Source organism: Erinaceus europaeus, unplaced genomic scaffold, assembly GCF_950295315.1.
Source record: "Erinaceus europaeus unplaced genomic scaffold, mEriEur2.1 scaffold_855, whole genome shotgun sequence".
Taxonomy (NCBI): Eukaryota; Metazoa; Chordata; class Mammalia; order Eulipotyphla; family Erinaceidae; genus Erinaceus; species Erinaceus europaeus.
The window spans coordinates 1-54,918 of NW_026647574.1; the positions used below are offsets into that span (position 1 = coordinate 1).

Genomic DNA, 54,918 nt, shown 5'->3' on the forward strand with positions numbered 1-54,918 from the left:
TCTCCCAGTCTCTGCCAGTCTTTATCTGAAGAAAGAGATAAAATAATTAAAAGTTGGTCTGTGGTGGTCCGGGAAGTGGTGCAGTGGATAAAGCACTGGATTCACGAGCATGAGATCCTGAGTTCAGTCCACGTGGCACACGTACCAGAGTGACGTCTGGTTCTGTATGTTTCTCATTAATAAATGAATAAATTTAAAAAAGGGGGGGTCGGGCAGTGGTGCAGTGGGTTAAGCGCATGTGGCACAAAGCGCAAGGACTGGCGTAAGGATCCCGGTTCAAGCCCCCAGCTCCCCACCTGCAGGGGAGTCGCTTCACAGGCGGTGAAGCAGGCCTGCAGGTGTCTATCTTTCTCTCCCCGTCTTCCCCTCCTCTCTCCATTTCTCTCTGTCCTATCCAACAATGAACATCAACAATGGTAATAATAATAGCCACAATAAGGCTACAACAACAAGGGCAACAAAAGGGAAAAAAAAAATGGCCTCAGGAGCAGTGGATTCATGGTGCAGGCACCGAGCCCAGCAATAACCCTGGAGGAAAAAAAAAAAAGAGGTGGCCTGGGAGTAATGAATCACACATGTCCAAAGCCTAGACTCTGGAAGAAAAAGCGAGAACTCGGAGGTCCACAGAGGGCCACTGACAGGCCTAGCGTCACACAGCAGGGCAGCTGGTGGCCTGCGTTCACGCCTCAGGGAGGCCACGGAGCAGAAGATGCCTTTGGGTGACTGCCACCTGGCCTGTGGGGTCTGTCTGCTGTCACCCAACACAAAGGCTGCTGCCAACCTTCAAGCCCTGGGACCCTGGAGACTGTTGGGTCCTGGCTGGCCACTGCCCACCTCTCCAGCACCCTTGGGCCCAGGCTGTGAGGAGCTGGGTGAGGCCCTGGGCCCCAGTGCTCACATCCAGGCAGCTCCCCAGGGTTGGCAGCCCCCTGCCACTGGTCTGAGGAACACTGGGTGCTGCCCAGGGGGAACAGCCTGGAGTCCTTCCTGGGGGAGCAGCCTAGAAAGACATCAAGGTCCAGGCACCTGCAGGTGCCGGAGAAGCTTCCCATGCCCTGCTCCTCCTGTATTCCTGATGTATTATTATTTGTTGACTATTGGCATAATTTTTGTTGATTTGCTGATGATTATTTGTTGATTTGGGACTTGCACAGCCGCAAACATTCATGGATCTCAAACCATACTCCCTGCTGCTTCCTGGCTAATTTGAGTGAAACTCAGAAGGTTCTGTGAGTGGGTCCAGAGTCTGGTGGATCAGTGCCACCCCCACCTGTTCTGGGAACAGAGAGATTAGCCACAAAGGGGTGGGGGGCTTGGCACACAGTACCCAGCGGGCATCGCGGCCCCCTGCTCCCGGGATTAGCATCTGCAGGGAGGCCCTGCAGGATAAGCCGTCTGGGATCAGATGCAGATAGGATGACATCAAGGGCTGCTGGTGGCAGCAGTAGGAGGGGTGGCTGCAGAGAGCAGGGTGGTGGGCAGTATACTCAGGAAGTGTGCTGGATGCCTGCAGGCAGAGGTGCTGGGGGCTGGGAGGTGGCACTTCTGGGGAGCTGGGACCTGGCCCTGAGCCTCCACTGGGGCACTGACTGGGGGCTGGAGGGAGGGCAAAGAACTGGCAGTGGACCCCCACCTCAGTAACATCCCTCCAGCCAGGGGATCCTCAAATCCTGTGGGGAGCATGCAGGAGGAACCCCATCTTGATCCCATTCTGCTACAGGCTACGCCAAGGTGAGCCCTCAACTCTGGGTGCCTCTTCATTCAAACACACTCTGCTACAGAATCGCAGAGAGCCCACAGCGCACCTTGCTCCTGGTACAGGGCATCAGCAGGGGTGGGGGCAGGGTGCAAGGGGACAGAGGCAGGCCCCCACCCTGGGTCTCTGTGCCTTGGGCAGAATGGGCCACTGCCTGGAGGCTTTTCAATCCCAGGCTCCTTGGTAGCAGCGTGTTCTGTAGGCTGAATGCTCAAAAGGTCCAGTGGCCAAAACCAGCATCTTGACTTCTGTTGAGGGCAGTCAGCAGATGGCTCTGGAACCAGGGACAGCAGCAAGGGGAATGCTCCCCAGGGTAACTTGGGGATGTGGTCAGGAAACCCCCATGACCCCCGACTTGTGGCCTGAGGATGTCACACAGCAGACCAGAGTCCCCCAATCGGCTCATCACCTGCCCCGGCACGTAGACAGCATCCCATTTGCGCCTCTGAGCTGGCTACTCCCTGCAGCCGTGTGGACTCTGGCTGGCCTTGGGCTCAGGTCAGATCTAGATCTGCTGTTTGTCACGTGTTGTCTCACTTCATTTGGTTCTCTTCTTCCTCCTCTCTGGCCTTCTTGAATTAAGACCCTTTTCCCTTTAAAAAAAAAAATTTCTGGGGAGTCGGGCTAAGCATACAGCGTTAAGTTAAGCGCACATGGCACAAAGCGAAAGGACCGGCCAAAGGATCCTGGTTCAAGCCCCCGGCTCCCCACCTGCAGGGGAGTCACTTCACAGGCGGTGAAGCAGGTCTGCAGGTGTCTATCTTTCTCTCCCCCTCTCTGTCTTTCCCTCCTCTCTCCATTTCTCTCTGTCCTACCCAACAGCGACGACAACCACAATAATAACTACAACAACAATAAAAGCAAGGGCAACAAAAAGGAAATAAAGCTTGAGAGTCCAACGCTTCAGCTACCGCGCCACTCGCCAGGCCTCTGTGGCAATGCTTTCAAGAGTGCCAGGCTTCCTACTGGACTGCCATTTCTGCCTCTCTGTACATACTGTTTCCTCAGCAGTTACTCTGGGGAGTAAAATGTGGGGGTTTGTTTTTGTTTTTTGCCTCCGGGGTTATTGCTGGGGCTCAGTACCTGCACTACAAATCCACTGCTCCTGGAGGCCACTGCTCCCATTTTGTTGCCCTTATTGTTTATCACTGTTGTTATTGTTGTCGTCGTTGGATAGGACAGAGAGAAATCGAGAGAGGAGGGGATGACAGGGAGAGAAAGACACCTGAAGACCTGCTTCACCACTTGTGAAGTGCCCCCCGCCAATGCAGGTGGAGAGCCAGGGGCTCGAACCAGGATTCTTACACTGGTCCTTGTGCTTCACACCATGTGTGCTTAACCTGCTGCACTATTGCCCGGCCCCCAAAATCTGTATTTTAACATTTCAACCTGCTCAGAATTGGCACAGGACCAAGCCCAGGGCATAACACATGCAAAGCGTGTGCTGTGCAACTGAGCCCCAGCCCTGGCCGAGAATGGTCCTCACTTACTGAGGGAGGGAAGGGGAGGGGAAGCAGAGCATCACTCCAGTACAGGGGTGCAAAGGCCTGAACTCAGGGCCCATGCTCGCAAGTTCTGTGCTCTTCCACCATCCACCTCCCAGGCCCATAGTCTTTTAATAACAATTTGTACTAACAGTTTAATAATAGTAAGCTGGTTTAAAAAAATAAAATTTCAGGGGTAGAGTTTCCTACGCACATCAGGCTGTCTTAAAAAAAAAAATTTACTGATGAGAGGATCACTAGCCTGTGTGGGTGGTGCCAGGGATCAAGTTTGTGAATGCCAGGCCTGCTATTCACTGCTGTGCCCCCCACCCTGCCAGCACCAGCAACAATTCCTTTTAAAGAAATTAAGAGAGGGGCCAGGTGGCGGCACACCTGGTTAAGTGTTCATGTTACAGTGCACAAGGGCGAAGGTTCAAGCCCCTGGTCTCCACCTGCAGGGGGAAAGCTTCACGAGTAGTGAAGTAATGCTGCAGGTGTCTTCCTATCTCTCTCCCTATCTTCCCCCCTCCCCTCTCAATTTCTGTCTCTAGCTAGTAAATAAATAAAATATTTTTTAAAAAAATTAAGAGAAGATGGGCTAAGCGCACAGCATGAGGCCACCTTTCCTGGCCTGCTTCTCTGCCTGGAGCACTGTCGGGTTTCACCAGGAGAGGGCGCTGGAAGGCAGGGCTGCTCTTGGGCTTCCTGGGTGCTGCTGTCGTGGGAAGTATGCCTGCCCAGGTTTCCCAGCCAACATCAAGGAGACAGCCTGCAGCATGGGCTCGGTGGGGAGCAGGGAACTAAAGTCACCCCATGTGGCTGTCCGGAAGGGTGGAGGGAGATCTGCTGACATGGTCAGCATGGAGCCAAGCCCTCTGGCCACCACCAGAGGCCACCTGGTTCACAGCAGTCACCAAGCACGTCCAGTTCCCGCTGCTGAAGGGGACCGCAAGCACAAGAGCGGGTCTCATGCAACTGGGGACCTTGAGGTCAGAGCCATGTCCCCTCTCAGCTGACCCCTAGTCAGCTCTTCACTGGCCCTGTGGAGCTCTTGCTTGAGCGATACCAGTACTGGAGAAAATTCACCTCATGAGACTGCACCTGAGCCTTCTACAGCCAGCGCTGGGCAGGCAGAACTCTCCCGCTTGAGACGGAATGCAGATCTCACGGAGCCAAGAGCCACCAAGTCAAAGGCCCTGGGGTGCAGCTCTGGGGGCTCAGGCCTTCAGAAACCCCATGGTCCAAAGCCAAAGGGAAAGGAAACCCCCACTTTGTATTATGGTGCTGAGCTGAGGAAAGTTGGTTTCGGGTTTTAGTACATCAATGGCTTGAAAACTTTTATTTAACTTCAGCAAATATTGGAAATAGAAAAATGAATTCTGCAGAATTTCACAAATAAAATGTCCAATTCCCACTAGCAATTGTTATCACCCAATGGCTAAGCAGTTATAATGCTACCCACAGTCACCACAGCGCATGTGCTGAAGTAGAAAACAAGCACAAGAAGACATTCAAATAGCGCTTACACAGCAGTATTACAACATGTTTTCTTTGAAATTCCAACGCAGATGTTTTTATCACTTCAAAAGATAAACAGCATCTCCATTATATTTGCAAACTTAACCTTAAACATCTTTTAAAATCTGGGAAAAGTTTTAAGCAGTCTAAAAAAGCACTTAGCAAAGTTCTAAAGTCTACGTCATGGAATCCGAGCCCCTCCAGCAGGCCCTGTTGGCGTCGGGAGAAGGTAGCTGTAAACACGCACCATCATACCTCATGCATAGACCATACTGACCTTCCTTCTTCGGAGTTGGGACGTTACTACAATTGTGCTTTTCTGGAGTTGGGAGAAGCTGCAGAGGTCCGGGGAGAGGCAGGAAGAGGATCTGTCGTCAAGCATTGCACAAGGTCACTAGATTTCAATCAGCTCACTACCTTGAGTCAACTGGAGACCGAGTTTCACTCGAGACGAAAAGCTTGAACCTTGGGCCACTGGATTCAGAAACAAGCTAGACAAGAGAGAAAACGAGGCTCTCCAGTGAGCCAGCTCCTCTCTCCTCCGCTGACGCGCACGGGGATCCAGTTAGTGTAATGCACTGTTTGGCTTATTTTTGGTACACAATTATACCAATAGTACATAGGATATTTTAGAGAAACAAAAACAGGGCATAGTTGAAATTTAAAGTGACAATAAGCACACTTAAGAGTGGGGTGATATTGGAGAAAACCTTATAGACACATAAAACTGCTCACCTTGTAGGGCAAGCTCTTCAAACTCAACCTCTTTTCCCCATTTTTACTTTTGGATTAGAGGCTCGCCACTAAAGGGTTTTGGAGGTCCAAATCTATCAGAAACCATTGCTGAGGAAGGGAGGGAGGCAGGCAGGCACAGGGTCCGGCCGGCCAAGCAATGGGTGAGCTACACTCACCTGGCTCCCGCTGAACCAGCACCACCCAGCTCCCGCGAGTCTAGTCAGCACAGCGGAGGCCTGGTGACATCCCGGCTGGGGGCTATGTTACAGGATCGGTCACTGTTTCAGACCAGTCAACACAATCAATATTCAAGTAACAAGGTGTTTTAAATGGATAAGTAAAAAAAAAAAAATTTTTTTAACCTAACACTTTACACAGCTACATAAAATTAAATAAAACAAACTTTTAATGCATATGCAAATACAATTTTTTTCTTTTAGGATTTCTAAACTAAAAGTTAAACTATCGTTTGCTTCAATGGGTACTCTATTTTGCACAATAACTTATACTCAGGAGCAATTTCCCACAAAAAAAAAATATATATATAATTATGACATTCACATTGATAATTCTTAAGAAGACAAAGCTGAAGTGAACATTGCATCCAAAGCAGTTGCCATCGTGAATCCTCCCCCATTCAAATACAATCTGCTGATGCAGCCAAGTCTTGATATGTTAACACAGGCCTTCAGGTAAGACCAAGTCACTCCCCTTTTAAAGCAGAGTGACATCTTGCATTTATAACATTGTTGCAAAGACAGTGTAATGAAACGGGCTAATAAAACACAGTGCTTTCTTATGTGTGAAGCTGCATCCAAGGCAGCCAGGCCGAGACAGCCCCTTCCTTCCTCTGGCCAGATTGCAGCTGCAGGCCCCTCTCCCTCAAGGACTAAGCAGAAGCCTGGCATCTGAGACCACAAGTCCACTCGCACTCAGTGCCAGGAGCCAAGCCAGAGGACCACGCAGGACAGGTGGGTCTTGTGCTGTGGTGCGCCTGGCACACTACTGAAAAACCGGCATCAAACTTTCAGGTGTGCCCAGAGGGGAGCTATTCTGAGGGGGAAGTAGCCTGGTGGGCAGGAAGAAAGGCCTTCCTGGGGTGGCAGGCTGCTTGCTAAGAGGAAGTAGCTTTTGAGAGTGCAAGGACATCCCAGCTCATGCCCAGTGTCTCCTGGAAACCACAGGTGAAGCTCAAGCTGACTCCTCCCCATGTCTTCCCTGCATGTTCAATGGCACAGCAGGCCTAGGAGTGAAGCAAAAGGCAAGCCCTAAGTGGTTACTAGTGTTACTACGCAAGCTCTGCTCAGGGAGGAGCGGGAGCTGTGATCACCTTCTGACCTCTTCACATGCACTTATCTGAGCAGACACCTAGCTCAGGGGCAGGAAAGTCAAAGTAGGGAAGCTCACTTCACTACCCTTGTGAATGACCTTTCTCCAGAATACTTAAGGAAAAAAAGTCTAAGAATAGTCTGGTTACCAGCTGACCCTCTTCCTCTTCCTGAGAGAAAAACCAGCTGATTAGAGAGAGAAAGAGAGAGGGAAAAAAAATTAAAAAATAAAGCAGCAAGGTGCTTGGAGATCAAATCACATCAAAATTTTAATTGCATATTTTAAGTCCTTAAGAATTCTGCTTATGCCTTAAAGCATCTGTTTTATTATAACGTTTTTGGTATTGAAAACAGGAAAAATATTTCAATGGTGGAGGTGGGGTGGAACAGGGGGATACAGAAAAGGCTACTTTCTTTACTTTCTTGGATTTAGTGCAGGCTGAAGTGATCATGGGGTATGACAGATGATGTCAGCACGCACACCCTCCACTTGACAGTAGACCCATGGTCTGCCAGGAGAATTGATTCTGGAAGTTTCACAATATTTTTTTAGACATTTTCACTTGTTCCTAGTCCAACTGAAAAGTATTACACACCACTTCGTAGATTGCTTCCTCTCATCTTGGTCTCATTCTCTGTCCTGTACTGGAGAAAGGATGCTGGGATGGGGGTCACATGAGGGCCTCAAGGGGTGTGGAGTGACATGTCCAAGGCCAGGCATACCGAAAAGATGGGGACAGCATGTCGCTCTTACAAAACAAAACCACTGCCAGCTACTCCCAACACTCTTATAGAGCTAAAGAGCTAACCTGATGCTGAAAATCCACCGTCAGAATCCGCAGCCAGCTCCTGACCTCAGTGATGGCATCTTTGGCAAGCAATAAACTTTAAAGAAACAAGACACTGGAACAGAAACAGGATTGATAACATGGTTGCCAAAAGGAGAAGGCACCAATTCCAAATGTACAAGCACCAGGTACAGTGGTATGGACCGAATCTCTTGGAGGTGGGTGGCGGGGAGTCAGGAAAGGCCAGGGTGGCACCCTCCTGGGACCCAATGCTGAGAGCTAAAGGCAGAGAGTACTGGTGTCGAGGTCCACGCTCCCTTAAGCTGCAGAGTCTGAGGACAGTTGTTGCGAATGGACCTCCTACCACACACGAAGGGGGAAGGAGTGGCTTCAGCCAACGAAATTCTGAAATCATAATCAGGCCCTATGTGTAGGGAAACGGGCAGGAGTCACGCTAGGAGGTTTGGCACAATAAAGGTTATCGATGCAGTCTGCCAATGTCCTGGGGTTTCCAAAGAAGCATGATATCATTTAGGTGGATGCCTCAGAAAAAGAACAGAGAAACTTTCTAGAAGGCCAACAGGGTCACAGTTAATCTGAAAATTACATTATGTACAAAGTCAGAACTGCGGGCCGTGCGGGACCAGGGGCGGGCCGCCAGGGTCGACCACCTGCTCCAAAGCTGCTGGCTGAGCAGAGCTGCTGCTGGGGCTCCAGCAAGGCAGGGTCCCCAGAGTCCAAGGGGGCGTGCAGGCTGTGAGACCCCTCAGCACGCAGGCAGAGGGAGGGGTGCGATGGAGCTCTCTGGGAAGTGGCGCCAACACGGAGAAACGAGCAAAGGATTAAGGCAGATGTAGCAAGGAGGAAATGGATGCCTTTTTTGGTAATAGCTGCTTGTCCACAGAGATGTGATGCAGATGGCTAGGTGACGTCCTGGAATACCTGATATCCTGTTATAAAGTTGTCCACACCAAGTGCTCCAAGCTCCCAGTGTCTCAAGAGGCAGAGGCATATCTGACATCGAGAACAGAAGCTGTCTGAGAAAAAAAGAACAAGAATCTAACATTAGAGACGCAGACACACCAGCAGTTCTGGGCCTAAGTGTGCATATGCGGCACACGTGCAGGCCCAGCCTTGCCCCGATGTGTGGGCTGAAGCCAGACAGGCAGGAAGCACGGCGGTGGTGTGTGAACAGCAACACCAGGCCCAGGGTGTGGGCTGGCTGGCAAGCCCCTCCACGCAGGCTGGACAGCCAATGCTCTCTGAGTGGGGAGAGCACAGAACTAACCAGGCCCCTGTGTGGTCTAGGGAAGTCTCTCACGAGCAAGGGACTTTCTGCACAAAAGCTGGGCTGATCCTCAGGCAGGTCAGTGAGCGAGTCAGAGTGTCAAGGGGTTGACAAGTCACTGCTCCCTGTGGCCAGCCTTGTCTCTGGCCAGAGTGGTTGAGGAAAGGCAGTAATCCTATCACCCAAGGAGGAGGGAGCAGGTGGGTCGAGGGAGCAGGTGGGTCTCTGAAGCAGGTGGGTCTCCTGTCAAAAGCCAGGTGCCTGCACCGCCACCACCCTGTAAGCACCAGGCAGCTGTGGGGCCCATGACCAGCCCAGAAGGGGGGCTGATATCAGGCTTAGCTTCCTCCTAGGGAGAGGACAGCAATACCACCCCACAGCTCTGGTGACATTCCTCAAGGTCTCCTGGCTTGCCATCTCTGAAAACAGACCTGTGTGTTTAAGGACATGCTGCTTGTGGGATGGTCTGTAGACAGAACTCAGAAATTTCTGAGTCCAGGTGTTAAACAATGAGCAACACACACGGTGTGTAAAGAACCACAGGAGCCAGTGACACAGGGTGGCATGTGCACGTCAAGTCATGTCACTGACAGATGAAACGGAAACACTTCTGCAGCTGAATGAGGCCACCAGTGAGGAAGCTGTGGGGAGTGGGGTGGGAGGTGACCCTGCTGCAGGCTTACCTCATCTTCCTCCTCGGGCACCTTGATGGACGGTTCTGGGGACCTGACAGGCTTCTGGCCACTGGGGCCATTGGTTTCGGCTCTCCCGTGCTCCGCCTCCCACTCTTGTAAAACTTCATCTATGTTGAAGCGGCGGCGGTAATTCACAAAAAAGTTTTTCACTTGTACCACTGATTTGTTCCCAATCACATCCGAGATTGCCTGAAAATCTCGGCCATATTTCCTGATGGCTGAGGATGTAAGTGAGCAGATGTTTCAATACAAGAGAAAAATATACTTTCAAAGCACAATAGGGACTTGCTCCTCATGCAGATAAGCAGACTGCACAGGCCTTCGGTAGCAGGCACCGCCCCCACGTGCTACACTGGGGAAAGCCTACGTGGTCAATCTAGGTGCACTGGCCTGCAGATGACTGACCAAACCTCAGAATGACCCTGCCGTCCAGACAGTTCTGCTTCCCACACAGTGCACACTGGCAGGTAGCCTGGCAGTGACTCAATCCTGTGGACATGCTGGGTCTTTTCAGCCTCAGGACTAAAGCACTGCCCCGATGAAAGTCCTAATCCTCAACCTGCCTCTGTGGGGACTGGGCATTTCCCAGCTATGCAGAATCCTACAAGTAGCTGCTAAAATAAAATACACCTTTAGGAAACATGGCTTCCAGGTTTTGGTTTTCTTTTTAATTGATAAAAGGCAGACAGAAATCTATATGGAAGGGGGAGGGGGGAGGAAGGGAGGGACGCCTTTCTGCTTTATCTCTTGTTTAGCTTTCCCCATGGGTGGGGATCGGGGACCGGGGGCTTGAACTGGGGTTCTGAGCACTGTTAACATCTGCTCTACCAGGAGTGCCACCACCTGGCTCCTTCCAGGTCAATTTTTACATCCTGTGAGACATGAGGAAGGAGAAAAAGTAAATGTCAAAGAACACAGGACTCTGGCTAACCTGCTATCCAGCAGAAGAGTATGTCTTCCCAAGAACCTGCCTCCCCATGCTGGGGCAGTACAGAGCACACCCGCTCCCGAGAAGCTCCCACAGCCCCCAGTGCTATGTAAGGAGAATTCCCCAGTACCTTGCACAGCCAGGAGCTGCTCTTCCGTGGTCCAACGTGCATTGCACTTCTGGATGACCTAGACAGCCAAGACTGGTCAATTAATTACCGCACTACATTTACAGATGTGCTGGCCTTCAGAGAGCAAAGGCAGCTTTTCTCCAGATCAGAACTTCCACATCAATCAGGTCTACACAACTGTGCGGCAAGCCTTCTTTCAAACACATGCATTAACCTCTTAGACACATGATGTCTGGACATGACTTCTGAGCTGACAAGATGTGGACTCACCTCTGGAAGTCGATAGGGCTCTATTCCACCATCAAGTTTTTCTTTGAGAGCACTGTTTGTCTGCTTAATATTCTGAATCTAGGAGAAAAGTTTCATTAAAACAAAATTTAATGTTTTTTTTTTAATGACTGCGTTGATTCGACACACGTAATCTTTCACTGCCCTTGCCTAGTCAAAGGAAGGACAGCAAATCAGGAGCCACCCAATAAGCAAGGAGGCCAGGCTCACGCCATCCACCTGCAGGGACTCCTGACCAAGCCAGAGGGAAGGTCGCTCTCCTCCCACTCACCTCCTCACAGGGGCTATCTGTGCCAAGCACCAGGAAACTGTGAGCATTTTTCCCTTCTGAATAATCAATGTGAGCAAGTAAAAAAGAAAAGGATAAGCTCACTTTCCAAGTGAATGGCAAAGGTTCTCAAGAACAGAAAGGTGCTCCTGAAAGCAGAAACCTTCTAAGGCAACTGCAGCAGCCAGTGACCCTGAGGTGGGGGAGGTGATCCTCCCCAGGCCTATAGATTTTTTTTTCTCTCTCTCCCTATCTCTCCTGTCACCAGAGTAACTATTGGGGTTCAATGCCTGCACAATGATTCTACCATTTCTGGTAACTATTTTCCCCGTTCTTCCCTTTTCCTGATAAGAGACAGAAAAAAATAGAGAGGAAGAAAGAAGTGAAGGGAAGGACAGATACTTACAGCAGCCCTCCCCCACAGCGGGCCAGTGGCTTGAACCCAGGTCCTCGAGCATAATATGTGCACTCTATCAGGTGCTCTACCACTGGGCCCCCATGCTAACAGTTTTCAAAAGTTCATCTCTTACAGCCTGCAAGGTGGTGCAGTGAACGAAGTATCGGACTCTAGAGCATTCAGTCCTAAGTTCAACCCCTAACGCAGCATGTGCCACTGCTCTCTCTCCTCTCCTACTAATGCTACAAAAACAAAAAATCAAATTAAAAAGCTCATCTCAGGGACTTAACATTCATTTCACAGAATTCCAGATTCACAATTGTGCCCCCTTAGTGCATTCTTAGAAAGGTCTAAAATGGGGTGGGGGGCAGGGAAACTCCCCACACTGTGGGTCCAGCAGCCAAAAGAAAAAATCAGTCCTGAGCCTCGTTCTGCTGCATCTGTGAGGGTCCAGCATCCACCAGAAATACAGGCCGCTCCAGACTTCTCTGCACCACGTCACATCACACACAATCTACTGTACATTGTCTGACTTATTGTGACTTAGTTTAGTTTTTAACAGCAGCATAACTGTAGTGAGGACCTTACACTTGTAAGTCCAGTGCTCCACTGCTGAGCCACCACCATCTAGGGACTAGTCTAATATATTTTGTTTCAGCTTTTTAAAAAAAATTTTAGTATCTATTTATTTTCCCTTTTGTTGCCCTTGTTGTTTTATTGTTGTTGTAGTTATTAATGTCATTGTTGCATGAGGTTGAAGCAATGCTTCAGTCACTCTGTAAAGATTGGAGGGTGGGGAGCAGGGGTTGATAGCAAAATGGTTCTGCAAAGAGGCTCTCATGCCTGAGGCTCCAAAGTCCCAGGTTCAATCCCCTGCACCACCATAAGCCAGAGCTAAGCAGTGCTCTGGTAGGGAGAAAAGAAAAAAAAAAAAAAAAACTAATAAAACAAAATAAAATATCTTAAAAAAAAAATTGGAAGGTGGGTATGGGTGTGTATGGGGAACTGAGGAAATAAAACAGTGGTTATGTAAAAGACTTCCAGGGCCAGGCAGGGGTGCACCTGGCTAAGCACTCACTTTACAGTGCGTGAGGTCTGGGGTTCAAGCTCCTGATCCCCACCTGCAGGAGGAAAGCTTCACAAGTGTTGAAGCAGGGCTGCAGGTGTCTCTCTGTCTCTCTCCCTATCTCCTCCTCCACTCTTAATTTCTGTGTCTCTATCCAATGACAAATAAATAAAAATATATAAAAAAAGAAAAGATTTCTATGTCTGAGGTTCCAGGTCCTCTGCCCTCTGTGTACCCTCATAAAATGAGAGAGAGAGAGAGACAGAAAGTGAAAGGAAGGGAGAAAGAAAGGGAGAGAGTGGTCTGGGAGGTCGTGCAGTAGATAAAGATTGGACTTTCAAGCATGAGCACTTGAATTTGATCCCTTGTAGTGCATATACCAGAGTGATGTTTTCTTTCCTCCTATCCTCATAAATAAATAAGCAAACTAACAAGAAACAAAGGAAGGAAGGAAGGAAGGAAGGAAGGAAGGAAGGAAATATGCACTCTATCACTAAGCCCTGTGTCTGGCCTCAGTTACCCCCTCCCATGCCCACAGAGTATAAGACAGAGACGGAGAGGTACACCGTGCCATCTCACCATTCGTGAAGACCTTTCTTCCCATGTGATGGATGTCCGCTTGGACCCAGGTATTCACACAGGGTTAGGTATGTGTTCTACTAACATTCTAGATTTTAATTAAACCAGAGTAAATGACCACACTGGCTAATCCTAAGATCCTGCCTTGGAGATCATTCAGTTACCAGCAACCCACAAACTAGTGCAAGGTACTGAGTTCTCCTCAGGCTGAAAACTAGGCCTAGACTTCTGACAGGGAATCAGGGTCTAGAAGACTACAAGACCCCAGAGAACTGCAGTTAAATGTGTCCCTCTACTCATTCCAGCCAGTTGTCCATCTAGCGCAAAACCAGGTCTGCGCTGCATTAAGAGTAACATGCTCTCCAAGGAGGCCAACCGATTTAGCTCTGGTATTTTCTCTGAATAAAGAAGCATAGAGAGTAAATAAAAGGCTACAAGACAAAACACCCACAATTTCTGAACTGAAGATGGCTCTCAGTTCTCATTAGCCTGCATCTCTACCCAGAATGCACTTTCCATGTTAGAAATAGTCAGTGTTGTGCAAAGCGCAAGGACCGGCATGAGGATCCCGGTTCAAGACCCCTGGCTCCCCATCTGCAGGGGAGTCGCTTCACAAGCGGCGAGGCAGGTCTGCAGGTGTCTGTCTTTCTCTCCCCATCTTCCCCTCCTCTCTTGATTTCTCTCTGTCCTATCCAACAACGATATCAATAACAACAATAACTACAATAAATCAACAAGGGCAACAAAAAAAGGGAATTAAATAAATAAATAGAAACACTCAGTGTTTATGAATCAGAGTAAGAGCAGGGGTTAGTTGCCAGCATCATGCCATTCAGAAACAAAGTCAGGGGAGTCAGGCGGTAGTGCAATAGGTTAAGTGCACGTGGTGCAAAGCGCAAGGACCAGCATAAGGATCCCCCGGCTCCCCACCTGCAGGGGAGTCAGTTCACAGGCAGTGAAGCAGGTCTGCAGCTGTCTATCTTTCTCTCCCTCTCTGTCTTCCCCATCTCTCTCCATTTCTCTCTGTTCTATCCAACAACGATGACATCAATAATAATAATGACTACAACAACAATAAAACAAGGGCAACAAAAGGGAATAAATATTTTTTAAAATAATAAAAAAACAAGAAAAAATCATTAAAAAAAAGAAAGAAAGAAACATAGTCAGATGGTCTGGGAGGTGGCACAGTGGATAAAGCACGGGGCTCTCAAGCATGAGGTCCTGAGTTCAATCCCCAGCATCACATGTACCAGAGTGATGTCTGGTCCTTTCTCTCTCCTATCTTTCTCAGGAATAAATAAATAAATTCTTTAAAGGAAGTAAGGAAGGAAGTCAGAATGGCCACAAGCTGAATCAGAAAGAGGAGACAAAGAATTTGCATTTAGAGGATAAACAGAAAAGGAGTCAGCACTGGCTAGTGCCATGCCTGGACCTTCCTTCCAGCTGAATAATCTTCCCATTTCCATGTTGTTGGGTGCTCAGTGATTCTCTAATGTCAGAATAGTCTGGTCTCTACTTGGAAGACCAAGGGCAACAGAAGCTGCTTGCTGGCTGATCTAAAAGCACCTAGTCCTCAGAGGGGCTCAGGCTCTGAATTGCTCCTGCACAGGACTAAGCTCCGCCCCTTCCTGTATGCAGCCTGCACACAGACTGAAGGGGACAAAATGGCTTCTGCAACTTCCCATGTGAGACAACAGGCAAGAAGGCAAGCAACAAATGAAGACAGGGAGGGCAGCCCCAGGCCCTGTTGTGCTGATGTACTAGTGCCAGCCACTACTGACACTGCTGTTCTTGCTACTGGGAAAAAAAAAAAATGAAGGCTTAACTGCTTAAGCTCTTGCCAGTCAGGCTTTTTGTTCTGTCCAGGTCACCTCTCTGCTGTGCTCGGCAGAAGTGGGGGTGGTGATCAGAACCCCCAAAGTGGCACTGTGGTATACGCTGAAACAGCAGCAGTGTGACTGGTCATACAACCGGCTAAAGTAAATTAGTGGCACAATGCAACAGCTATGACGGCAGGCTCCCTCAGACAGACAGTCACCCCGCTGCACAGAACCTGTTTTGAGTCTGGAAAGGCACTAAGACCAGCCCTGGAAGGCGCCCCCCTGAACAGTGGATGTCAAGCCTCTCTCCCCCAAATAAAAAGCCTGCTCTTGACCACAGCTCTGAGTGTCAAAGACTCTAAGACCCCACAATCTTTCTAACCATGCTAACTTCAGACAGTAAGCGTGTCTGCTTAGTGAGGAGGAAGAAAATGCATAGTCACACCCCTAGCCGCTTTCAGTGAGAATCTCCCAGTGGCCCTCACAGACCCTCCGGGACAGGCAGCAGAAGTTAATCTGCTCATTTGAACAGAAGCCCAGGAAGATTAAATGACTGTCCTGAGGTGGTGTGCAGCTGTGCCAGCAGCAAAACACAGGGGGCCAATTCTTTGATTCCAAGGGCACGTGGTCCTGGTGTGCGTGTCTACAGGAGCCGGAGCAGGCCACAGACCCCCTCTCCCTCTCTCTGGTTGGGGGAACAGTGGTGGTGCACTCAGCTGAGTGCTCTCATTACCTTGTGACAAGACTCAGGTTTAAGCCCCCGTCCCCACCTGCACTGAGGAAGTTTCACAATGGTGAAGAGCTGCAGGTGTTTCTTTTTCCCCTCACCCTCAATTTCTCTCTGTACTATCAAAAAAAAAAAAAAAAAAAAAAAGGTCAGGTGGCCTACTGCATTTTTCAAGAGACCCAGAACATGAGCACACAGTCTGTGGGGATGAGGCTCAAAGGGCAACGTTAGGCTCCATGTGGTTCTGCAGTTAAATGTGCTGTGCAAAATCAGGTTAAAACGATGGCCACTATTTCATGCCAAGGGCATGCAACTAGAAAAGCACTGCTTTACAGACCTGGGGTCCAGCCCCTGGCACATGGGATCACCTGCACTAGGGGAGGCTTCACAAACGGTGGAGCACGCTGTGGTGTCTCTCCTCTTGCTGACATTAGAAGGGGGAGGGGAAAGACACCCCCCCCCCCCAAGCAGAATCACACATGCCTGAAGAGTCCCAAGAGTCCCGGCAGGTAGGAAAAAAAAAAAATTAGATTCCTTGAGCCAGTGAAATAGCTCAACTGGGCAGATCACACAACTTGCTTCTCTGAAGCTGCATGTGTGAGAGCAGTGTTCTCAACTCATAAGAAATAGAATAAACCTTTAAATATGCTCTAAATTAAAATTAAAAAATACTTTGAAAGAGCACCCAATGGGTGGGGGCAGATAGCATAATGGTTATGCAAAGAGCCTGTCATGCCTGAGGCTTGGAAGTCCCAGGTTCAGCGCACAATCTACCATAAGCCAGAGCTAAGCAGCACTCTGGTAAAAATAAATAAAATAAAATAAGATAAAATAGGGAGTAAGGCAGTAGTGTAGCGGGTTAAGCGCACATGGCGCGAAGCACAAGGACCGGCTCAAGGATCCCAGTTCAAGCCTCCAGCTCCCCACCTGCAGGGGGGTCACTTCACAGGCAGTGAAGCAGGTCTGCAGGTGTCTGTCTTTCTCTCCCCCTCTGTCTTCCCCTCCTCTCTAGATTTCTCTCTGCCCTATCCAACAACGACATCAATTACAAGAACTACAATAATAAAATAACAAAAGGGAATAAATATTAAAATAAATAGTACCCAAGGGGCCAGGTGGTAGCACACTGGTTGAGTGCACATGCTACAATGTGCAAGGACCTGAGTTCAAGGCTCCAATCCCCACCTGCAGGGGGAAAGCTTTACAAGGGTGAAGCAGTGTTGCAGGTCTCCTTCTGTCTCTCTCCCAATCTATCTCCCCTACCCTCTCAATTTCTGACTGTTTCTATTCAATAAATAAAAATAATTAAAAAATTAAAAATAAGTAAATAAAGATAAAAAAAAAAGGTACTAAGTAGCCAGGATACTAAAAAGGATACACAGAAGCTGTAGGTTTAAAGGGGGGGGGGGGGGAGTCAGGTGGTAGCGCAGCAGGTTATGGGCACGTGGCACAAAGAGCAAGGACAGGCATAAGGATCCTGGTTCAAGTCCCTAGCTCCCCACCTGCAGGGGAGCCGCTTCATAGGCGGTGAAGCAGGTCTGCAGGTGTCTGTCTTTCTCTCCCCCTCTGTCTTCCCCATTTCTCTCCATTTCTCCTGTCCTACCCAACAACAACAACAACAGTAACTACAACAATAAAACAACAAGGGCAACAAAGAGAATAAATAAATATTAAAATTTTTTTTAAAAAAAAGGCAAAGCAGTGGTCCGGGAGGTGGCGCAGTGAATAAAGTGCTTGACTCTCAAGCATGAGGTCCTGAGTTCAAGCCCCGGCAGCACATGTACCAGAGTGATGTCTGGTTCTTTCTCTCTCCTCCTATCTTTCTCATTAATAAATGAATAAAATCTAAAAAAAAAAAAAAAAAAAAAAGGCAAAGCAAGCAACAGTAGAGACCCTCTGTCACAGTCACGACAGAGGCTAGGAACTATTCTCTCAATGACAATTCACTGTTTTGATATGTAGATTCACTTTATTTCCAATAAGAATCCTATGAGAATTATTCTTCTGGAAATTGAGAAAGTTGTTCCAGATTTTCCACAGAAATACAAAGGGCCAGGAATAGCGAAGACAATCTTGAAAGTTCTAGCAGATTCTTAGATTTATAATGTGCTTGTGACTGGCAGACAAGCTCTGGGTGAGAATGAAGTCTATGAGCAGCGCAGAAGTCCCACCCTGACCCATATACATATAAGCACAGGATTTAAAAGACCCTACTGCACTATGCCAGGGCGGGATAACCAGTAGTTAACTACACGTCTATATGAAAAGCAAACTCGAAAGCTGGCCCTACATTGTAATAACAGAGAAACATTTTCCCGATCAACAAAGGGTAAGACAAAGCCTCTAAGACACTTCAGAGAGTATCTTCAAGACCTTATAAAACAGTTCTTAGGGGTAGTGGGGTGGCTCCACAGCAGATGTGTATACCTTATATGCAAAAGACCCTGAGTTCAATCCCTGATACTGCACAGAAACAGAAAACACACACAGGGAGGGTAGAAAGCATTAATGGTTATATAAGGAGACTTTCATGCCTGAGGCTCCAAAGCCCCACCACCATAAACCAGAGCTAAGCAGTGCTCTGGTTTTAAAAAAAAAAAAATACAGAAAACACACTCTCCCTCCCCTCCTCAAATATGGAAAGTCACAAATGGGGCAGAGAAGGGTTTTGGCATCTCTTCCTCAGTTGGGCTAGGGTTGCAGATCAGTGTACAAAGTACATATGAGGCCCTGGGCTCAACTCCCTGCATGGCTCCCGTCCAAAATCAAGAAATTTCACTCATCAAAAGGTACCATATAAAGCTTTGTATTTCTGCATATTACCTCATGGCTGTGTTATAACCAACAAGGTTAGCCCAAAATGTGGTAATTGCTAGTAGAAAGGGAGAGGGGTATCATTAGAGTGAAAAGACAAACTGCAGAAAGGAAAAGTGGACACTTTTGCCCCCCTCCCTAGGGTGAGTCTGGGGGTGGCTGGGCATTTCTGTGGCCAGTTAGTGGGAGAAAAGCTCCGGCAGCACCAAGTTAGCAGAGGCCCTCAGACTCTGGAAGTGGAGTGGCATTATTTTAAATGCTGGCCAATCCCATTTTCAGGGTTCAATCTGACAAAGCTGCTACACAAACAGCAAAGCCATGTGAACAACAGTTCCTGTCAGGACTCAAAGGCAGGGCCAAAATGCGGTACAAGCCAAGTGGTCCACTGCCAGGACATCCACACAGCCATAAGCAAGGAACAGGACCACGGCGTGGACAACACTGGTAGCTCTCACATACCAATAGAAGCCAACCATGAAAGAAGCACAGCATATGACCCTGGTCACATAAAACCTCAAAATGGATGAGAGCGATGTCAGAATGTGGTCGCCTGCTGGGAGGAGTCTGGTAGTGAAGGAGAAGTGGCATGCACCTCAGCACGTGTACATACATGTACACACAGAGAGACAACACTCACACTTCTGTTTCTAAGTTAACTCAAGAAAAATGAACAACCTATAATTATAAATAAAGTCTTATACCCAACTCTTAGAGTGTGTGTGTGTGTGTGTGTGTGTGAGAGAGAGAGAGAGAGAGAGTAGGGGGGGAGGGAGGGAGGGAGAGAGAGAATAGAGGAGTGTAGTGGACGCTTTGGCACAGAAGTGGGCCAGGGTACCTGTCGCTTGATGGACACCAGCTCCATATCCAGCTGTCTCAGCACCGTGGTAGCAGCAGTGGCATTGGCAGAAACAGCCTCCACGTCTTCTTGAGAAAGGAACATTCCTTTTGGAGGTTTTCTCTTTGCTCTATTTTTAGCCTGTGTGCTGTGTTTTTCCTTTTTGATCTGAGGGATTGCCTCAGCAGGGGGCACCTGCATGACATAAAAACATTTGACATATGAAGCCAAAAGGACAAAGGCCACCTGAACGATAAGACACCTGTCTCTTTAACATGGCCTCAAAGCATCTAAGACAAATGCCAGGTTCTACCATAGTATAGTTCTACCATAGTTCTTACAGGGAGCAACTGGCAAGAACACTGGCTATTGGATTTTGGCGATCTACTTCAAATGGACTCCATTTCTTTCTTGTATATAGCCCTTCTTAGTTTATCACCTTATGCTTCTGACAATAAACACCCTCAGCTTCTTACAGTAATAAAGAAGAAAGCTGAGCATGGGTACATAGCATAATGGTTATGCAAACAGATGTTATGCATGAGGCTCTGAAGTCCCAGGTTCAATCCCCCATAACACCATAAGCCAGAGCTGATCAGTGTGCTCTGGTTACCTGAAGATGATGCATTTTTTAAAAATATTTATTTATTCCCTTTTGTTGCCCTTGTTTTTTATTGTTGTAGTTATTATTGTAGTTGTGACTGATGTCATCATTGTTGGATAGGACAGAGAGAAATGGAGAGAGGAGGGAAAGACAGAGAGGGGGAGAGAAAGACAGACACCTGCAGACCTATTTCACCACTTATGAAACAACTCCCCTGCGAGTGGGGGAGGCGGGGGCTCGAACCAGGATCCTTACGCCGGTCCTTGTGCTTTGTGCCACCTGCGCTTAACCCACTGCGCTACCGCCCAACTCCCTGATGATGCAATTTTTATCTCAACTGTCCTAAACAATATAGACAGAAAGTAAACCACTGAAAGAAAAAAGAAAATGAGTCTGGACATGTACAAAGGTTCAATTAAATTCTTTAAGTCTTTATAAGGTCTATAAAATATATACTGCAATGTGAAACTAGGGTTTTTTAATTCATGAGGGGGATGTCACTTAGCATTTAGAGCTGTGCAACAAGCCACTTGAAAAGTGTGTGCTATTATTTTAAAACACACAACTGCTGATACTACTCTCAAGGGCTTCTCTAAAAGCAAAATCTTTGGAAATGAAATGCAGCAAAATCTTGGCAAGAAGATGGTTACTGGTAAGTAAAGATGTTTGATTTTTATTTTTTTTGTTCCTAGCTTTATCTTATTAGTGTACGAACACTGGTTGATAAAGGTGAAAATACAACTGGATAAAAATTTTTCAAGTAAACCATTTTATGGGAGGGACTGAACCTGGGACTTTGGAGCCTCAGGCGTAAATGTCTTTTGCACAACCACTATGCTTACTTACTCTCCCTTTTTTGTTCATGTTTAAAAAGACTGTGCAAACGGCCACAGAGAATATGATGGCCACAGTACATCCTTCACCCAGCGGCAGCAAGCAACACACTGACACGCTAGGAGGCAGTAAAGTACACTCTGCATAGCACTTTGCAGTTTAGTAAGTAGCACACACTGATCATATGTCAGTCTTAACATCTACTACACAAAAACTAAGATCTAAACATTCTTCCTGAGTCAGAAATTGTGTTACATAATAAAAACAGGAATTAATATAATGCCAACCTATTTTTTATCTTTCATTTATGTTCCTTTTGAACAGGCTTGAAAAAATGCATCAAAACAGAGGTTTCTTTAAAATATTAAGTATACTTTATCTAGTTCAGCTAGCCCTTGGAGTGATTTTTTTTAATACTTTATTTATTAATTTTAATGAAAGATATATAGAGGGAAGAGAGACCAGAGCACTGCCCAGCTCTGGCTCATGGTGGTGCTGGGGACTGAACCTGGGACCTTGGAGCCTCAGGCATGAGAGTCTCTTTGCATAACCATTCTGCTGTCTCCCCAGCCCTGGAGTGATCTTATACTCCCGGCACTCATCTAAAGCAATAGCTAGAGTCTCCTCTAGTTTCTGATATGGGAATGTACCCCTGACAAAAAGCCTTAAAAATACATCGAAGAACACTCTGACATATTCAACTTCCAGGAAGTCATTCTAATGGAAAAGAAATTAGTTATGAGATCAGCATAATACTATAAAGCCTACATAAAATTAACTCACTTATGAAAGATTTGTTTGATGGGATAACATATAGGTATATAAGTATACCTCACATGAAAATATGTCCAGAAAAAGAAAAGATGAGCAAAAACAGACACTAAGGTGTGTGTGTGTGTGTGTGTGTGTGTGTGTGTGTATGTGATTGTGAGTCTAGCTTCAAAATCATGTCATCTGCAAGCAGGCAGGCAAAGTCATCTGGAGTCACCACAATATTAACAGTGAACAGTGTTGAGAGGGAAGTATGTGCACGTCATGCTCACTTTCTCCTTTTTGTTTAACTGCATCCCTATTTATCTATAAAAGGCACGTCACTTATAAAATTTAGTTTAGATTTGCCTGTCTAGTCTCATGTCTCCTATGCCTAAAACAGTTTTCTCGTGACTCTTGAACTAGAATTCTGAGGGTTTCCAGAAACTAAAAGCTGTCCTCAGAAAGGCAGTTGTAACAACTCACATGTTCCCTGGGCCTTTCCAACTCGACTTCCCCACCTCCCCAGCCACTGCATGAACTATGAGGATGGGGAACAAAGAGGCCGCATAGCCCTTTCTTCCAGGTACCCTAAGGATGCCCTCTGAGAGGACTGTGCCCAGAGTGCTGGCTGGGGGTTTCTCTGAGTTGTGCCAGAGTCGAGTCTCCTGGAGGACTCAGAGTTCCCACAGTTATTACTCCTTTGTGGGAAATGGGCAAAATGATCCAAGGTGGCAGGCTCCTACTTGAGAAAGCTAGAGCATAGAGACACCCCACTGTTCTCATCATGTAAATTCTAAAGAAATTACGTCATTTTAAAAGAGTTCTCTGCAAGTGCAGGAACACAGAGAGCCCCTGGATGCAGTGACTGAGCCTCGCGTGATGGCTGAGCGTGCACCCTGTGCGCAGGCAGCAGCCTCAGATGGCCTGCACCTCACCGCCCAGGATGTGCGGCCTGTCTTGTCCTCAAAGAGCAGGTCCCAGCTTAGCACAGACTGCTGCTGCCCTGGATGCGCACTAACTGCTCCTCTGAGGCCTCCTCAGCTCATTTCCTTGGCACAGAAAAGCCTAAAGTTCGACAAAGCAAAGTCAGTACTGTTTTAAAAGTCTTGTGATGCCTTGGACAAAGCACTGAATATGTTAGGTAGAATAAGGAAGAAGGTTTTACTTATGAAACTAGTAATGAAATGTATTTGCCTAAACAGTACTAGGGGAAAAAAATACCTCCTTTTTGCTGTCCTTGTTTTGATCAATCTCAATGTCAATGGGGTTATTTCCATTTGTGTCTTCCAGCTCATCCTCACTGGAAGACAAGAACAAGTTACTGAAATATTACTTTGTACTAATTCTATAAGATACACAAATATAAGCAGTAAATTGATTTAGTGACGGATTTAATCTAGGCAGTATGTTTTCAGGCTGCTGAGACAAAAAAAAAAATGTTTACAATTCAAGTAAGATACCAACTCCACGGCAGTTAGACTAAATGATAAGATACTACTAAGACCTATTACTAGCTCCCAAATAAAGCCTAACACAGTTTCCTTATGTTCATAAAACGTTTTCTCTCAACATTCATCTGAAAACATCATACTGAAGACATTTTATTTCTCCATAATGATCTAGTGGAGGACTAGAGCATCATCATTAGACAGAACTGAGAAATTATATGAGATTACAGTCCCTTTGCCTTGGGAACAAATTCCCCAACAAGAACAAAACAGTTTTTTTTTTCCATCTGTTTATTCACAACACACAAATCTGAGTATGGGAACAGCTTTTTTTTTTTTTTTTTTTTTTGGTGGTTTGAAAACAGGGGTTTTACTCATGGTTTTTCTTACTATAGTGACTGGGGATAAACCCAGAGCCTCACACATGCACAAACTATATATATATATATATAATTTATTTTTTTTAATTATTGACAGAAGCAGTGGGAGTGGAGGAAGAAAGAGCAGGAGGAACACAATATGCTCCATCATCCACTGGCCCCACCAAAAGTGTTACCACATTGTGTGGGGAACTTGGTAGGGTATGCACCTTGCTTGCTGAGCCATTGCCCAGCCCTGAAAAACTGGTGGATTACATTAATATCAGATGGACTGATGTGATCCCTCAAATGCTCTTAGCCTTGCAGGTAGCATTTCATTACTTTTCATATATTGCAACTGGAACAAAACAAAGAAAGTTGGCATGCCCCCCCCCCCCCCAACAAGGATGGCATGCAAATAAGAGGGGGATAAGCAGCTCTGTGGTAGGTAGAAAAGCAAGGCTCCCAAGAGCCAGCTGCATGACTCAGCTCATCCAGTCAAACCACCCCAGCAGCGGTGGCAGTAAGATACTTGATTCTCAGAGTCAGCCTCCTGCTTGGCCCTGAAATCCACCCTGGGGAACATGATACAGCTGCTTCTCAAATGTACCTCCAGTCCCCCTGGGGCAGTGAGAAGTTCTGGCTGAGGAGAATGTCAGCAAAAGGAGCCTGTAGCTGAGAAGATTCTGTCTCTGTCCCTAGCAATCTCTGGGGGGGCGCATCTGCATGGCTGCTGTGACCCCCCCCACCACACACACACACACACACACACACACACACACACACACCAGAGATGGGGTCAGACAGCAGAGAAAGCTCCTGGAACCTCCCTAGTAGTAGGAAGAGAGAATGGAGTGTGTCAGCCATTCTTTTTTTTTTAATTTTTTTTTATTGGGGAATTGATGTTTTACAAAATACAATACTTTGTACATGCGTAACATTTCCCAGTTTTCCATATAACAATACAACCCCCACTAGGTCCTCTGTCATCCTTCTTGGATCTGTATTCTCCCCATCCACTCACCCCAGAGTCTTTTACTTTGGTGCAATACGCCAATTCCATTTCAGGTTCTACTTCTGTTTTCTTTTCTGATCTTGTTTTTCAACTTCTGCCTGAGAGTGAGATCATCTCATATTCATCCTTCTGTTTCTGACTTATTTCACTCAACATGATTTTCTTAAGGTCCATCCGAGATCGGCTAAAAACGGTGAAGTCACCATTTTTTATAGCTGAGTAGTATTCCATTGTGTATATAGACCACAACTTGCTCAGCCACTCATCTGTTGTTGGACACCTGGGTTGCTTCCAGGTGTTGGCTATTACAAATTGTGCTGCCAAGAACATATGTGTACACAGATCTTTTTGGATGGGTGTGTTGGGTTCCTTAGGATATATCCCCAGGAAAGGAATTGCAGGATCATAGGGTAGGTCCATTTCTAGCCTTCTGAGATTTCTCCAGACTGTTCTCCACAGAGGTTGGACCAATTGACATTCCAACCAGCAGTGCAGGAGGGTTTCTTTGACCCCACACCCTCTCCAGCATTTGCTGCTGTTACCTTTTCTGATGTATAACATTCTCACAGGAGTGAAGTTGTATCTCATTGTCTTGATTTGCATTTCTCTGACAATCAGAGACCTGGAGCATTTTTTCATGTGTTTCTCGGCCTTTTGGATCTCTTCTGTGGTGAATATTCTGTCCATGTCCTCCCGCCATTTTTGGACGGGGTTATTAGCCTCTTGTCTAATATATGGCATGTAAAGATCTTCTCCCATTCTGTGCAGAAGCTTTTTAATTTGATGTAGTCCCATAGGTTTATGCTTTCCTTAGTCTTCTTTTTTTAAATTTTTAAAAAAATATTTATTTATTCCCTTTTGTTGCATTGTTTTGTTGTTATTGATATCGTTATTGTTGGATAGGACAGAGAGAAATGGAGAGAGGAAGGGAAGACAGAGGGGGGAGAGAAAGACACCTGCAGACCTGCTTCACCGCCTGTGAAGCGACTCCCCTGCAGGTGGGGATCCAGGGGCTCGAACTGGGATCCTTCCGCCACTCCTTGGGCTTTGCCCCACCTGCGGCGCTTAACCTGCTGTGCTACCGCCAGACTCCTGCTTGCCTTAGTCTTCTTTGTAATTAGATTCGTTTCACTGAAGATGTTTTTAAAATTTATGCGGAAAAGAGTTCTTCCAATATTTTCCTCTAAGTACTTGACAGTTTGTGGTCTAACATGCAAGTTCTTGATCCACTTGGAATTTACTTTTGTATTTGGTTCAATTTCATTCTTCAGCATGTTTCAACCCATTTTCTCCAACACCGTTTGTTAAAGAGACTCTGCTTTCCCCATGTAATAGTCCGGGCACCTTTGTCAAAGATTAGATGTCCATAGGTGTGGGGGCTTACTTCTGGGCTCTCAATTCTATTCCACTGGTCAGTGTGTCTATTCATGGTCCAGTACCAAGCAGTTTTGATGACAATGGCCCTATAATACAATTTGAGTCTGGGAGTGTGATGCCTCCGGTTCTGTTCTTTCTTCTCAAGATTGTTTTGGCAATTCGAAGTCTTTTCTGGTTCCAGATAAACATTCGTAGCATTTGTTCTATTTTCCTAAAAATGTGGCTGGGATATCTTGATGGGGATAGCATTAAATTTGTAGATGGCTCTGGGTAGTATATTCATTTTGATGATGTTAATTCTTCCAACCCATTAACATGGAATATCTTTCCACTTCTTCGTGTCTTTTTTAATTTCCTTGAGTAATGACTCATAATTTTCAGTATACACATCTTTCACTTCTTTGGTTAGGTTTATTATTCCCAGATATTTTATTGTTTTTGTTGCTATAGTAAAAGAAATTGATTTCTGGATTTCAACTTCTTCTTAGTGTTTGCATAGAGGAATGCCACTGACTTTTGAATGTTAATTTTGCAGCCTGTGTGTCAGCCATTCTAATCAGTGTTTCACACTCCAGAGGAAAGAGCTCAGCCCATTTTAATTCAATTCGGATTTCAGCTTAGGAGACTGCATCTGTTTATACTCAGAGCCAGGACTCAGTGACTGCACTACGAATCTACCGCTACTGGTGGCTGAGCGCCACCCCCCCCCCATTTTTTATTGGATAGGACTGAGAGAAATTGAGAGGGGAAGGGAGATAGGGAGAGAGGAGGGTAGACACCTGCAGAACTGCTTCACCACTTGTAAAGCATCCTCCCTGCAGGTGGGGATTGGGGTTTCGAAACCAGGTTCTTGTGCGTGGTAATATATGCATTCAGCCAGGTGTGCCACCACCCAGCCCCTCACCACCTGCTTCTGGAGCACTGATCCAAAGGCAGACCCTCCAGTTACAGACTAGAGGCTACAAAGATGTGCTGGGACCAACCTAGTCAGAATCTTATAGCTGTGAAGGGACTCTGGAGATGTTCTCAGTGTCTGTCATCCAATTTCCCCTTCCCTCCCTTTGCTCCCCAGATAAAGGGTGACGGACAAAGAGAGGGAGAAGGAGGCGCTGCCACACGGGGCTAAACTCAGGTGTTTGTGCTTCCCGGTGAGCTACTCCTCTAGCCCTTACTCTCCTTGGGTTATATTACAAAAGATTACAAGCTATCCACCTTTCCATCATCTTTAACACAAAAGCCTCCTGTGTGCACTGCTTCCCAGACTGTAGGTTTCTTATTTTTGAGTGAGCAGACGCAGATCTCAGGAAGGAATGCATTGAACTACCTTGCCAGTGGGTGTACAAGATGAAGCAGAGGTCAGGGTTGAGACCAGAACCTTTTCTGTTTAGATTTATTTATTTGTTTGCTTATTTATTTATGACGTAGAAACAGAGCATCCATCACTCTGGCACATGCGATACAAGGGCCTGACCTTGGGGCCTCAGCTTCATCCAATGCACCAACCTCAGTCACCAGGACCTCCTTCCTTGGGGTGAGCAACTGCAGTTCCAATTCCTATGCTGTGTGAGCCTGAAGGAACGAGGCTACACTGTAACCTCAACTCTCCCACCCAAACACAAAACAGATGATAAAAAGGGAAGAATGCAGTCTCGCTGGGCTGTCAGCTTCCTTTTTAACGTGCCAAACATGAGAATATGTCAAATGATTATTGTTTAATACACTAAATTTCTTTTACTGAAAGAAGACACCTTTAAGAGAAAGTAAGAGGGAGCAAGCAGTCTAGGAGATGGCGTAGTGGGCAAAGCCTTGGTGTCTTAAGCATGAGGTCGTGGGTTCAATCCCCAGATGTGCCAGAGTGATATCTGTATGTGCCAGAGTGATATCGTTTCTCTCTCCTTAATCCTAATAAACAAAACTTCAAATAAATAAATACCTCTTTAAAATGGAAGAAAGAAGGGAGGGGAGGTTGGGTAAGGGGTAAATGTCAGCCATTCAAGATACAGGCTCCCAACTAGAGGTCAAGTGATGAGAATGCCACGTGCGCAGCACTCAGCAGAGGGCGTGCGGGAGAGACTTCTTCCCCGGGGAAGGCCAGCATCCACCAGCTCTGAGCTGGACCCACTGACCTCTCCTCTCGCTCCCGTTTCTGCCTCCGAGCATGGCGGTCCATCACACTGGTCTTTGTCCTTGTCTTTTTCCAGGAGTAGTAGAACTTCACTAGACTCGCAATGGATTTGTCAGGAAGCTAAACATTCAAAATGGTATGCTTTAATGTTGGAAAAACCAGAACTGTTTAGGTACACTTCATGAGGATCAGTGTCACAGACACAGAAATGTCTTAATTACTGCCTCCTTTCTAAGAGGAAAATTTCTGATACACCAACTCTCATTAACATAGTTTCAAATTACTGGAATTTTGATTGAGTCAAAAAAAAAAAAAAACCTACTCATTAACTTCTGAAAAGTCGGCTAGGCTGCATCTGAGCTTTTACACACCTAAGGTTTCTAACATATTTGGAGATTATTATTCTTGTTGTTGTTATTATTATAAAAAGGAAACATTGACAAAATCATAGGATAAGAGGGGTACAACTCCACACAATTCCCACCACCAGAACTCCGTATCCCATCCCATCCCCTGATAGCTTTCCTATTCTTTAACCCTCTGGAGTATGGACCCAAGGTCATTGTGAGATGCAGAAGGTGGAAGGTCTGGCTTCTGTAATTATTTCCCCGCTGAAGGGAATTATTATTATTTTTTAATTTCTTTTTTCTTTTTTTTCTTTTATTGGGGAAATTAATGTTTTACATTCAACAGTAAATACAATAGTTTGTACATGCATAACATTCTCCAGTTTTCCATATAACAATACAACCCCCACTAGATCCTCTGTCATCCTTCTTGGATCTGTATTCTCCCCACCCACCCGAGTCTTTTACATTGGTGCAATACACCAGAAGGGGATTATTTTTATAATGCACTACAGCAGTAAAGTCCACAAAGAGCTTTCTAGAACATAAAGGACAGATCAGTCTACCCCAGGAGCACAGGAATCCATGGACTCCACCTTACTGACAGCCTCACCCAATCCTCTCTACAAGGCCTCATCCAGGTGGGGGGTGTAGTGCTCAGGGGGCCCCCAGGGCGCCAGCAGGCAGCAGGTGCTAAGGGGGAGTCCCGCTGCAGAGAAGAGCAGGGTGGGAAGGAGCCAATGGCCCCATCTACTCACCATTTGTTGGATTCTATGAAAAGTTTTCCCGTGAAAACTAAAGGCTTGCTCAAACAAGACTTTATCTTCCACAGTCCACTCGTCTGGGAAGGGTGTAAAGTTGGGCAAGTCAGCCAGGGATTTCTCAATATTATGCTTATGCCAAAACAGCATCCCAAGAGCCTAAGAAAAACAGTAAGAGCGAATTTCAGACCAACGATATAAAAGAAGCATACCAACAGAAATGAGGCTGGCAAGGCAAGAGCAATGGCTTCTTCACACCCAGGAAAATTGACTAACCCACACACTGTCAAGTGGCAGACTTGTGGGCAGGCCCACCTGCAAACTGACTGGTTCCTACCCCGTCCCTATGTGAGACACACTCCTTGGTCTCACTCTCAGGCCACTAGGTCGCTCTGATGCCACTGAGTTCGAGGGAAAGTGACTCAGAAACGACTCAATTACACTGCCATTCTTTTGCCCAAAACAAACACCTTGACTACAAAGAGCATTCCCAGCTTATCCAGAGACACAAGTGTCTGGTTTATAAGCTAAAAATTTAATTTAAGGATAATTTCCTAAGAAAATGTCTTGTGTCAGAATGAAATGTTCAGTTTCAAAGATAGTATCCTTAATTATTCACAAAGTGTATTTAGTAATCCCCCAACAATATTTCTATCTTCTACAAAGAATGAAAAACTGATGATTTTATGAGAGAATCTGATGAGGTGGGATGAGAGGAAGAGAAGAAGACATTTTCGCTTCAAAGACCTCAAGAACTACCTGACCATCTTCTTGCCGTTGGACAGTTAAAAGGAAGGCCAGAGCTAAATGAAACACAACTCTCTATCATCCAAACTAGGGGCACCTTCAATTATTATGAGAACAAGTGAGAACTTTTTAAAATACTAATTCAAAATGAGACTGAAATAAGGTCCCTCGTTGGAGAATAGTTAAGCTGTGGATTTTTCTCATAAAAAGGCTGCAATTGGGAGTCGGGCGGTAGTACAGTGGGTTAAGCGCATGTGCAGCAAAGCACAAGGACCCGCATAAGGATCCTGGTTCGAGCCCCCGGGTCCCCACCTGCAGCGGAGTCACTTCATAGGTGGTGAAGCAGGTCTGCAGGTATCTTTCTTTCCCCCTCTGCCTTCTCCTCCTCTCTCCATTTTTCTCTGTCCTATCTAACAACGATGACATCAATAACAACATCAATAACTACAACAACAAAAAGGGCAACAAAAGGGAAAATAAATAAATAAATATTAAAAAATAAATAGGCTGCAATTTTTGCAATAAATTTGGTCAAATGTTACAACTTGAAAGTTATATGAGCAGTTAATATTAACACTACAGGTTTTGCAGCCCAGCAGAATGTACACCTTACCATGTGTCAGGTCCTGGGTTTGAACTCCAGCACTGCAACAAACACCAAGCACAACATGCAGGGATGTCCCTGGCTAGCAAAGCAGTGCTATAAGGGGGTGAGCAGTGGCACACCCAGTTAAGCACACATATCACCCAGTGCAAGGAGCCAGGTTCAAGCCCCCACTCCCCACCTTCAGGAGGTGTGCTTCACAAGCAGTGAAGCAGGTGCGGTGTCTCTCTTCCTCTCTCCCTCTGTATCATCCCACCCCTCTCAGTTTCTCTCTGTCCTGTCATTCTTCATGAAGACACCGTATCCCATCAATAACCCTGATGGCAGTGTGTGTGTAGGGGGGAGTAATGCTCGGCTGTCTCCCCCCTTCCTCTCTCCACTCTCATCTCTCTCAGAGAATGAAAACTGGACTGGGGAGATTGCTCAGTAGTAGTATCTACAGAAGAGACACTAAACACATTCTCTGGCACCACATTTTTTTATAGTAATACATTCTACCTTCCAGTGTGATACTGAAAACAGGAAACAAGAATGACAACTGGTTCACACACACAAGTCAAGAGACCTCACGCACAGTGTTCAGCATGTGGGGAGCACAGCGGCTGACCCTGTGAGGGCGCTTAGGCACCATTCATGTCAAAGGGGCAAAGGGGCCTCAGAAACTTGCTGGGAGCAGAGGCTGGAAACACCGAGCACTGGTAGTGGGGAGACAGTGGTACTCAACACAGCACAGATCACACGGAGAAAAACCCGGTGCTTTATGGAGTGCGACGAAGAACACAAAGCACTGCTCTGCCATTTAAGGTGACTGCTGTTGTCTGTTTTCTCCTGTGTGGTGCTAGGGACTGAACCCAGAGCCACCATGCATCCAAGGGAGGTGCCCTTACAGATGAGACACGACCTCCCTGCTCCCAGGACCCATTTTTTTTAGACTTATTTTAACGAGGGGGGGAGAGACAGTTCAGAGCACTGCTCAACTCTGGATGATGGTGGTATTAGGAATTGAACCTGGGACCTCAGAGCCTCAGGCCTGAGAAAGTCTTGCAGAACCGTGATGCTGTCTCCTAACACTCTAACAGCAGGGTGAAGTCACGTAGTTACCTGCTCCATGTTGTACCCGTGCTTCTCCTTAGCGATGGAGATGTACTCATCCACTGAAAAACAAGAAGAGAAAGGCATGAACAAGTGAGGCATTGACGGAGGCTTCAGGCTGCTCACGCGCAAGTGTGAAAAGAGAAGACTGTCACGAAGCGGAACACTGCTCAGGCCCTCTCAGAGTTCACATACCGGCACCCACAGAAATGGCTCCAGTATTAACTGTGCTTATCTCGGACTAATGAGGTCATGGCTGCCTTATTTTAAAGAGACTTGGTTTTGTTTAAATATACTATGATAGGACTGGAGGATCAGAATAATGGTTATGTAAAGATTTTCCTGCCTAAAGCTCTGAGGCCCCAGGTTCAATTCCAGCATCACCACCAGTCAGAGCTGAGCAGGGCTCTAATAAAATAATAACAATAAAAACTATATTTGCTGTAGCCCGGTGGTGGCACAGTGGATAAGGCATAGACGTCTCAAGCATGAGGTCCCAAGTTCAGTCCCCGGCAGCACATGTGCCAGAGAGATAGCTGGTTCTTCTCTCTCCTCCTTTATTTCTCACTAATAAATAAAATTTTTAAAATAAAAAGTTAAGTTGGTTTATTCTAGTGTTGACTAAATGATTTTTATCCTAAATATGTGAGTGGTACGTGGCATGGGCAAAGCTTGGCTTCTGAACTCCACCCGGTGGCTTGCAGGAAAACCAGGAAGGTGGCTAATGTGTCCAGGGCAGGTCCCCCACCGGAGTCTTATCTCTTCCTTCCATTTTCCCTTCTTCCCCTCGAAGGGCTTCCTTAGGAGTTAAGTGAAGACCTCTTTCCAGGTCCCTTGAAGATGTGAGAGAAGTTACTAAAACTTGTCAGAGTTAACAGCCAAGCCCCATTGGGGCCTGTGCCTTACCACACACCAGGCCCTGGTGAAAAGCCCAGCGCCACATAGGAGAAACTCAGCTCTGGGGAAAGCTCTAAGGGGGAAGGACAGTGCTGTGACACCTGTCCACACCAATAAAAAAGTGGCTGAGGGTGGTGAGTCGGGCGGTAGCACAGCAGGTTAAGCGCAAGGACCAGTGTAAGAATCCCGGTTCCAGCCCCCGGCTCCCCACCTACAGAGGAGTCGCTTCACAGGCGGTGAAGCAGGTCTGCAAGTGTCTGTCTTTCTCTCCCCCTCTCTGATTTCCCTCCTCTTTCCATTTCTCTCTGTCCTATCTAACAATGGCAACATCAATAACAACAACAACTATAACAATAAAACAGCATGAGCAAGGAAAGGGAAAATAAATAAATATAAAAAAATTTTAAACATTTTTTTTAAAGTGTCTAAGGATGGAGGGGTGGCATGTGTGTGAGGCCCAATTCTGCAAATGATGGTGATGACGGTCCGGAAGCGGCTTGCCTTGTGCTGTCCCACTGTCTGGTAAAGCACTAGACAAGCCGAGGGCCATGAATGTGAACAGGAGGGCACTGTTCCCAAGCATGGTGGCTAGGGAGGGGGTGGGGGTGGGGGTGACAGAGAGTTACAGGTGGCAGCTCACCGTGTGCTGCCATCAAGATCACCCCTTGTGCCGCCAAGCCCAGCACCTCTGGGACACTTCACCACTGCACCCACAATGTCAGGCAGGACCCCTGCTGGACCTGCTGGTCCCTTCCCCATGGCATCCTTCCTCCTGTCCCACTCTTGTTTGTTTAACTGTCACCAGAGTTGTCACTGAGGCTCTGTGCAAGACAAATCCACTGCTCCTGATGGCCATCTTTTCCTTTTTTCTTTCTTTCTTTTTGATAGGACAGAGAAATTGAGAGCAAGAGAGGAGGCAGTGAGGGAAGGAGAATGAGAGACACCTGCAGCCCTGCTTCACCACTCATGAAGGCTCCCCTGCAGGTGGGGGGCTGGGGGCATGAACCCGAGTCCTTGAATATGGTGACATATACGCTCAACCTGCCCCACATTTTACAAACCCTCCTCTGGGGTTTCCTTAAACACCGATTTTCAACCTAAGAGGGTAAAACTCACTCCCTCCAACTACCCTCAATAACACAAAGGATGAGGCACTGGAGAGCTCATCGTAAGGGCACCAAGTTCATCTTGTGTGGCCAGCACCAGGGGGGAGCACCTTGGCAACCAAGGAAGCTCCACAGAGGGTGTAGCAGTACTGTGGGGGCTCTCCCTCCCTCTCTGAAAGAACACAAAATTTACAAGATGAGGTGGTACTAAGGGTGGTCGACAGAGGATGAAGCAGGTGGGAGGAGGGCCGAGAAAACATGTGCCCCTTGAGCAGATCTGCTGACAGGAAGAAAATGGGGGAGGCGGTCTTTCTAATGCTATCCCTGCCTGGAACAATAGCCCTGGCTTTGCCTCTGAGAGACAAGAGGTGACTGGAGTCACTCTGACCTGTCACCAGGTCGAGAACGCAGAGCAGTGTGGGGACACAGAGAGCTAGCAAACAGCAGAGCCACAGCCACGTCCACACCAGGCAAGATGCTTCCTAAAGCACCAGCAGCAGCTAGTGCCCAGCAGTCCTTGTGTCAGCCTCTGTCCCTTGCTCTCTGCAAGGTCTGTCTTCTCAGCAATTCTCCTGTCACTCAGCAACAAGAGGTGATGTGGCCAGGGTCACTCAACTGAGGAGGGCAAGGCTGGGTAGAACACACAGAGCTGAGCCCAGGACCTGGGTATGGAAACCCTGCTTGGTTCCATGCTCCCTGGCATCTCTGGGATCAGGCAGAAGGGCAACTGGTGAGAAACCCCCCCACACACACACACCCGCAGAGCTGAGTCAGGCTCTCCAGCTGGGTCTGCAATGTAGGCGGGAAGTGGCTGCCTTGGGCCCAGCTTCATTGGTTTCTGTGTGGCACGCAATGCCCTTGGCACCATTACTGAGTCTCAAATTCAACTGCAGAAGAGGAGAGCACAGCCTTAACTCAGACCCCCTCCCTGCAACTGCAGTGATTCAGAACACCTTGTGATCTGGCATATTCTACGCAGAGCAAGAGGCTGACGCCACAAGGTGGGCTGAGGACAGGCCACAGGCTTGACACAGCTACTGCAAATGCGATCATCATGAACTGAGAGGCGCACAAAGGAAACAAAGGCACTCTCTCATCTTTCAAACTGAGCAGCCAGGGCTGTCTTCAAGAATGGAAATGCTTTGGCATCTCCTTTTACTATTAAAATAAGAAATGGGTTATGGGAGTCAGGCAGTAGCGCAGTGGGTTAAGCGCATGTGGCGCAAAGTGCAAGGACCAGCGTAAGGATCCTGGTTCGAGCCCCCGGCTCCCCACCTGCAGGGGAGTCGCTTCACAGGTGGTGATTCAGGTCTGCAGGTGTCTTTCTCTCCCCCTCTTTATCTTTCCCTTTCTCTCCATTTCTCTCTGTCCTATCCAACAACAACGACATCAATAACTACAACAATAAAACAACAAGGGCAACAAATGGGAAAAAATAAATAAAAATTTTAAAAATGAGTTATGACTTCTTTGAGTCACTGGGAATCACGAGTTCAAACCATTAAATAAAGCAAGTGTGCCCCCTAGTGGGCAAAGACATTACTACAGTTGACACCTGCTAGTCATGTCCACTGTGCAAACGCTACTTAATGCAATTTCATGGAAATCCCTCTTTGTAGGGAGTAACAGTGCCCTCCAGTCCTTGCACCCAGCAATGTCTCACAGACAAGCTGATCTGGTGAAAATAAGAAACACCAACACCCCACCTAGCCACACGCCTGATCTCCATCACAGCTGCCCCCTCTTCCAATAGCTACCTGAGTGGTCTAAACTGAAAGGTGTGTGCGGCCCCCCCCAATCTCCAGGTGTTTACCACACTGGATATTATTTCTTCCGGCCCCAGGCTCTACCCTAGTGTGACATATGCCAGATTACTGCTCTAGTTTCACTCTCATAAAAAATTGGGGGGGGGGGGTCACGGCAGGGGCACCAGGACTTGAATCAGTGCCCCCAGTCCTCCACCTGCAGGAGGAAAGTCTCATGGGTGCTGATGTAGTGCTGCAGGTGTCTTAGCTCCCCTTCTCCTCTTGATTTGCCTCTGTCTCCAGTAAAAATAAAATAATTTTATTCATTTAAAAAATGGACAAGAGGGAGTCTGGCAGTAGTGCAGCAGGTTAAGTGCACATGGCGCAAAGTGCAAGGACCGGTGTAAGGATCCTGGTTCGAGCCCCTGGCTCCCCACCCGCAGGGGAGTCGCCTCACAGGCGGTGAAGCAGGTCAGCAGGTGTCTGTCTTTCTCTCCCCTTCTCTGTCTCCCCCTCCTCTCTCCATTTCTCTCTGTCCTATCCAATAACGACGACATCAATGACTACAACAATAAAACAAGGGCAACAAAAGGGAATAAATAAATATTTTTTAAAAAATGGACAAAGAGGGAGTCGGGCTGTAGCGCAGCGGGTTAAGCACAGGTGGTGCAAAGCATAAGGACCGGCATTAAGGATCCCAGTTCGAGCCCCGGCTCCCCACCTGCAGGGGAGTCGCTTCACAGGCGGTGAAGCAGGTCTGCAGATGTCTATCTTTCTCTCCTCCTCTCTGTCTTCCCCTCCTCTCTCCATTTCTCTCTGTCCTATGCAACAACGACAACAACAATAATAACTACAACAATAAAACAACAAGGGCAACAAAGGAAATAAATAAATAATAATAAATAAATTTAAAAAATGGACAAAGCATTCTTCACCTTCACTGCAAAACTCACATATCTGGGATCTCCAGAGAGTCACGCGTGTAGATGTTAAAAATTAGTTTTGAGCTGGGGAAGCAGCACAGTTTATCAGAGCACCAATATGCATGCCTGAGACCCCAGAAGCCCCAGGTTCAATCCCTAGCATCACCTTACACCAGAGCTAAGTGGTGCTCTGGTCTCTTTCTTTCTCATAATAATCTGTTACAAAGCATCACTAGATCACACTGAACATCTCACTCCCTGAGTATGCCCACAGTCTAGGACCAAAAGAAATAAGTCAGCACAGTGACACACGAGGTGACCTCTAAGCCAAAGGGACACTCCCTGACAGTACACGGTGGGGGTGGGCAGACTGACTCCCTCACAATGCTGGAAGGGAAGTCAAACACAAACGTAGCCAGAATTAGTTCCTTCATAATCACTTGTGAGACTGTACTAGAAGCAAGGGATGTACTTTATAACCACAGAATTCACTTAGCAGGAGAATCAAAACTCAGTCCTTGAGCCCCAGAGCCGCTCCAGCCCTGCTCATGAGAACGGTAGGTAAGCGTGTCTAAAAGACTGACTCTCAGGCCCCACCCAAGAGTCTGTGTCATACACATCTCTAAGTGTCCTCTGCGTGCTTTTGCTGCATAGTTGCAAAGGCATGCTTCACGCAGGTAGCATTTTTATAAAGTAATACGCACAGAAAAAAGCGCACACATACAGACCTGGTTTGGTGGACTCTGAAAGCAGGCACATCTAGATTAAGGGAAGAACCGACTGTACCACTGTTTGTTTTCCTACAAATTCCCAGGTGATTACCACAGGCCAATCTTCTTAAAAATCAACAGATTAAAGCATAATATTACCGAGCAAAGAATACAGTTTGAGAATATTTTCCACTTTAATATGGTTGTTAAAAAAAAACCCTCTCAGGGCACAAATTTCAAAAGTAATTTTTGGTATTAAATACCAGTGGATAAAGCTAACACTCTCAAACTCTGAGGTCCAGAGTTCAATTCCCCACATTGCCTAAGTCAGAGTGGTACTCTGGTTATAAAAAGAAAAAGTCAATAAAGCTAAAGTAAAAATGAATATGGTATTAGAACCATAGTAACAAGAAAAGATGTGCTTTTTATGTTTCTACTGTGTAAGTGAGGTCCACAAGATTTCTGAGTAATGATGTCAATCATTCAACAAATGATTTTAATAAACTAAAGAGATCCTTCTCCTTTTCTCTTTTTAATTTATTTAATTTAATATTTTAATTATTCCCTTTTGTTGCCCTTGTTGTTTTATTGTGGTAGTTATTATTGTTGTCGTCATTGTTGGATAGGACAGAGAGAAACAGAGAGAGGAGGGGAAGGCAGAGGGGGAGAGAAAGACAGACACCTGCAGACCTGCTTCACCACCTGTGACACGACTCACCTGCAGGTGGGGAGCCTGGGGCTTGAACCAAGATCCTTACGCCGGTCCTTGAGCTTTGCACTACCTGCACTTAACCCGCTGCGCTACTGCCCAACTCCCAATTAATTTATTCACATGAGATTTATTTATGAGAGACAGAGGAAGGAGAGTGGGATGAGAAAGAATCACAGCATCACTCTGGCAGATGTGATGCTGAGGACCGACCCTGAAACCGCAGGCCTGGGTCTCACTCCGTACACCACTACAGCTCATGCTCAAATGTCCAATCTGGAATCAGAGTAACTCAGTGCTTAGGGAGCCTGCCTAGCCAGGTGAGCAGCCTGGATGCAACAGCCCTGGGGGCAGCTCGGTGCTATGGTGTCTCCCTCGCTATATACCTTTTAAAACCCTCCTACACTGCTGGTGGGAATATCAATTGGTCCAACCTCTGTGGAGAACAGTTTGGAGAGCTCTCAGAAGTCTAGCAATGGACCTACTCTATGACCCTGCAATTCCTCTCCTGGGGATAGATCCTAAGGAACCCAACACATCCATCCAAAAAGATCTGTGTACACATATGTTCTTGGCAGCACAATTTGTAATAGCCAACACCTGGAAGCAACCCAGGTGTCCAACAACAGATGAGTGGCTGAGCAAGTTGTGGTCTATATACACAATGGAATACTACTCAGCTGTAAAAAATGGTGACTTCACCATTTTCAGCTGATCTCGGATGGACCTTGAGAAAATCATGTTGAGTGAAATAAGTCAGAAACAGAAGGATGAATATGGGATGATCTCACTCTCAGGCAGAAGTTGAAAAACAAGATCAGAAGAGAAAACACAAGTAGAACCTGAAATGGAATTGGCGTATTGCACCAAAGTAAAAGACTCTGGGGTGGGTGGGTGGGGAGAATACAGGTCCATGAAGGATTCAGAGGACCTAGTGGGGGTTGTATTGTTATATGGGAAACTGGGGAATGTTATGCATGTACAAACTATTGTATTTACTGTTGAATATAAAACATTAATTCCCCAATAATAAAATAATAAAAATAAATAAAGATCTTAAAAAGAAAAAAAAATGTTGGTCTAGTACAGCGAAGCACCCCCACCCCACCCAAAAAAAGTGGGCAAAGTGAACCAGATGTGGGATAAGATCTGGCCTGTGTATACCATTCACAGAAGAAAACTAACTTAGTGGGAGGACCAGAGGAAGGCCCGGCAAGTAGAGCACATGCCTTACACAAGATGATATGGGTTCAAGCCCCAATACCACATAAAAACAAGAAAGATGGGGCCAGGTGGTGGCACTTCTGGTTAAGCACACATATTACAGTGGGCAAGGTCCTAGGTTCACACCCCTGGTCCCCACCTGCAGGGGGAAAGCTTCACTAGTGTTGAAGCAGGGCTGTAGGTGTCTCTCTGTCTCTCCCCCTCTATTATCTCTCCTCCCCCTCTCAATTTCTCTGTCTCTAACAAATAAATAAATAATAATAATTTTAAAAAAGACAAAAGCAGAGCATTCTAGATGGCGCACGGGGATGACTTTCTCATTCCCTCTCAATGGAACACCCTCTGCAATTTCTTGTCACTAACATGACTGCTTTGTTGAGCTAACCTCAGCTGCTTCACATTAAGTCCAGAGCACAGTGGGTCCCCAACAGTGCCCTGTGCCACCCTGAGGGCAGAGACGAGGCCACCTGAAGCCACTGGGGGAGGCAGAGAGCATATGGCACCTGGGCAGGCATGATCAAGGCAAGTAGGTGGACCAAGCAGATGTACCTGCAGGGGCTTTCCAGCTGCTTCAGGGCAGACCGAGGTGCCAGGGGCCATCCTGACCTCCAAGCTCTTGTGATATGAGCCTGATGGCTTTGAGCAAAATCAAATACTCCAAGGAGGCCTGGACATCCTTCACCCTCAGCAACTCTCCTTTCACAGAAGAGGCTTGTGCCTCGACCCACCCTCTCCCTGGAGCTCAGTCCACACTGGCCCCTCTTCTCTTAGCCACAGGGCTGTGCGGAGCATTCTGGCAGGGAGAACACTGAACACTGCTTCTGGCTTGCCCTCCTTTCCAGCCTGTGCCTCCCCCAAGGATGCATGCCACACAAGACAGGGATCCAAATGCCAGCTGCCCACATCCTCCTGTCTGTCATGCAAATGCCACTGGGCTGCAGACAGCCACTCAGAGTCACTCCTCACGTTCACTCAAATGCCAAGCACCTCCCCAGCCTCTGCTGTGTGCCCAGGGAGCACACAGGAGAGATATGGCGCCTGGTGACATCACACCTCTGTCCTCTTCTCCAGTTAGAAAGCATTTCTCAGCTGCTCTTGCTCTCCACGCCTCCTCCAGATGCTACATGATTCAATTCACTCCTTTGGCCCCTAAATCTCATGCCACTGTTCCAAGTGATGTTACACAACTATCTAGTAATAAGACTTAAAACCTATTGTTCTCAGGGCCAGGTGGTAGCGTAGTGGGTTAAGCGCACATGGTGTGAAGTGCAAGGACTGGCATAAGGATCCAGGTTCAAGCCCCTGGCTCCCCACCTGCGGGGGGGGGGGGGTGTTACTTCACAAACAGTGAAGCAGGTCTGCAGGTGTCTTTCTCTCCCCCTCTGTCTTTCCCTCCTCTCTCCATTTCTCTGTCCTATCCAACGACAGCAATAGTTAACAACAACGATAAACAACAAGTACAAAAAAAAAGGGAAAAAATAGCCTCCAGGTGCAGTGGATTTGTATGGAGCCCCAGCAATAACCCAGGAGGCAAAAAAAAAAAAAAAAGAAAAAAGAACCTATTGTTCTCACCCGTCACTTTAAGTTTCTGTATTTGTTATAGGAAGTGAATCTCTAACAAGACATGTTTCCTAAGTATATATCCCAATGGCTGTGTCTTTCACGAAGAAGTCTTACCTTTTAAGATAAAGCCCAAAACAACTAGTGTAATATCAGTAACGCTTTAAGTTTTAATTAGAGCTCATTAAGCGAAGTTGAACATGAGTACAGCCTGGAGATCAGAGACCTAGCTCAAGCTTGGCTACTAACTAGCTATGGGACTCATATCTTGTTTATTAAGAGTTCAGGGAAACAAAGCTTTTAAAAATTCCAGGGAGGCAGATTTTCAGCTCTCTGTTAGAAAGAACATGTAAAAAAAAAAAAAGGAACAGATTGCTTTTATAAGTTACTGAGTTACTGCAAGTGCTCAAGGGGGAGAAACAAACAGGAAATACTTAAAAGGTCTTCCTCAGCACAGCATCAGGAATGCCAACCGTTTCCTTCTGTTATCCTGCTCTTCATTTAAGCTGGCTAAACAACTGTGATATAGGGGTAAACTGAGGTGCTCTTAAAAATCAAGATTAGACCAAAATTATTCTATTATTCTACATTTATAATTACTGAGAATAAATACGATTTTCTGTTCCATGGAAGCCTTCATACAAAAAAAGGGGGGGGGATGTCCTTAGTCAAAAAGAAGCATGATTCTTTTTCATATCAACTCTCTGGGTGTTGAAAATACAAGAGGAAACAGTTAATATGTAACACACACATGCACACACACACACACCCTACTTATTTGGCTGAGAGTTCATCTTTATTTACAGTTTAAAGGCCTCCTCCTTTAACGGTCCCCACTGAAGGCTTACTAAGTCCTGACACATACTACAGGACTGGCTCTTTCTACTTTTGCCAACAACCCTTTTGAAAACCCAGTGTCCTTTTCATGCAAAAAAATTGAATAGAACAAAAACTGTGTGGTTTCCAAGTTCATAGATTAAAATTATGAAGAAAACAAAAACTTTGAAAACAATGGACTTATGGCAAGGTTTCAATATAAAACTATTCCTGCAAAGTATCAGGGCAAAAAAGGATAAAAACAAACTCTAGAAGTACAACTGATTTCATTAGCAACTACAACAGAACCCCTTCCCTCCACCCCAAATAAAAATCTGAAGTGCAAGATATTAATATAAATTTTAGGTGATTTTAAAAAAGTTCAAGTTTCAGTTATAGTTGAACTGAAGTCTTTTTAAATTTTATTTATTTATTCCCTTTCTGTTGCCCTTGTTTTATTGTTGTAGTTATTATTGTTACTATTGATGTCGTCGTTGTTGGATAGGATAGAGAGAAATGGAGAGAGGAGGGGAAGACAGAGAGGGGGAAAGAAAGATAGACACCTGCAGTCCTACTTCACCACCTGTGAAGCGACTCCCCTACAGTTGGGGACCTGGGGGCTCGAACTAGGGTCCTCATGCCAGTCCTTGCGCTTTGCGCCATGTGTGCTTAACCCGCTGCGCCACCACCTGACTCCTGAAGTCTGATAATGACACATATTTGCCCTTTGCAGTTCTGTTTAGAAATTCGTTCAATTCTTCATCTATGTAAACCTAAATTCCCAGCTTGAGAGTTATACTGCATTATAATTCTCTTTCCAATGTGAGCCTTTCCTCCTAGTTACTTCATTAGCTTGAATAACGTTTCAGAAAAATGTGGAAGGTTATGTGAACTGCAAGTTAGGAACTTAATAACCATAGTAAAGAAACACTTTCAAAATTCCTGAAGAATATTATGTTTTTAAAATTCAGGTAAAATGTGTCATCTTTGAGTTTTCAGCTGCAGAAGTGACTGAAACATTATACTCAATGGGACAGGTAGAAAATGAAGATGCTCTCAGACTTACGTTTTGCTTCTGACAGATTCTGGTTAGGAGACCAGACCAGCATGCCAAGATTGTCTCGTTCCTGGCTGCGTCTTGCTAGTTTGGCTGAGTACAAACAAGAAGGAAATAAAGGCTTATTACAATCTAACCAACATAACAAGGGACATTTAAAACATCTTCAAAAGATAAAAATTAAAAACCGCAAATTGACAAGAATTTCACTAACCTGCCTTTATACTGGTTAGACTACAAATCATTCAAACAACATTCTTTTTCATACTTCTGAAAACATAATGAACATGATGGACTCCATTTTCGAGGGGAAATGTTTTAACTAAATATAAGCAGAAATACTGAGAAACAGTGAAACACCTGAGAGGCATTATGGCTAATATGGCCCTTGTGCTAGTCTCCCTTAAACACACACACACACACCACACACCACACACATACTCACAGCATCATTCTGGAAGGAGAAAAACCACTGTGTCTCTTGTGTGAGGACTGAGTCAGAGAGAATGAAAGGTGAAGGTACACAGAGGGTAAGGTAAAAACTGTAAAAGTGAGAATGACAGTGGTCTGGGAGGTGGCGCAATGGTTACAGCATTGGATTCTCAAGCATGAGGTCCCGAGATCCCGAGTTCAATCCCCGGCAGCACATGTACCAGAGTGATGTCTGGTTCTTTCTCTCTCTTCTCCTATCTTACTCATAAATAAATAATTTTTTAAAAGTGAGAATGACAAATATACAACAACAAAAAAAAATAGAAGGGAGTGACTACCTCTGAGTAGGCTTTTTCATCCAGCTTCAACATTTAGAACAATGTTAACACTATTCATAATCTAAAAATAAAATCAACAAAAATGGGGGGTCCCCTCATTGGAATAGAAAGAGAAGTGAGTCCTGCTGTGTTCTAAATAAAAAGCCAAAGCCAAAAAAGAAGACATCAAAATTGGAAAAACAGAATTACAACCGTTTTTAACCATTTTCTGTGTAGAAAGTCTACAGCATTTACAAAATATCAATTAAATATGTGAGCTTAACAAACTTGGAGGAAGGGGTCAATATAAAAATACCAATAGCTTAATACCAATAGCTTAAGCAATGGCATATCACACAAAGCACTAGACTCTCAGGCGTGAGGCCCTGGATTTAATTATTTAATTATTCAATTCCTGGAATTGTATGGGCCAAAGTGAAGCTCTGGTTCTCTCCTCTCATTCTCGTAAGAAAATTTAAAGGGGGGGGGAGGGGGCAAAGGAGCAGTGGATTCATAGTGCAGGCACCAAGCCCCAACGATAAGTCTGAAGGCAAAAAAAAAAAAGTATATTCCAATAATTAATCAAAATCTAAAATTAATGAATACTTCCTTCAAAAGTACCAACAAATACGAAATAAGGATTGAGTTGGTTTGTACAGTGAAAATACTGCTGGAAAAAAACTAAGGAAGATAAAAGGAGAAATTTGTGTCAACATGTAAATTAAGACTTAAACTACATTCTCCCCAAAATTGTCCTACAAATTCAACCCACTACCAATTCCAACCCCCACCCTTTTGATAGGAAGTGACAACCTAAAATTGATGCAGTGATACAAAGTACCTAGATTTATCAAACAGACTTTGAAAAAGGACAAGGTTGTAAGGTTTTCTGAATAAAAGCTAATTATAAACATTGATGAATCAAGCTGTTGTGGTACTGGCATAAAATAAATCAAGTTGGAGTTCAAAAAAGAAAATCAGGGAGTCCGGCGGTAGCGTAGTGGTTAAGCGCACATGGCGCAAAGTCCAAGGATTTGCGTAAGGATCCTGGTTCAAGCCCCCGGCTCCCCACCTGCAGGGGAGTCACTTCACAGGAGGTGAGGCAGATCTGCAGGTGTCTGTCTTTCTCTCCCCCTCTCTGTCTTCCCCTCCTCTCTCCATTTCTCTCTGTCCTATCCAATAATGAAGACATTAATAACAATAATAACTACAACAATAAAAAAACAACAAAAGCAACAGAAGGGAATAAATAAATAAATATTTTTTAAAAGAAATAAATTAAAATAGAAATTTAAAAAAAGAACGGAAGATAAGACACCTGCAGCACCGCTTCCCCCAGCAGGTGTGGCACAGGGGCTTGATGCTGGGTCCTTGTGCACGGTGATGTACATGCTCTATTGGGTTGCTACCATCCGGCCCCAAGTGAAAGATCTCTAAATCAAGGTCCTGCTGCTAAATGACTTTAGGGAAGTCAATTTCTAATTCAGCTGTAAAGAATACAGTAAGTGAGGAGTCGGGCTGTAGCGCAGCAGGTTAAGTGCAGGTGGCGCAAAGCGCGAGGACCGGCTAAGGATCCCTGTTCGAGCCCTGGCTCCCCACCTGCAGGGGAGTCATGTCACAGGCAGTGAAGCAAGTCTGCAGGTGTCTGTCTTTCTCTCCCCCTCTGTCTTCCCCTCCTCTCTCCACGTCTCTCTGTCCTATCCAACAATGAAGACAGACAACAATAATAACTACAACAATAAAACAACAAGGGCAACAAAAGGGGATAAATAAAATAAATATTAAAAAAATAATACAGTAAGTGAGAGGTCAGGTGGTAGGGCAGCGAGTTAAGTGCAGGTGGTACAAAGCGCAAGGACTGGTGTAAGGATCCCGGTTCAAGCCCCCAGCTCCCCACCTGCAAGGGAGTAGTTTCACAAGCAGTGAAGCAGGTCTGCAGGTGTCTTATCTTTCTCTCCCCCTCTGTCTTCCCCTCCTCTCTCCATTTCTATCTGTCCTATCTAACAATGATGACATCAGTAACAACAATAGAAATAACTACAACAACAATAAAAAAAACAAGGGCAACAAAAGGGAAAAATAAGTAAGTAAATACATATAAAAAAATTAAAATACAGTAAGTGTGGTCCAGGAGGTGGTGCAGTGGATAAAGCATTGGACTCTCATGCTTGAGGTCCTTAGTTCCATCCCCAGCAGCACATGTACCAGAGTCATGTGCAGTCCTTTCTCTCTCTTCCTATACCTCTCAATAATAAATAAATAAAAACATTTAAATATATATATATATTTTTAAAAGGGTGGGATCAAGTGGTAGAGTGGACATAGTACCATGCTCATGGATCCAGGTTCAAGGTTTCAGTCCACCTGCAAGAGTTAAGCTTCAGTGGAGCACAACTGCAGATCTCATTCTATTTCCCTCTGTCTTTATTTTTAAAAAATAATAATAAAATAAAAGGAAAGGAAAGAAAGGAAAGAAGAAAGGAAGGAAGGAAGGAAGGAAGGAAGGAAGGAAGGAAGGAAGGAAGGAAGGAAGGAAGAAAGGAAGAAAGAAAGAAAATGGCCACCAGGAATAGTGGATTCATCGTGCAGACACAAACCAATGATAGTCCTGGTGGCAGAGAAGGGGGTGGAGCAAGGAAGAGGAAAAGAAAATTAAGAAAATGGGGAGACAGCACAGTGACTGTGCTAAAGGCCTTTTCATGCCTGAGGTTCCAAAGGCCCCAGGTTCAATCCCCAGGACCACCATAAGCCAGTGCTGAGCAGTGCTTGGGGGGGGGATGCTTCCAAGTCTAAAGAGCTTTTTTTTTTTTAAAAAAAAAAAAAAAAAGAACCCTTTTTTTTGAGAGAGAGATATGCAAACAGAGAGAGACACAGAGAGAAACACCAGAGCACTGCTCAGCTCTGGCTTATGGTGGTATGGGGGATTGAACCTGCGACTTTGGAGCCACAGGCATGAGAGTCTGTTTGCATAACCATTATGCTATCTCCCCCACACTAAAGAACACTTTTGTCATTGCACTCCACAGCTCAGTGAGGGTCCTAGACTAGAAATGACAGCCAGGAAGCCTCCGGGGGCTCGGGGGCTGGGCGCCCAGGGACCAGTGTCTCACAGATCCTCAGCGCAGGCTGCAGCTTCACTGTCTCCTCTGGAACACTGGGGTCCCCTGTTCTCACTATTCTGAAAACTAACTGCTGTGTCAAGGCCTTTTTCCCTTTAATTCACTGTGCGAGACACTGGCGAGTCTGCAGTCTGGACAATTATGTCCTTTAGTTCTGGGACATCTTAAGTACAAACGCAGCCACTATTCCCCCCCTCTAGAAAGGCTAATAGCTTGGATGTTGGAAGCCCTGAACTAATTCAGCAACTCCTGGCATTCATCATTAATTCTAACATTATGCCATAATTGCTCTAATCATTCCTCACGTCTGCCCATGCCGTCTTCCTGCTGTCTCATGCGCCAGTCCTCCAAGTGTGGATCTCCTATGTGACCATGGTGTCATTCATACTGACACTAATTCATTATCCCTTAATCTACCGCCCATGTCTGTATTTCCAGACTTCCTCCTCCCGCTTCAAATGCTATTTCTCAATCACAGCCTCAGCTCTGGTTCGGCCATTGTCCAATCTCTCATCTGTCTTTGCCTACTACTTTCTGGAAGATTTTCTCAGTTCCCTATTGAAAATGCCTCTGCTACACTACTATCCTCCAAGTGCTCTTTCTTGTACTCTGAATGGCTCCCTATTTTAAACCATCCTATTTTTGTGTCATGAATGCAGCAAGTTCTTTCAGTTCCTCAAGCCTTTTTGTTTTTGAAGTTTGAACTTTCCTTCTGTATTTCCTGTTTCTTATTAGACTTTCCTTATCAGCTTACGGAAGACTGCTGCAGGAGTCTTGAAGTGCATGTGGATCCTGACTGTTCAGGGTGAAGAGGAAGTACAAACCGAAGAAGAGACTCTCGTTCCATGTGCATCGGTGGGGCTTATGAAGCAGCAGGACCCCTCTACTGAGTGATGGGTCAGACGGGGATCTGGCTGGCACAGTCAATCCACAGTCGACTGTACATTCTGAAGCTGGCCACATTATCTTGTGACCAACTGGAACTCTGGCCTTCAAGTGAGGGCTATGTTCCCTCACCCTGGAGCCTGGGGGTCCAAGTCTACATAGACAGTGAGTGGCCATGCCAGCCCTGTGGAGATGCCCTGTGAGTGGGCGGAAAAAAGGTGGCCACCACAGCTGTCTGCGCAGCACCTGAGCCTGGCTACCCAGCCAGTCTCCTCTCAATTCACGACCCACCAGAAACCAGAAATTACTTTAAGTCAGTGTGTTAGCCAGCAAGTGGAGCAGATTCTGGTACCTGGGAGTGAGATGTGACTGCAGCACAGCCCTAGACATAAGGCACCAGCTCTGGGGTTGGGAGACAGGTGGGAAGGGGCACCCACAGAAGACTGTCAGCTGAGGCTTCATAGGAGGATGTAAGAGAAATACAAATGCAGGCTGGGGTAGGTAGCATAATGGTTCTGCAAAGAGACTCTCATGCCTGAGGCTCCGCAGTCCCAGGTTCAACCCCCCGCACCACCATAAGCCAGAGCTGAGCAGGGCTCTGGTGTTGTTTCTCTCTGTGTTTTTCTCTCTCTGCATCTCTCTCAAAAATAAAATACATAAAATACTTTTAAAAAGAAAAGAATGTGTATTCAACTTAAAAAAGAAAGAAAAATACAAATGCACACTGGGGAGGAGGGGGGTGTCCTTGTGGGGGTGGGGGGAGTTGTGTGATATTTGATAATGTGAAAGACAGGAAACTACTACCTGGTGATGTAATAAACTCCATGATCTGCCCAGAGACGGCCCGGGAGAATGCTGAACGCACCGCTATCTTCTCCACAATGCCTGTGACGAGAAGAGGTGAGCTGGGCAGAACTAACAAGGTTCAGTGGCAGGCACGACAGCTCTAGTGACCAGTGTGCCCCTCTGCCATGTGTGTGACCCAGGTTCAAGGCCCTGGCCACCACAGGGGAGCTCCTTCCCTCTGTGTCTCTCACCTTCTATCTGGGAGAGGGAAAACAGTCCACCAGGAGCAAGGGAATCACACAGTGCTAGAAACGCCTGCTAGCAAAAAATAAGGAAGGAATGGCTACAGGAAAGGAGGGCAAATCCAAGCAACCGCTGAGAATCTTGTTTTAAGCCCTTAGAAAGATCCAAAAAGGTTCCATGTGGACATTTCAACAAGACCAGGAGCCTCCTTTCCAACAAAGGGCAGAACCCCTGAGACGAAAGGGTGGCAAACAGGTTCTGTAAACAGTTTGAAGGAACTGTACCAATCTGAACTGAAGTGACAAACACAGTACAAATGAAGGTCTTTATTCATCCCCAAACAGCATGAGCATGCTAAAAAAAATAAAAATAAATAAATAAGACTCTAACCCCATGGATGTGAGGGTGATCTGGCTGCGACATCTGTCACCCCATTAATCGCCAGTGTTAATTTGGCTGATCTGGCTGGCTAGGCGGGTGTCCCCTTCCTCCCTCACCGCTCCATGTGTGTCCCTCCCGAAGCTGCACACTCGTTCGAAGAGGACAGCCTTCCCCAAATAGAGACAGACCAGTCTTCAGTCGAGGGTATACGAGTAGTTACGTTCCCCTGCTAGAACATCCAAACAAGCTCTCAAGACTCTAGCCCCAAACCAGCCATTTGTGAGAGAAAATACTTACAAATTATACGTCTCCTGGACAGACAACCCCACCAATGTGACTTGGAGCTCTGCTTCCCCACAGCCCTTCCCCACTAGGGAAAGAGAGAGACAGGCTGGGAGTATGGAACGACCTGTGAATGCCCATGTTCACCGGGGAAGCAATTACAGAAGCCAGAACCTTCAACCTTCCGCATCCCACAATGATCTTGGGTCCATACTCCCAGAGTATGTAAGAATAGGAAAGCTTTCAGGGGAGGGGATGGGATACAGAGATCTGGTGGTGGGAATTGTGTGAAGCCATACCCCTCTTGTCCTATGGTTTTGTCAATGTTTCCTTTTTTTTTTAAGATTTTATTTATTTATTAATGAGAAAGATAGGAGAGAGAGAAAGAACCAGACATCACTCTGGTACATGTGCTGCCGGGGATTGAACTCAGGACCTCATGCTTGAGAGTCCGATGCTTTATCCACTGCGCCACCTCCCGGACCACTCAATGTTTCCTTTTTTAAAATAAAATTTTTTTAAAAAATTATATGTCTCGGGAGTCGGGCGGTAGAGCAGCAGGTTAAGCGCACGTGGTGCAAAGCTCAAGGAACCCCATAAGAATCTCAGTTCAAGCCCCCAGCTCCCCACCTGCAGGGGAGTCGCTTCACAAGTGGTGAAGCAGGTCTGCAGGTGTCTGTCTTTCTCTCCCCCTCTCTGTCTTCCCTCCTCTCTTTCTCTCTGTCCTAACAAAGCCGACATCAATAACAACAATAACTACAACAATAAAACAACAGGGGCAACAAAAGGGAAAATAAATATTAATAATAAAAAAAAACTATATGTCCCATGGTCCTAGAGGTGGCACAGTGGATAAAGCATTGGATTCTCAAGCACAAGGTCCTGAATTCAATCCCTGGCAGCATATGTAACAGAGTCGTGTCTGGTTCTTCTCTTTCTCTTCCTATCCCTCTCATTATTAAGTAAATAAAATATATTAAAAAATAATAATTCTATGTCTCATCAGACTGGGATCAACAACAAAAATGCAGATAACCAACTCTAAGCTGGGCCCAGAGAAGGCGGCCAGGCCTCTGCTCCTGTATGAACCTACCTCATCTCTGCCACAGTGTCTGGTGATGCTGGCCTCACAGAACTGGGAGAACAGAGTCTTCAGATAGTGACTATCAAGGTCACTCACATTCCGGGGGTCTTTCAGAGGGAAATCCATCCCCGAAAAGGCTATGGAAGCACAATCGGCAGGCAGTCAACCTCATACCAACACTGACCACACCCTGTGGCACAGACTCGGCCACTCAACACCTAGATAAACCTGACACCGTTCTTTGCTTGGAGCCTGCAGCAGCGCAGACTTGCCACATATAGAGTGACATCTCTATTAATACATTAAATACAATCAACAGAGGATGGATGGTGGTGGCCCAGTAGAGCACACGTGCTACCATGCCTAAGGACCAGGGTTCAAACCCCTACTCCTCACAGAATCTTCCCTTTACTTAAAAAATGGCTGCCAGGAACAGTGGAGTCATCTACACCCTGAGTCCCAACAACAAAAAGACAATAAACAACTGATGAACAATGGGCCAAGGACTTCAACAGACAGTTCTCCAAAGAGCATGTTCAAGTGGTCACGGAGCACGAGGAGGGTGCTTGGCATCACCACACCTTAGAGAAGTGCCAATCGATACAGAAAGTAAGCAGCGGCAAGGAGTCGGTGGAGAAACTAGAATGTTTTTTTTTTTTTTAATTTATTCCCTTTCTGTTGCCCTTGTTGTTTTACTGTTGTAGTTATTATTATTGTCTATCTTCATTGTTGGATAGGACACATAGAAATGGAGAGAGGAGGGGAAGACAGAGAGGGGGAGAGAAAGACACCTGCAGACCTGCTTCACTGCCTGTGAAGCAACTCCCCTGTAGGTGGGGAGCCAGAGGCTCGAACCAGGATCCTTGTGCCAGTCCTTGTGCTTTGCGCCACATGCACTTAACCTGCAGCGCGACCCTCCGACTCCCAGAAACTAAAATCTTGTGCCCTGCTGGTGGTAATACAGATGACAGCATCTGTGAGAAACTATATGGATATAACCCCCCAATTATTTTTCTTCCTTTATTTTTATTTATTTGCCACCAGGGTTTATTTATTTATTTATTTGCCTCCAGGGCTTGGTGCCTGCACCATGAATCCACTGCTACTGGAGGCTATTTTTTTCCCTTTTGTTGTCCTTGTTTTATGGTTGTTGTGATTATTTTTGATGTCACCATTATTGGATAGGACAGAGAAAAATGGAGAGGAGGAGAAGACAGAGTGGGGGGAGAGAAAGACAGACACCTGCTTCACCGCCTGTGAAGCAACCCCCCTGCAGGTGGGGAGTGGGGGGCTCGAGCCATGATTCTTACACCTACCGCCCGATCCCCCAGGGTTTTTTTTTATTTTGTTTTGTTTTTTTATCATTTTATCACTAAGGCTCAGTGCTGGCACTATGAATCTACCACTCCCAGAGGCCATTCTTCCCTTTTTTTTTCCTATTTTATTTGAGACAGAGAGAAATTGAGAGGGGAGGGAAAGATATGGAGAGAGAAATATAGACACCTGCAGACCTGCTTCACTGCTTGTGAAGTGTCTCCTCTTGCAGGTAAGAAGTGGGGGCTCAAACCCACGACCTTGCACATTGTAGCATGTGCTCACAACCAGGTGCAGCACAACCCAGACTATTCATTAATTTATGTATTTAAATCATCACTAGGGCTCAGCGCTGTATGACTCCTCCATTCCCGGTAGGCTTTTTTATTTTTTATTTTTCTTTTAGATAGAGGGTGAGAAATTGTGTGTGTTGGGGGAGAGACAGAGGGAAGAAAGACAACACCATTCCACCATTCCCCTACCAGTGAAGCTTCCCATGTGCTGTCTGGGGGTTTGAACCCAGAGTTCTCATGCATGGTTACCTATGTGCTCTACTAAGTGAGCCACTTCCTACCCACCCCACACCTCTGATATTTTAAGTTTTATCTTAGCTTTTAAAGATTTTTATTTAGGAGTCACGCGGTAGCGCAGCGGGTTGAGCACAGGTGGTGCAAAAGCTAAAGGACTGGCGTTAGGATCCCGGTTCGAGCCCCCGGCTCCCCACCTGCAGGGGAGTCACTTCACAAACGGTGAAGCAGGTCTGCAGGTGTCTATCTTTCTCTCCCCCTCTCTGTCTTCCCCTCCTCTCTCCATTTCTCTCTGTCCTATCCAACAATGACAACAATAACTACAACAATAAAAAACAACAAAGGCAACAAAAGAGAATATTTTTAAAAAACATTTAAAAAGATTTTATTTTTTATATTGATTTATTTACCCCCTTTTGTTGCCCTTGTTGTTTTTTATTGTTGTTGTAGTTATTATTGTGGCGCAAAGCACAAGGACCGGTATAAGGATTCCTGTTCGAGTCCCCGGCTCCCCACCTGCAGGGGAGTCACTTCACAGGCGGTGAAGCAGGTCTGCAGGTGTCTATCTTTCTCTCGCCCTCTCTGTCTTCCCCTCCTCTCTCCATTTCTCTCTGTCCTATCCAACAACGATGACATCATCATCAACAACAATAATAACTACAACAACAATGAAAAACAACAAGGGCAACAAAAAGGGAAAATAAAAAAAAATTTTTTAAAAGATGGTGAGTGTCCAATCCGCAAAAAAAAAAAAAATCATTTGGTCTGGCCCTGCCAAGCAACTGGAGCTTTTTTCATAACAATATTAAACGTTAATTTTTATGCTGGTGGTTTTGTATGATTGGGGAATGATACTATAAATATCCAAATGGTCCTTGGCAGAAAAAAGGTTCCCCACCGCTACTGTAAACTTTAAAAGGCCAAGTTAGCAAGACGCAGGTATGTCAAGCAATCATCTTCAAGTTCAAACATTTAATTTAAAATGACCCATCCTTTCTACTATAAAAGGTTTACACAATTTCAGTTGTAGTGCCAAGCTACCTGTTCAGTTACCTTCCCCAGGAGAAGGCAAAACATCCAAACTCTCTTAAATGAGTTTACTCTAATACATTCTGATGTATTGTTATATGGGAAACTGGGGAATGTTATGCATGTACAAACTACTGTATTGACTGTTGAATGTAAAACATTAATTCCCCAATAAAGAAATAAAAAAAATTTCTGAGCTAGCTCTGCTTAGCAACAGGTTATGTGCGTACCTCATCTTCTGTTCCCATGGATACAGTCACCAGCATTCCAGGGAATCGTGTACAAATCAAAACAAGAAGCACATTTAAAACTTGTCGAGAAGGGCTGGCAAAATAGCTCACTTGGATAGTGTGCTGCTTTACCATGTACACAACCCAGGTTCAAGCCCCCGAATCCACCTGGCAGGAAGAAAGTGTTATAAGGTATCTCTGTATTTCTCTCTCTCTCTTTTTTAAAAAGTATCTTTATTTATTGGATAGAGACAGTCATAAATTGAGAGGGGAGGAATGACAGAGAGGGAGAGAGACAAGAGAGACACCTGTAACACTGCTTCACCACTTGTAAAGCTCGCCACTAGCAGGTGGGGGCTGGGGGGCTCGAACCCTGGTCCTTATGCACTATAACATTTGCACTCAACCTGGTGTGCCACCACCTGGCCCCATTTCTTTCCCTCTCTACCTCTCTCAATTTCTAGCTGTCTCTATCCAATAAATAAATAAAGGTAATTAAAAATGAAAAAAGAAAACCATTATATCATAGCAATACTAATATTAGAGAACTTAGTTTTTGTCAGATGTATTTAAAAAAAAAAGATTTGGGAGTCAGGCGGTAGCGCAGCAGGTTAAGTGCAGTTGGCGCCAAGGGCAAGGACATAAGGATCCCAGTTCAAGCCCCCGGCTCCCCACCTGCAGGGGAGTCGCTTCATGGGCGGTGAACAACAATAATAACCACAACAATAAAACAACAAGGGCAACAAAAGGGAAAATAAATACTTAAATAAGTAAATACATTTTAAAAAATAAAAATAAAAAAAGATTTGTGTGGGGGTCAGGCAGTAGCACAGCGGGTTAAGCGCAGATGGCACAAAGCGAAAGGACCCATGTAAGGATCCCGGTTCAAGCCCCCAGCTCCCCACCTGCAGTACTCCAATGGAAAAACAAACACATGCGAAGTTATTAATGAGAAAGAATCAGAGCATCATGCTGTATATTTTGTGCCAGTGATCAAACTCAGGACCTTCTGACTCCTAATACTGTGCTCTAGTTGTACAGCTACCACTTTCCTAACATACATACACACACATATTTTTTTTTCCAATGAGAGAAACACCACAGCATCACTGTGGCACATGTGCTGCCAGGCATGGAACTCAGGACATCGTGCTGAACAAGCCAGTCACTTTATACACTGCCCCTCATCCAGGGCTAAGAGTTGTTATTTTAAGCCAAGAAAATGGAGGAGGGGGGGACTCTGAGACTTCTTCATGGTGGGTGGAGTTAACTGATATTTAAGCCGAACAGACAGGAAGGCTCCTCTGTTACAGTGGTCACCACTACACTTCCCATTTTCTGAACAAGTGTGCGCCTCAGATCCAGATGCCTAACAGGAAACATCCTATGATGATCTGGGAAGGCTTCCGGTTCAGTATGTCTACACTGATCCTAGAAAGGATGCCTAATTCTGAGTGACTCCTTTGCAATGACTGGGCAAAGCCCAAGATCCCTGAGCTCCTTATAACACAAAGAAGATGGCACCTCTCTAGCCAGGAAGTGGCACATAGGCTTAAGTCAAAAATCAGCTCTAGGGAGTCGGGCTGTAGCGCAGCGGGTTAAGCGCAGGTGGCGCAAAGCACAAGGACCGGCATAAGGATCCCGGTTCGAACCCCGGCTCCCCACCTGCAGGGGAGTCACTTCACAGGCGGTGAAGCAGGTCTGCAGGTGTCTATCTTTCTCTCCTTCTCTCTGTCTTCCCCTCCTCTCTCCATTTCTCTCTGTCCTATCCAACAACGACAACAACAATAATAACTACAACAATAAAACAACAAGGGCAACAAAAGGAAATAAATTAAATAAATATTAAAAAAAAAAAATCAGCTCTAGAGCAAGCTACAAGTTGAGTTCTGGCACTTACCAATCGAGACTTCATGCACACCAAGTTGTTTAAACTTCTAAATCTCATCACCTACAGGATGGGCTGGTGCCTTCTTTGTCACAGGACTACTGTGTGAGGATTAGGTAAGATCACACCGGAACAGGCTTC

The 54,918-nt window shown here is 45.9% G+C and overlaps 1 protein-coding gene across 5 annotated transcripts; it reads right to left on the reverse strand.

Annotated features, from left to right (window-relative positions):
* Window positions 1–4,564: 4,564 nt before the first annotated feature.
* Window positions 4,565–42,377, reverse strand: LOC103109346 (REST corepressor 1). Of its 5 annotated transcripts, XR_009547981.1 has the most exons (12): window positions 42,270–42,377; window positions 31,523–31,575; window positions 29,068–29,229; window positions 27,964–28,082; window positions 22,860–22,938; window positions 19,448–19,642; window positions 10,921–10,998; window positions 10,651–10,708; window positions 9,581–9,810; window positions 7,631–8,646; window positions 5,670–5,771; window positions 4,565–5,249 (listed from the first exon to the last, which is right to left on the reverse strand). XR_009547981.1 is itself a non-coding variant. In XM_060184129.1 (10 exons), exons 1-10 carry the CDS (start codon window positions 42,310–42,312, stop codon window positions 8,605–8,607), a joined length of 1,059 nt encoding a protein of 352 aa, XP_060040112.1. In that variant the 5' UTR covers window positions 42,313–42,377; the 3' UTR covers window positions 4,565–8,604. The 5 variants fall into 5 exon arrangements, 1 of the variants encoding a protein (XP_060040112.1); XR_009547980.1 differs by lacking the exon at window positions 5,670–5,771; XR_009547978.1 differs by having other exon boundaries at window positions 4,565–5,771.
* Between the last annotated feature and the right edge of the window lie 12,541 nt (window positions 42,378–54,918).

What these genes read in the sequence shown, in the direction of transcription:
- LOC103109346 (XM_060184129.1), bottom strand. Translation starts at nt 42,312, where the DNA reads ATGCTGGTCTGGTCTCCTAACCAGAATCTGTCAGAAGCAAAAC. An exon ending in ACGGGTACAACATGGAGCAG is followed by an intron (nt 29,230 to 31,522) that starts GTAACTACGTGA and finishes TGTTTTTCTTAG; the next exon opens with GCTCTTGGGATGCTGTTTTG. An exon ending in TTCATAGAATCCAACAAATG is followed by an intron (nt 28,083 to 29,067) that starts GTGAGTAGATGG and finishes TTGAATGTTTAG; the next exon opens with CTTCCTGACAAATCCATTGC.